Source organism: Aplidium turbinatum, chromosome 1 (genome assembly GCF_918807975.1).
Source record: "Aplidium turbinatum chromosome 1, kaAplTurb1.1, whole genome shotgun sequence".
Lineage (NCBI taxonomy): Eukaryota > Metazoa > Chordata > Ascidiacea > Aplousobranchia > Polyclinidae > Aplidium > Aplidium turbinatum.
Genome location: NC_137472.1, coordinates 35,699,713 through 35,771,801, shown reverse-complemented (window position 1 = coordinate 35,771,801; position 72,089 = coordinate 35,699,713). Strand labels below are relative to the sequence as shown.

The 72,089-nt window shown below is 38.5% G+C and overlaps 1 protein-coding gene across 1 annotated transcript; it reads left to right on the top strand.

The window, feature by feature from the left end:
• The first annotated feature begins 28,525 nt into the window (after positions 1-28,525).
• On the top strand, positions 28,526-68,967 carry LOC145778192 (4-galactosyl-N-acetylglucosaminide 3-alpha-L-fucosyltransferase FUT6-like). Its single transcript, XM_082589639.1, has 5 exons — positions 28,526-28,831; positions 29,372-29,488; positions 29,832-29,905; positions 65,132-65,245; positions 67,467-68,967. Exons 1-5 carry the CDS (start codon positions 28,700-28,702, stop codon positions 68,221-68,223), a joined length of 1,194 nt encoding a protein of 397 aa, XP_082445765.1. The 5' UTR covers positions 28,526-28,699; the 3' UTR covers positions 68,224-68,967.
• The last annotated feature ends 3,122 nt before the right edge of the window (positions 68,968-72,089 follow it).

Here is a 72,089-nt window from a genome sequence, read left to right as displayed (position 1 = left end):
GCCAGTAGACTTTTGACTGACCGACCCAGTCGTTGCGTCTACCTACATTTTGAGATGTGGCAGAGTCAAACATGTACAAGGGAGCTGGTAGATCACTGGTGTGAATCGGAGAAGAAAAAAAGTATATAATGCTTTGCCATTTATTGCGTTATATCTGCTACCACACAAATCACTCAAAAATCTATTACTTTTAAAAGGCCCACTATATATTTTTTTATTTAAAGCATGTCGGTTGATGGCCTGCAAGTGGACAAGATGTGCACAACTTCCTTGTAATTTAAAAACACGCTTCTTATTATGAACGAAAGAGCAGATGTTGCTATAGCCTACTTTCCTATTTATAGGCATTCCCTCCTACATTTCCCTCTTATAAAAACTCTATTTACTGCCCTCATTGCAAACAATGAATTTACCACAAGTGTTCAAGGATTAGTGGCTCACTCAAAGAAAGTTCTAACTTTAAATGCAAAAAGTGCCGTGGTAAAATAACAGTAATTTTGGAGCATACTCCTGATAAGGTTACAATTGGTGATGCAGAATTTGACGTCCTGATGTCTTTTGCTATCTTTGTGACATGATCTGGCAATCTGGAGGTTGTATGGATGCTACGGCAGTGAGGACACAATTGGCCTGGAAGAAAGTCCGTGAGCTCATCCCTACACTTAATGATAGGGATGCTTTCTTCAGAAGCCGTGGTCACGTGTATAATATGTGTGTGAAGACTGAGAAGTGTTCTATTGTATGCGAGTGAAACCTGGCCCATGACTGTCTAAGAATAACAATCCGCTATGTCCCAATGACAACGACATGGTACGACGGATCTGGTCCAAGGGCCTTTCTGACCGGGTGACGATGAAAGAGGTGAGATTCAGGCTTGGCATCCATCAGCTTGAAAATATCATGAGATGGAGAAGGCTGTGTTGGTACGGACAAGTGCAGCGCATGGAAGAAGTCACGTGGCCGAAGAAAACTCAGTCCTTTGACGTCCAAGGAAATAACCTTTGAACACGTGGTAAGAAACGTTGATTCGAAAATATCAAAGAAGATCTGCGACTGGAAGATTTTGCTTCGGTCGGCGCTCAGGACTGGGTGGCGGGGTGGCATGGAGAAATCTGAGAACAAGAAACGTTAAATCAAATAGATAGATAGTAGGGTGGCTCTTAAAATTGAGTTTTTGAATTTTGCTTGGGACACCCTTTCAAATGGTGAGGTTGTCAGAAAAAATAACTCTTGCAAATTTTTTTTTAATTTGAAGTTGATTTAGAGGTGGCCCTCCCCCCTAAAGTTCTGTGCCCTCCCTCGAAATACCAAATCTGCGTATCTCGAAAACCACTTGAGCTAGAGATACAGTTTTTGTGTTAAAAGATGCAGAAAACATGGTTTTCTATCTGCTTTCTGAACATTGAATGCATCTATCTTGAGTAGAAAAGCAGTTATTTAGAAAAAACGCATTTGACCAAATCTTGATTTTACAACCTTTTTTGTGACCACAAAACCGTCTACAAAATTTCGTTTTTTTGTCTTAATTTTTGCACCTTAGAGGAAACACTGGTAGCGATATTCATTTCAAAATGTAATTCTGGTCAGTACTGGAAGAAGCGATAATATCGACAATATTTTACATATTGTCTTGCATATCGTGACAGGATGTCTGCGACCTGCACCATCGGACAATTTCCCTGTCCTTGCAGGCAACCAACCACTGAGTTTCGTCGCGAAGAAGCCATCATGTCTCTTTCTCGCCGCACTACGAACCACAACCACTTGCTCCACTCAAGTCTCTACGAGTCTGTGAGCGAGCAATCGAGCATCCTCGGCAACTGAAATTGAGACATCCATTTGTATGTGACGCACAACTCCTGATGAAAACCGCTGAAGACCAATCCATCAGCGCGGCTACCTGGGAGGACAACAAATGGAGCTCAGAGTGGAAGAAGAACTCCTCAAGACTCTAAAGTTGTATCTCCGACACCAGCCCCCATCCAACCGGAATGCATAATTTGCCAAGGAAGGCCTGGGTGCGGCTCAACCGCCTGCGCACTGGGCTAGCCTACTAGAGTCAGACTATTCTGCTCTAACATGCACAAATGGAGGATGGCTCCATCCGCAATCTGTGAGTGTGGCAAAGAGGAACAAACCACAGACCCCACCATCTGTAACTGCGCCAAATGGTGTGCGTGGTCTGCTTGAACTGGATGATGAATCAATGGACGAATCAAAGGATTGCTGCTCGACACCTGCTCAAGCATCTAAACCGCATCGCCACTGCCCAAGAGTGGTAAAAGACAGAGCCCTTGACCCCTGGAGTAACAAAGAAGGTTTAAACGAAGAAGAATCGACAATATTGTTCTTGTTGGAATTTGGAAACAGTTTCCTGTGTTCAGTAACAACTTGCAAAAGAAACTGAAGTTGGTACTCATCTTCAGTTAAGATTTTGTTAAAATCCTGGATTAGACTTAGAGCAACTCCTCTCTCTGCTCTGTCATTCACTACTGAAAGTCCCTTCGCCATGTGTAAAGCTTGAATAAATGCACCATCTTGAATTCTTCAGTCCAATGAGCAGGATCCTTTGAAAGTATAATTATTGCTTCATCTTCACCCAACAGCTGAAGAAACCATTTTGAATCAGAGTGCAATACTGTTCTAGACCCTTATTGCTAAGAAACGCATCTACTTTGATGCTTGGTCTCCTTGGTGGACGTTCTCCTGTTTCATCTAACATGGTTGCCATCATTAGCTTTTTACTTTCCACAGACAAACGAGAGTCAAACAAGGCTAGTCCAACCATTTCTTCGGACAGATACCATAAATGCAGACCAAGCTTTTGCATAAATCGCCTTCGCCATCCAACAAGTGCGATGCATAGCACCTGAAGCTTGAAAGCGGATTCCACGCTCAGGAGTTTTTCCAAGGAATATGATAAAAAAACGGGCATTTTAGCTATGCATGAATGCATAACAGTTTAGGAATACTTATTTCGTTTATTGCTTTACCAGTTTTACAGGTTAGTTTATGAACTTTGTTTATTGAATAGTTTGGGCCACAATACTTGTTTAGCACTGTTTTGTGCTAGAATACCGAAAACAGGTTTTTTCTAAATAACTGCTTTTCTACTCAAGATAGACGCAATCACAGTTCAGAAAGCAGATAGGAAATCATGCTTTCTGCATCTTTTGACACAAAAACCGTATCTCTAGCTCAAGCAGTTTTTGAGATATGCAGGTTTGGTATTTTGGAGGAGGGCGCAAAACTTTAGGGGGGAGGGCCACCTCTAAATCAATTTGAAATTCACAAATTTTTTACAGGAGTTATTTTTTCCGACAACCTCACCTTTTAAAAGGGTGTCCCACACAAAATTCAAATTTTTTTCATTTTTTGCCAAATAAGAGCCACCCTAATAGATAGTCAAAGTAGGGCTTAATGTGAATTTCGCCAACTAAAAAAAGAACAGTCTTGCTATTCCGCGAAAGATCTTCACACCTTTGTTTTATGTATAATAAATAAGTGCTGTACTACAAACTCCAACCACACACTGGACAGATATCACTGCAAAAACAGAACACACAAACGCAGACGCTCCTTCGCTTCATTAACCCACAAAATTATCTCGACGATACACTTGAAGGCACCGAAAAAAAACAATAAAAACTGCCGATCTAGCGCATTTTGTCTCGCTGCCAGTATCTACACCAGTGATTCTCAAACTGTGTGCCTCGGCACACTAGTGTGCCGCGAATCTTTTTGAAATTTTGGAAAAGAACTGTATAAATATTTAAAATAAGCAATTCAGACAAGCATAATGCGACTTAAAAGCGCTTAACTCTTTCAATAGATGATGAATAAGCATATGCGACGATGAAACCAATTATGGCATTGCCGATACAGCAGGGTAATTGCCACTTCACTATTGGGCTGCTATGTTAGCTATTGCTATTGCTAACATTACTTCCCACCATTTGGAAGCAATGAATCAAGCAATCTTTCTGCAGAAGAAAAACAGCTCATTGATTTACGAAACGACTCATTTTTTCAAACGCTGTTGCCACAAAAACTTGGATGCGTTTTGGCTGTCTGCTTCCAAATTCTATTTCATGATCCGTGCAAAAGCAATCAAAATTATATTACCATTTGCATCTTCATGGCTATGTGAACATGGCTTTTCTGTTTTGACTGAAATTAAAAGCTGTAAACGAGAGAGACTGCTTGGAATTGACGATGAAATTCGGGTATATGTTTGTCAACCATGCAACCTCGTTTCAGTCGAAGCTTATATTGGTATAAACAAGCATTGACACGCATTGACATTGACACCCATCGCATTGACACGTGAAAATAATTTTTTTTAAAGCAACTTTGCTTCTTTTGTAAGTGTGCCGCGTGCGTTTTATCTTTTTTCTAATGTGCCACAAGCTGAAAAAGTTTGAGAACCACTGATCTACACTCTACAGCCAGTGTTGGTTGAAGTAGCACCAAAACAAAACCTCTTTCAAGACCACAGAAATAGGTCTTCTAGTTCTAGTTTCTAACACCAGACGATACATAACACTATGCAACACTATTTTTGTTTCTTTGTCCTTTTTAAGCCATTTTTTTTATGCCTCTTAATGTTTTTTGGGGCACTGAGTTCGAAAATCAAGTTGTTTTTTTCGAATCATCGACGCTATTTGATGTACAAATTACGTTTCTTGTTTATTCGGTAATCTGTATTGTTTGTTATGTGGTATGCACTCCGATGCTGCTCAGGTAATAGATTTTAACTCGTAGTGATTTCTGTTTGGTTCATTTAATTGAACACGAGAATCACAATTAAACAGCAATTTGTTAAACACAATTTTAAAAAATGAACAAACAAAATCATGTCAGAAGATTATTAACTTCAAAATTGCACGGTTGAGCGAGCTTTTCGTTTGTGACCAAAAGGTTTTTTTTTTTATCAAAAACCTCACGTAATCGCCCATGATTGCACTGCCCCAGTAGCCTTGATACCGTCTATGCTTTGGCTGAATATCGTGGTGAAATCTCTCATCATGTTGGGTTCCTCTCGTTTAATCTCGATATGTTTGTCGTATCCAGGCACCTGGTGGTGGTTGAAGATTTATATTAAGAGTACGGGAAGGCAAGGAAGCCGATCTTCATGACCACCTTCGGGCATGCCTTTAAGTGTCTTACCAAAGACACAGCCACATACTCTTGAGTGGTGTCGAACCGGCGCCCTTTCGAATGTCGTTCAAGGGCTCTCACCACTCGGCAACGCAGCCGACGCAAAACAAAAACAATCTCGATATAAATAACTGTACTGCAAATTTTGTTAACACGAGGTCGTGTATTAAATTCTTCGCTTCACTTTTACATGGAAAATGAGGCTCTGAACATGTCGCTTTTGTATATTCTACATAAATATTTGAAGTTTTGTTTGATTTCGTCTTAACATTTAGCATCAAGTTCCAACTAAAACGGCAAGAACAAAAACATAAGATGTAAAATATAAGGGTCTAAATCTTACAGCAATATAAGCTGCCGTTATTTTGTAAAAACAAAACTACTTGCGTTTGGAGGGGGTCTTGGAACTGGTAAAGTTACATTGCGAGAAACAGGTGCGATGGATGATGATAAGCCTATGCTTCGATAAGTCAGTGCTCTTTTATCCTTAACCTATGTGATTAATATTTATCATACAGAAGCAATAGTCAGCATGATCGTTTTGTTGCTTTCAAAACTCTTAGACTTGCAAATGACAAAGCTCTTTAAGAAACCCTTTACCAACCTTTAAGGCTAAATCTTCAGCTGCCACAAATGACAAAACTCTTTTAGAACCCTGCAGCCTACACTTTGTGTACAGGTGCCACAAAGTTCATGGGGAGCCCATGCCTTGTTTTGGTCCTCAATTGGCATTCCAAAATACAACTTATATGCTGTCCAATAGACCTACTTGATTCTGTTCAATTTTTTGTGTGAAATGTGCTTTCCACTAAATCATATTGACAAACATAACAAAAACAATAAAATGAATGTTTGCATTTCTACTAACCAGGGGCTCCGAGAGGGGGGGGGGAGTCCGACAACTTTCCCCCTAACATAACATTGTAAACAAAAAACGAGTTGTTTTTTGTGCTTTAACTCTTGAAGAGAGCTCATTTTTAATACTAAAATAAAAAAATGTACCAACTTTATAACAATATAAATAAATGAAACAAGTGCTCTTTCATTTTCTCCTAACTTAATATACAGTAGACTATACATAAATATAATATATTTTAAATTACCTTACTGTATGCTAAATAACCTAGTTTTTGCCAACAATTAGCGGAGGGCGTGGTTTCAGCACATTAAAACTCGTAAAAAAATTTTTGCGCTTCATCATGACTCAAAACCGATTGAACAGCATATGCATGTTGTGTGTCAACTCAGGCGTTGAAAATCCATATTATTTAATGCTATGATCCGGAACTTTACATTGCAAAAGTTTCGGAAAAGAATGAATTGCATGCATGCTTTGTGGAGTTAATTTCGTTGTTTGTAGCTTATAGGCCAGTGTTTCTCAACTACCGGTCCGCTTTTCGCTTCGTTGTTTTGCCATTTTCCTTAAATATGCATAATTTTATGCCATTTGTACAGTAATGTTTTTGTGTGAAGCTAGACTTATTTCTAGTAGTCATGTTGTTCAACTGATCGTATACAAACAGTAACCAATCTAGGGAGGGCCCTTGATCACGCGCTCCACCCAAAATCGAGACAATAAAACAATGTAATTTTTTCCTATTTAAAAAACTAAATTTCGCTTGCTTTGCTCACTCAATCATTTTATTGACCTAACCAGCGGCATAGGAATCGTCTGTCTTCAGCAGTACCTTAGATATAAGAGGTGTGAATTTTGTGTCTCTCCAAAACTGAAAAACGTAATACAAAATTCAAAGTAGAACACATTGCTCACCGAAGTGCAGTAGTCAACAATTGAATAAACCTATTCCAATGTTTATAGAAGTATGAAGTAAAATGCGTCAATGTGTAGGCCAACCTACTAGACCGATGAGGTAAGGTGGTGACACCGCAGAGAGATATACAAAACTTACCAGAATAATTATATAAGACTAGGCATAACTTTCGTCAATGGTGTACTGTTAAAATCATGTGCCATAAAAATTGATTTGAAATTTAATTTCAAGCGTAAACCAAACTTTGTGACATAGCTTTTAAAGAAATCTAGATTTTAATTGGATGCATTAAGTCAAATACGAACTGCGAATCTGGTGCGAAAAAACAGAATATTGGTGTACTTGCATAATTATAGCCTACACAAAAAGGAACCTAAACAATGCAAAATTTGGATTTCGAAAATTTACATTGTTTAGTTCGCTGAGAATTTTTGTTTCATTTAAATTGTGGTGCCCTTCTTTCTTTTTTCTTTTTTTCTGGACCCGCTATTGCGTACAATCCAGAACGTTTGTATCATTCATTTGAATCTTAAGAGTAGGCTGTTTTGTAGATATTTATACGACCTGGTTTAGTTGGTTTGGTTTTTGATTCTTCACCCTCGGACTGACAAAGCCTTGATAGGTCATTCCTGGTAGTTTCGCATACTTGTAGAAGCTCTTGACGCAGGACCGGTTACCGAGATTGGCAGAGTGAAGTTTTTCAATTGTTGAAGAGTTGTTGCCGGAGAAGTATTGCATTCACTAGGTGCCGCTGAATGAAGAGCAGTCCTGAAAAGCGTTGCTCAAGCGCGTACCCCGAGCGTCGAACCAGCGCCGCGTGATCTTGAGCTTGGCGCGTAACCACTGAGCTAACGGGTGCGGATAATATTTTATACAAGTAACTTTAAAATAAATTTTGTCCTAGCACACACTAAAATATTTGCCTAGGCCACACTGAATATTTGAGTACAGTTTTGCATAAGTTTTTTTTTTATTTCCTAGCGCTCCTCTTCTAAAATAAACGTGCCTTCGATCAGTGCCGGTCTTTAGGGTGTACAAACCGTGCGATCGCACAGGGCCCGCAAGTTAAGGGGCTCGCAATTTACTCAGAAAATGCAGTAATGTTTGTCATTTCTAATGCAAGAAATTCAATTCGATTCACAAGCAAGTACCGGTATCCTTGAAGTCAGTTGCTGCTTTAGGGTAAGGCAAGTGCTGAGATTGTCGCGTCGGGCCACTTTTACAAGCTTACATGCTTTTAGCCCACCCACGACATTTTGTTGAACATGCTCTCAGAATGCACCAAATTCAAAGCAATTTTTCAAATTTTTTTGGGGGAGGACCCCAGACTCCCCGCCGCTGGGTGTCGACCGCCAGCCGTCAAAACCTTCCCTCCCTTTTCAAAATACCTAGCTACGTTACTGAATTGGATTATTGTCATTGGGGCCCTCAAAGCATATTCCGCACAGGGCCCGAAATACTCTAAGACCGGCACTGCTTCGATACTGTGGTTATCGGTCGGCAAAAAGATTTTTAAATTTTAACTGTCCATCAGTGTCAAAGGTTAAGAACCACTGACCTAGGCTATTGTCATTTTTTTCTAGACAAAATAGTTAGCAACAATTGGTATTTCTGCTGCAAGTAGGCTAGGTCATATTCGAGAAAGGTTTTATTTCAATATGTAGCTTCACAAACCAATACGGGTACATTTGACAAAAGACCGGGACAAAAATAGTAGGCTAAATCAAACAAGTAACTTTTATCTATATCGAAGTTACACCTTGAAGGCACCGAAAAAAAAACGTTTATGTAAGTGCAGTATGACAAGGTGTCCCCACAGATCTAACTTTGATAGAAGAGAGAGAAAACTTGCCCGCTACAAACTCCAACCACACACTAGACCAGTGTTTATTAACCTTTTTTGGATCACGAACCCCTAAAAAATTCTTTGACCCCTTTGCAAGAAATACATTGCAAATGTCGAAATTAGGTTTTAATCAACATAGTGGTGGTCGAAACACTAGCACACACGTAGAAAAGTTTTTTTTTTATTTGTTAAACCCAAAGGGAAACTTTTTTCAATAATAATTTTAGTTTTTTTAGTCAAATTTGGAAACCCGGTTTCGCTGTCCGCTGGTCGGGCGGAGAACAACATAGTCTTCATTAGGCCTATACTTTCTCTTTTTCCACATTCCTTCTATGATCGGCTACATTTTTTAACTTACTAGCCTTGCCTGCTTAATGTAATCTTTCACAGCAGAAAGTACATATACTACAATGCAAGACTTGCAATAGTAGAGTAGCCATTATGTATCATTGCATCACAAAAGCGGTTTCGCAATTTCTCAAACTATTCAAGGTGCATGTTTGGCTGTCGCTGTGGCCTGATCAAGTGGAATCGTGAACAGAGGAAAATTCGTGGACAGCGAAACCTCATGAACAGAGGAAAGGGGGAGAGTGGGTATAATTGGGACGCGTTACAACTGGGACACTTGCAATATTTTCCGCGTTTTACACCCAGTCATGCTAACGATCATCTGTTCATGTAAACATCAGTTTCCTTTCACTTGTGTGGAGTTGAGACCATTGTTGTAGCAGTTATTCAACTTCAGTCGCTGTAAGTAGTTTAGAGTCGAAAAAGTTATTTTTTAAACTTGGCATTATTTTGTAATAGTGCTCGAATTAGAAAGGTATATTAGTTTTAGTGAATTGGCTGTGTTGCTTCAGGTATCAATTTGCATTGATGGTAGTAAAGAAGTCATCCTTTTGCAAGACAAATGTTAGAACTACAAAATGGTGCAAAAATATCTTGCGAGGAAAACTGGGACAGGCTGTCCCAGTTCTCCCAGATAATAGTGCTAGTTGTCATCGTAGGGTTAGATCTTGAGAAAAGACACGGGAAAAAGTCTAACTTTGCAGTGTCGCTTAGCCTAAACGTCTGAAAAAGAAGAAACACGTCGCTGGTGATGAAAGCTCAGATGATGACGACGTTGTGATGATCACGGCGGGTAGCGAAGATGACGAGCTTGAGAAATATGACAATGAATCTTTGGATCCAATTTATTTAGGAGGTGTGGATCCAAATGCCTTGCAAGTGAGGTCATATGTTCTTGCAGAATATAAAATTGAGAAGGCTCCCAATCCTGTATTCTATGTGGCTCAAGTTGAGGAAACATCTAGTGAAGATGAAAAGGTGATGGTTAACTTTTTAAGGAGAACTAGTAAATTCAACAACAAACTTTTTCATCCGCAAGTCCCTGACTCCCACCCTGTTTCTCCACTTGGTATTATTATATTTCTCCATTCTTCCAAAGTCATCTTCGAAAAGAACAACACTTCATACCAAGGACAGCATAATATTTGCAGTCAAGTTTGGAGATCTTGATATTCGCTAAAAGATCAAAGATATTTTTTCACAAACATGTTTGAAACATTGCATTTTTATAGTGTGCTGACTGTTAACATCATTTTCGTTGTTTGAGTTTGTTATTATTGTAATAAAACTAAAAGACAAGCTTCAAAGCAAAATTTGTGTGCATTTTTTGTACTGCCCATTTTACCCCAAGGTGTCCCACTTCTCCTAACACTGTTTCCCAGTTCTCTCGCACGTGTCACATATATACCCATTTGACTCACTGCTTTCAAATTCGAACCACTCATTTTTCTTTAAACCTATGATTTCATGCAATCCAAGATTGATGAAGGGCATGAAACTCCACAAAATACAAGCGCTAGTAATAAAATCTCAGGAAGCAAAAAATCGTAATTTGCGTTTTTCTGAATCCTTAAAATTTTGTCCCACTTATCCCAAGTCTCCCCTACCTAGATTTTTGGAATAGTTATATTTCGTTTCATGGACCCCTTATAATGCATCTTTTCGAACCCCTTGGGGGTTCATGGACCCCAGGTTAAGAACCTCTGCACTAGACAGATATCACTGCAAAAACAGAACACACAAACGCAGACGCTCCTTCGCTTCATTAACCCACAAAATTATCTTGACGATACACTTGAAGGCACCGAAAAAAAAAAAACAATTATTTAAGTGAGATACCCCTGATGTTTCACATGAATTGACAAAGCAAGAAAAACCGCCGATTCAACGCATTTCGTCTCGCTGCCAGTATCTACAGCCAGTGCCGGCCTTAGGGTATTTCGGGCTTTGTGCGGAATATGCTTTGCGGGCCCCAATGACAATGATCCAATTTAGTAGCGTAGCTAGGTATTTTGAAAGGGGAAGGGGATGGTTTGACGGTCGGCGGTCCGGGGAGCCTCCCCCAGAAAATTTTGAAAAATTGCTTTGAATTTGGGGCATTCTGAGAGCATGTTCAACAAAAATTTGGGTATGAATATTCCTGTAAAATGGTGCTGTCCGGTGGCATAGCAAAAGGATAAGATCATGCTTTCTTTGGCATTTTTCGGAAATAAAGCTATGTCTCTATGTTGAGTCTGGATGCAACCTATTTCGTCCCCTGAAAAATTCGTACCCCAATTTTGTACCCTGAAATCGTGTAACAAAATCAAATTTCGACCTATTTCGTCCCCTGAAAAGATCAAGAAAAATTTTGAAATGTTTGCGGCAACTCCGATCAGCGACTTCGGCTCTGTTGTTGTTTTTTTCTCGATCTTTTCAGTGTACGAAATGTTTAGGGGACGAAATAGGTTGCACTCGTTGAGTCTCTATGTTTTCTTGTTGCTAATTCATTTGTCGAATTCCCTTGTTGAATTTTTCCATTGGAAATGACAAAATTACTGCATTTTCTGAGTAAATTGTTGGCCCCCTAATTTGCGGGCCCTGTGCGATCGCACGTTTTGCACACCCCAAAGACCGGCACTGCTACAGCCAGTGTTGGTTGAAGTAGCACCAAAACAAAACCGCTTTCAAGACCACAGAGATTGGTCTTCTAGTTCAAGTTTCTATTTTCACCATTTTTGTTTCTTTGTCATTTTTTAAGTCATTTGAGTTCGAAAATCAAGTTAGTTTGTTCGTATCATCGACGCTTTTTGATGTACAAATTACGTTTCTTGTTTTTCAGGTAATCTGTATTGTTTGTTATGTGGTATGCACTCCGATGCTGCTCAGGTTATAGATTTTAACTCGTAGGGATTTCTGTTTGGTTCATTTAATTGAACAAGAGAATCACAATTAAACAGCAATTTGTTACTCACAAGTTTTAAAAATAAAAAAACAAAACCATTTCAAAAAATTATTAACTTCAAAATTGTACGGTTGAACCAGCTTTTCTTTTGTGACCAAAAGTATATTGTTTTATCGAAAACCACCGCGCCCATGATTCCACTGCCCCAGTAGCCCTGATGCCGTCTATGCTTTGGCTGAATATCGTGGTGAAATCAATCATCACGTTGGGTTCCACTGGTTTAATCTCGATATCAGTAACTATGCTGCAAATTTTGTTAACACGAGGTCGTGTATTAAATTCTTCGCTTCACTTTTACATGGAAAATGAGGCTCTGAACATGTCGCTTTTGTATATTCAGGGGCGCCGGAAGCGGGGGGGCAGGGGGGGCGGATGCCCCCCCTGCCCTCAATTTTTCTGCAGATGGAGGGGCAGGGGGGCAATGGTGCCCTTTTAAAGTAATGTAAGCTACTGCACATTTTGCAATATAACAATTTCTGCTATTATAATCTTTCACTTATTTTAGCCTAATTATAATCTTTCATTTTTGCCTCAAAATAATATTTACGTCACAAAATTTTGCAACACAGTAGGCTACAGGCCTTAAAACCCTTTTCTTTTTCGGCAGCCATCGTGCCCTACCGGAAGCTCCTTTTCGGCGGCCAAATCTGCATACTTGGAGGCCAAAATACAAAATAAAAATAACGATAGCACAAGTAAATAGAATTAAACTTGCAACAATGCTGAAATGATCACTTAGCGTTGTTGAAGTCTGGGCCTGGGCGACGTCCTGCAATAGAATCGTTGCACCACGCAATAACTGTTTTATCGGGATTGTAATCCAGTACTGCGGGACCATCTAACGACACTCGCACGAGTGTCTCCAATGTGGCTGATTTTAAAGAAGTTCGTCACTCCCCTAGAATTCTTTTTAGCAACGAAAAACAACGTTCGACAATCGACATGTGTTGACGATGACGGCAAGGTAATAAAATAAGTATTTCAATGATGTAAAGGACATTACTAACAACGATTCAATGTCCGACAACATCGAATCGACACAAAAACGACAATTATGACGCGCTGACCTAATTTTGCGTCATTCTTTGATACTACATATTTCGACAGTTAATCCACGATTATTCTATTGCGAAATTAAATAATTGGCTAGAAGAGACCGGCGGCCAAACTTGGCCGATTGAGGAGGTAGCACCGGCGGTCATTCAAGCACTACTTAGCGGCCATGGCCGCAGGCTGCTTTAAGGCTTGACAGTAGGTTACATCATTGTAACATAGCATGATGCCCTTCTTTGTATACCGGACTCTTGTAGGCTATCATTACTCAATACATAGTGAGCTGATAGATTAGCATTATCGCTATATTTTATCTTAAAACTTGAAAAAAATTGGCCTTTTAGTAAACAAAAGTGCCCTTTTTTCGCAATCTTGCCCCCCCAGTCAAAAATCGTTCCGGCGCCCCTGTGTATATTCTACATAAATATTTGAAGTTTTGTTTGATTTCGTCTTCACATTTAGCATCAAGTTCCAACTAAAACGGCAAGAACAAAAACATAAGATGTAAAATATAAGGGTCTAAATCTTACAGCAATCTAAGCTGCCGTTATTTTGTAAAAGCAAAACTACTTGCGTTTGGAGGGGGTCTTGAAACTGGTAAAGTTACATTGCGAGAAACAGGTGCAATGGATGATGATAGGCCTATGCTTCGATAAGTCAGTGCTCTTTTATCTTTAACCTATGTCTTATGTGATACATCGTGATATTTATCATACAGAAGCAATAGTCAGCATGATCGTTTTGTGGCTCTCTCAAACATTTTAGAATTGCAAGTACACAAGTAAAATGTCGCGGCAGGTATTTGATTGTTTAAACGAGCAATTACCTACGTCAGGGGTGTGCAACCTTTATTACAGGAGGGCCAGATATGAATAACTGGGTGAAACCGCGGGCCGCACGTTTATTTAACATATGATTTTTAGTAGTTGCAGGCACAAAAGAGTATTTTTTTTGTTATTCATATTATTCTTATATTAGAGGTTATCTCCTTCCAGAAATAATAAGTTAGGACGCATACATTTTTGAAGAAAACTGCTATTCAACTTTATTGTCACACCGTCTTTAAACGAGCTCAGTGAGAAGTTTGCAGCTGGCTTCTTTTCCCGACGGCTTTTTCCGAATTTACTTTAATGGATACTATACTTTACTTTAATGATCGCAATTCGAAGTCCATTTTCCAAGTGTTCGTCTGTCAGAACCGATCAATAGGGAAATTTCATGACGCCCGTTTTAGAAAAAAATGTTCGCACAAATACGTTGAGCCAAAAAGTGCCATTTTTGAAGCCATGGATTTTTCAAATGTGGAAAGTCATCTTAGTTGAGATGCTTTCGGTAAAAATCGCCAAGATTCATTTCTAAATACTTCGCTTTCAAATCCGTTTTCTCTTGAAGATCAATCAGTTCAAGTTATACCTTCTGGTGCTTTGTTAATGTTTGTGTTGAATGGCGAAGCGAATATACCAAACAAATATTCATGAGATTTGAAGTCCTTGAAACGAGCCAAAAATTCATAAAACAATTTTTCAAGTTGGTCAGCAAATTCAGTTTTCTTCTCAGGATGCATTCCATAGTCTCTTAAAGTTGGAAAGTGGAAAAGATTTCCTGTCTGTACGTGAGCTTTCCAAAGTCGTACTTTGTTCATATTGCCTTTTATGTGACCATACATTTTTACGTTCCAAATAATTAAATACAATGGATTAGCGGTGGCCGGTGGGAACTTCTAAAATGGTTAACAGAAGGTGCGAAATCTACAATAATCCACTCCACAATGAATTGTTCACACGTACCAGACTAAACTAAATTATAAACACGTTTCGCGGGCCGCACACAATTCAAAATTGGCACATCTTCGCGGGCCACATAATTTTCTTCGCGGGCCGCATTTGGCCCGCGGGCCGCACGTTGCACACCCCTGACCTACGTCATAGTACCGCAAGGAGAAGCAATAGAAATGATTAGGCACGAAGCAAAATACGAATGGTTAGTTGTAATCTACAACAGGCTGTTAGGGCGGAGTCTGGAGCCTCAAAAAGGAAATAGCCTGGAGCCTCTCTTTATCTAAATCCGGCCCTGTGTCTACTGCGTAATATTTTATTAGTCACCTACCTTGGTTTTTGAGGGGCTCTTAAAACTTCACCAGTTGGCTACTAGGCTGATTTCTTAAATCCACTGTTCAAACCATGCGTTTCAAAGGCCACCCGTTAGGTTGATAACATGGAATGGAGCGAGCTAGGCAAGTGTTAAAATTTATATAAATAATTGCAACTTTAGCTACGTGCTTTTTTCGATTTCATTTTTTTCGAGGGGCACGTGACCAAGTGCCCCTCTCTGAATCCACTACTGCTTTGATAGATATACAGCAGGCTACAGGTAAGATTCATAGCCTACATACAAGTGCATGGTTGCAATGCTTTCACCGTAATCAAATTATTCTATAGCTAATGACATAGCCTACAGTAGGCCTAGTTACTGTAACCTACTTTCAACTCGCATTTTTGATGACCATTTTAATCAGGTTTTCACGCAACCTGGTGGTAACCTTTTTGCGACCAGGTACTGGGTCGCGAGCCGGTGTTTGGGGACCCATGGCCTAAGGCATACTATAACAACTTTTTAGCAAAATCTGGAAAGTACCATAATGAGATATCTTTATGTTGACTTTTTTATATGCAATGACTCAATTTTTCGTTTTTTCAAGCTCGATGTAGACCCGGTAGATATCATTTTAAAATTATAAGAATTTAACAGAATTGTTTTTTAATGATATAGTACAGTTTTATTATATTGTCAGATGAAAATTGTTAAATTTAAAAATCATAAGAAATCTGATCAGATCTGATGCGCCCTAATGTTGGTGTTGAAACGTAGACGCAAGTATAAAAGAAGTTTGCTGAAAAAGATACCAAATATTAAAGTGGAATCGAAGTTGAAAATAAATTTTATGTCTTAGTTTTATAATTGCTTTGTTGCGGCATGTGAAACCGCCTTAAGCCAAATCACGTTCAATTTGGTTCCGTTTTTCACGTAAAATCCATATGAAGCTTTCTGAGGTCTTACAAAACCTTGCCTAAAAGTTAAACTTTTGCAAAGCTATCCAGACAATAAATCAGTCATTTTTTAATTTGATTCAACGTCTGGAGACGTGAAATCAATGCAAAAAGCACCGATTTGCAAGCTAAGCAAGAAAATCAACAATCAAAAATTTACAATAATTACACCCAATCAGCTTCGTTATAGGCAAAGTGATCGCAAACTCCTGCTTGAAGAAAAGCCGGTTTTTCCACATGTCGAATTAAGTCATTGGAAGAGAATACATCAAGCTATAAGTTCTGACCAGCTCATTGGCCAAGTAGTTTTGCCTTCGGCTCTAGTGCTGGTAGGGCTGGATTCAAGTAAAGAATGTTTTTTTACTTAAGTAACAAGTAAGATTAAAAAATTATTTAAGTTGCTTAAGTAATTCTAGTAACAAAAAATCTGCAATTTACCTGAGCAAAAAACAATATAACTGTGGAAGAGGTAGGCGTAACTTTATAACCTATGCATATTTGCAGTGTTCACATCATGATTCTTTTTGTCGATATTGTATCGGCAAGATAGGCAGTTGCAATATCACGTTCACTTGGTAATAATAAAGTTTTAACAAAAGCAATCAATCAAACAAGCCATAATAAATGAAAATATATGACTTGGACATTACAGTCACCCAGTTGTACCTATGTTACTGGCTCTGAAAGTGATTTCTCAGAAAGCACAAAGAATCAACCATACTGTCACTAAGAAAAGACTAAGTTTAGAGACAAATAGTCCAGCTACACTAAAGCATCCTTTAGTATCAACTGAAGACGGTGGGAGGAGGCAACGCAGAATTTTAGATTTTTAAGATCTTTGGGACACTCTTTGGGGGCTTCGTAAAAAGCGATCTTCTTTTTTATGTGACCCCAGGCATTTTCTTGGACTAGATGCAAAGGGAATTTGTAGCCTGCAAATAGAACTTCATTCAATATTTCTGCTTTGAATTTTTTCTCTGGCTGCTCCTCGTTGATATTATGGTCAGTTTTATCAATTCCAACGTCCCCCTTAAGAAAAAGTAGCCTATGATGAAATCTTGACCAGATCATTTTTCTAAAGATAAATCAAGAAAGAAGAATCCACCATCTAACCACAATGATCTCAAACCTCCAAGTAGCCTACACGGCAAGCTCAAATTTTTTTATTTTTGTTCTTGCTTTGTTGCTCTTTGTTACTTTTGCGAGCAATTCTATTGACACGGCCCCTTTCTTTTTCATAAATTTCTTGAAGATGTATTCAAACAATATTTCTTTTCAACATTGTAACATCTCTCTGGTAAATAGTTTGCTCTTACTTCAATTATATCAAGGCTCTCTGCCAAATCACAAGAAACTGACATTTTGTTCATTCAGATTCTTTACATCCGTGTCAAACAGTGCAAGGGGCAGCTTATAAACATTTGTTTTCATTTTTTAGCTTTTTTATATTACTCCAGGCCCACTTTAAAATTTAAAGTAATTGAGAATTACTTAAGCAAGTAACAAGTAAAGGTTTTCAAGTAAGTAATTACTTACTTAAATCCAGCCCTAAGTGCTGGTAGATCTGAAATTGGTTGGGTCAAACCGAAGAATTTAAAAATGAGCCGTGTAGCTAAAAGACGTTAGCTGTGGTAGAGCGACGATATAACTAAAGTACTAAACCATAACATTATTATTATTAAGCTAAGTTTTGTTTTTACAATTGCTTCTAATCAAATGATTTTGTAAGTTCGAGAAGAGGTAGGTTACATTTCTAGATAACTAAATAGTTTCAGACAGTTGAGCAGTTTTACATTTCATTACATTTCTTAATTTTCATATTTTCAAATAATTAAAATTACGAAAACTCGCTAGAATGATAATTTTAAAGCAATGAATGCAGTAGCAACAAAAGAGCTGGTCAAGAAATGCCAGCAAAAACGTAAGGTCGTCAGACCACTCCGCATGTGAAAACTGAGCATGTGCTTCAACTCAGCAAGTACATTTCAGCCCTACTTTAGATTTTCAGTTTTATTGCCGCAACTAAATGAGGAAAATGATAAAAATGTGCCAGTAGACTTTTGACTGACCGACCCAGTCGTTGCGTCTACATTTTAAGATATGGGCAGAGTCAAACATGTACAAGGGAGCTGATAGATCACTGGTGTGAATCGGAGAAGAAAAAAGTATTTATTGCTTTGCCATTTATTACGTTATTATCTGTTACCACACAAATCACTCAAAATTCTATTACTTTAAATAGGCCCCAGTCCTTTGACGTCCAAGAAAATCTTTTCGAACATGAAGTACTAATTCGAAAATATCAGAGAAAATCTGCGACTGGAAGATTTTGCTTCGGTCTGTGCTCAGGACTGGGTGGCGGGGTGACATGGAGAAATGCCATCAGACAAAGTAGACATTCGTTGGCGTCTAACTCTCGCAATAGGCTACGGGGAACAAGAGACGTTGAATCAAATGGATAGATAGTCAAAGTAGGGCTTAATGCGAATTCGCCAACAAACAAAAAAGATCTGTCTTGCTATTCCTCGAAAGATTTTCACACTTTTGTTTTTGAATAAGTGCTGTAGATACATTGTACAACTGTTCAGCATGCGGATTGCGGAATCATTGAGTTAATTAAGAAAATCAATTAAGTTTATTTCAATATGTAGCTTCACAAACCAATACGGGTACATTTGACAAAAGACCGGGACAAAAATAGTAGGCTAAATCAAACAAGTAACTTTTATCTATATCGAAGCTACACCTTGAAGGCACCGAAAAAAAAAAACGTTTATGTAAGTGCAGCATGACAAGGTGTCCCCACAGATCTAACTTTGATAGAAGAGAGAGAAAACTTGCCCGCTACAAACTCCAACCACACACTAGACCAATGTTTATTAACCTTTTTTGGATCACGAACCCCTAAAAAATTCTTTGACCCCTTTGCAAGAAATACATTGCAAATGTCGAAATTAGGTTTTAATCAACATAGTGATGGTCGAAACACTAGCACGCACGTAGAACAGTTTTTTTTTTATTTGTTAAACCCAGAGGGAAACTTTTTTCAATAATAATTTTAGTTTTTTTAGTCAAATTTGGAAACCCGGTTTCGCTGTCCGCTGGTCGGGCGGGGAACAACATAGTCTTCATTAGGCCTATACTTTCTCTTTTTCCACATTCCTTCTATGATCGGCTACATTTTTTAACTTACTAGCCTTGCCTGCTTAATGTAACCTTTCACAGCAGAAAGTACATATACTACAATGCAAGACTTGCAATAGTAGAGTAGCCATTATATATCATTGCATCACAAAAGCGGTTTCGCAATTTCTCAAACTATTCAAGGTGCATGTTTGGCTGTCGCTGTGGCCTGATCAAGTGGAATCGTGAACAGAGGAAAATTCGTGGACAGCGAAACCTCATGGACAGTAGAAAGGGGGAGAGTGGGTATAATTGGGACGCGTTACAACTGGGACACTTGCAATATTCTCCGCGTTTTACACCCAGTCATGCTAACGATCACCTGTTCATGTAAACATCAGTTTCCTTTCAATTGCGTGGAGTTGAGACCATTGTTGTAGCAGCTATTCAACTTCAGTCGCTGTAAGTAATTTTTGAGTGGAAAAAGTTATTTTTTAAACTTGGCATTATTTTGTAATAGTGCTCGAATTAGAAAGGCGGGTAGCAAAGATGGCGAGCTTGAGAAATATGACGATGAAACTTTGGATCCAATTTATTTAGGAGGTGTGGATCCAAATGCCTTGCAAGTGAGGTCATATGTTCTTGCAGAATGTAAAATTGAGAAGGCTCCCAATCCTGTATTCTATGTGGCTCAAGTTGAGGAAACATCTAGTGAAGATGAAAAGGTGATGGTTAACTTTTTAAGGAGAACTGGTAAATTCAACAACAAATTTTTTCATCCGCAAGTCCCTGACTCCCACCCTGTTTCTCCACTTGGTATTATTAGATTTCTCCATTCTTCCAAAGTCATCTTCGAAAAGAACAACACTTCATACCAAGGACAGCATAATATTTGCAGTCAAGTTTGGAGATCTTGATATTTGCTAAAAGATCAAAGATATTTTTTCACAAACATGTTTGAAACATTGCATTTTTATAGTGTGCTGACTGTTAACATCATTTTCGTTGTTTGAGTTTGTTATTATTGTAATAAAACTAAAAGACAAGCTTCAAAGCAAAATTTGTGTGCATTTTTTGTACTGCCCATTTTACCCCAAGGTGTCCCACTTCTCCTAACACTGTGTCCCAGTTCTCTCGCACGTGTCCCATATATACCCATTTGACTCACTGCTTTCAAATTCGAACCACTCATTTTTCTTTAAACCTATGATTTCATGCAATCCAAGATTGATGAAGGGCATGAAACTCCACAAAATACAAGCGCTAGTAATAAAATCTCAGGAAGCAAAAAATCGTAATTTGCGTTTTTCTGAATCCTTAAAATTTTGTCCCACTTATCCCAAGTCTCCCCTACCTAGATTTTTGGAATAGTTATATTTCGTTTCATGGACCCCTTATAATGCATCTTTTCGAACCCCTTGGGGGTTCATGGACCCCAGGTTAAGAACCTCTGCACTAGACAGATATCACTGCAAAAACAGAACACACAAACGCAGACGCTCCTTCGCTTCATTAACCCACAAAATTATCTTGACGATACACTTGAAGGCACCGAAAAAAAAAAAACAATTATTTAAGTGAGATACCCCTGATGTTTCACATGAATTGACAAAGCAAGAAAAACCGCCGATTCAACGCATTTCGTCTCGCTGCCAGTATCTACAGCCAGTGCCGGCCTTAGGGTATTTCGGGCTTTGTGCGGAATATGCTTTGCGGGCCCCAATGACAATGATCCAATTTAGTAGCGTAGCTAGGTATTTTGAAAGGGGAAGGGGATGGTTTGACGGTCGGCGGTCCGGGGAGCCTCTCCCAGAAAATTTTGAAAAATTGCTTTGAATTTGGGGCATTCTGAGAGCATGTTCAACAAAAATTTGGGTATGAATATTCCTGTAAAATGGTGCTGTCCGGTGGCATAGCAAAAGGATAAGATCATGCTTTCTTTGGCATTTTTCGGAAATAAAGCTATGTCTCTATGTTGAGTCTGGATGCAACCTATTTCGTCCCCTGAAAAATTCGTACCCCAATTTCGTACCCTGAAATCGTGTAACAAAATCAAATTTCGACCTATTTCGTCCCCTGAAAAGATCGAGAAAAATTTTGAAATGTTTGCGGCAACTCCGATCAGCGACTTCGGCTCTGTTGTTGTTTTTTTCTCGATCTTTTCAGTGTACGAAATGTTTAGGGGACGAAATAGGTTGCACTCGTTGAGTCTCTATGTTTTCTTGTTGCTAATACATTTGTCGAATTCCCTTGTTGAATTTTTCCATTGGAAATGACAAAATTACTGCATTTTCTGAGTAAATTGTTGGCCCCCTAATTTGCGGGCCCTGTGCGATCGCACGTTTTGCACACCCCAAAGACCGGCACTGCTACAGCCAGTGTTGGTTGAAGTAGCACCAAAATAAAACCACTTTCAAGACCACAGAGATTGGTCTTCTAGTTCAAGTTTCTAACACCAGATGATATATCACTATGTAACACTATTTTTGTTTCTTTGTCATTTTTTAAGTCATTTGAGTACGAAAATCAAGTTAGTTTGTTCGTATCATCGACGCTTTTTGATGTACAAATTACGTTTTTTGTTTTTCAGGTAATCTGTATTGTTTGTTATGTGGTATGCACTCCCATGCTGCTCAGGTAATAGATTTTAACTCGTAGGGATTTCTGTTTGGTTCATTTAATTGAACAAGAGAATCACAATTAAACAGCAATTTGTTACTCACAAGTTTTAAAAATAAAAAAACAAAACCATTTCAAAAAATTATTAACTTCAAAATTGTACGGTTGAACCAGCTTTTCTTTTGTGACCAAAAGTATATTTTTTATCGAAAACCACCGCGCCCATGATTCCACTGCCCCAGTAGCCCTGATGCCGTCTATGCTTTGGCTGAATATCGTGGTGAAATCTATCATCACGTTGGGTTCCACTGGTTTAATCTCGATATCAGTAACTATGCTGCAAATTTTGTTAACACGAGGTCGTGTATTAAATTCTTCGCTTCACTTTTACATGGAAAATGAGGTTCTGAACATGTCGCTTTTGTATATTCTACATAAATATTTGAAGTTTTGTTTGATTTCGTCTTCACATTTTGTAATGAAACTTTACTTTATTGAAAGCTTTAATCAACTTAGAAGTAGAGCATCTAAAAACACAAAGAGTTACTGAAAATAAAACACATAACTGAGAATAGAATTAGGCATCTGACTGGCAACTAACACTTGTACAACTGATCGGGTTTGTAACGAACTGATTAGTCAACGCACAAGCAACACAGGCACAATACAGAGTAAGTGAAATAAACGTGTCAATCAACGAATACAAAATTGAACTCAGGCAAGTTTTAAGGCAATTCACAACATTCACCCCCGCTCAATAGGAAACTGCGTCACCGTATCTGGCAGGAGGGACCCCACGAGTAGATCGAGTTGATCTGCGTAAGACAGGTACAATGTTGTCTTCGGATGAAGTACCGCGAGTAGGCTCACCGTCAGCAACTTCCTCATGATTTTGGGCGATTGGCTGGGTCTCTCCGTCGAGCGGTGGCATGGGACGTGGAACCGAATCCGTCCCGCTGAGTTGTTTTGCACAAGGAGCCAGATCGCTGATTGAGACGTGACTCTCTCTCCCATCAGGATAGCGGATATTTGCATAGTTAGGGTTGGCTTCTACCAAGTGAACTTCTTGGACAAGGTCATCGTTTTTGTGTGTTTTAACAAAGTTACGTAGCAATACTGGGCCGGAATGTGTAAGCCACGTTGGTATGGATTTTCCTGAGCAAGAGCGTCTGTTAAATTGAAAGAATAATTTGTGTGGAGTCGCGTTAGTCGAGGTATTTAAAAGAGAGCGGGTAGCGTGAAGCGCATCTGGGAGCATTGCTTCCCAACAAGAGATAGGAAGGTCGTTTGATTTCAGAGCCAGACGAATTGACTTCCATATAATGCCGATGTAGCGTTCGACTTGTGAATTTCCGGTCGGGTGATACGGCGATGATGTGCTAGAAGCAATTCCCCGCTTCAACAGATAGTCCTTAACGCTCCCAGATGTAAAACACTTAGCGTTGTCGGAATGAACATAGTTGGGTACCCCACAAAGCGTAAATAATTTATTTAAACAACTAATGACAGTGGAAGCATGCATATCGCGACATGGAAAGGCGAAGGGAAATCTGGAATATTCGTCAATTATAACAAGCAAGTATTTATTGTTCGACGTAGACGGTAAGGGGCCTTTGAAGTCAATACTGATCCTGTCTAGGGGACGGGTTGCTTTGATGAGTTGGCTCTCTTCCGGTTTGTAAAATGATGGTTTAAGCTCCGAGCATGTCCGACAAGCAGAACAAACTTTGCGAACATCTTCTGTAGAGTAGGGTAAGTTTTTAGAACGCACGAAGTGCAGCAATCGTGTCACTCCGGGATGGCAGAGAGCTGAGTGTATGCTCGCGAGGTCAAGCTCTGCCGATATCGAAGTACAGAAAGCCCGAGTCAATGAATCAGGGGCGACGTTATTTTTCCCCGGCCTGTATTTGATTGCGTAACTATACGACGATAATTCAAGCCGCCAGCACTGGATTTTATTGTTTTTAATCTTTGTTCGTTTACGGTTGTCTAGCATGAACGCTACGGACCTCTGATCAGTAACCAAAGTGAATTGTTGGCGGGAAAGTAAGTGACTCCATTTTCGCACCGCTTCCACAATGGCAGTAGCCTCCTTCTCCACAGCCGGATAATGTAATTCACCTCCTTGAAATGATCTAGACATAAACGCTACAGGTCGACCTGCCTGATTTAAGGTTGCTGAGACTGCGACCTCAGACGCATCGCATTCCACAACGAACGGTAGATTCTCATCTGTGGAACGCAAGGAAGCTCTTTCGATGCCTCTCTTCAAATCCTCGAAATCTTCTAAATCGATATCATTTAACGGGAACGACTTCACTTGTTTCAAACGGGAGATTTTATCAGAAAATCGGTATATCCATTTAGCATAGTAAGCAAATAACCCTAGGACCCTCTTTAACGACTTCGCATTTCCAGGGGGTGGAAGTTCTTTTAGGGGTCGCAATCGTTCTGGATCAGGTTTTATTATACCATTCCCTACTAAATAACCGAGAATATTAACTCTACGGACCGATGAAATAGTTTTCTTTTCGTTTAGAGTCCAATTCCGGAGTGTGAGTGCTTGGAGTAGACGCTTGACATTGTTGTCGTGCTCTATCTGATCACGACCAGCAACAGTGATATTGTCCAAGTATGGGAATGTATCGACCAGACCTTCTTCTTGGACCAGCTTATCCATTTCTCTCTGAAAGGCCGGTACCCCATTCGTTACTCCGAAGGGGATTCTGGTGAACTCCCACAATTTACCACATGCTTCAAATGCCGTAAAAATGTAATCTTTTGTAGCAATTGGGACTTGGTGGTAGGCGCTACGGAGATCAAATGTAGAAAATACGTGATAATTTGCCATTTCGTTAATTAAAGTATCGATTTTAGGTAAAGGGTAAGCATCGAGCTCCGTAAACAGGTTGATAGTTTGCGAATAGTCAACACATAGACGGCGTTTATCATTTTCCACATCTTTTACAACTACTATTTGTGCACGCCAGGGGGAAATGCTTGGTTGAATTATACCTTCAGTACAAAGACGAGTAATTTCTTTATTTATGAACTCTTGGTCTTGATTATTAAAACGTCTAGACTTCACGGCAATTGGTTTACAATTAGGCGATAGGTTGTGGAAAAGAGAGGGCTTGTTAGCAGAAGCTGAGGTCAGTGCACACGTACTTTGCGAAATAACAAAGTCATCTTTTTCACCGCCATATTGAAAAACTACTTGGTTATGTTGTGATTGAAAATCTTGCCCCAACAATATATCGCTACACAAATGGTTAAGTACTTTAAAACGCACGTCAAGATATATGCAGTCATTAATACTAAGATCGACAGTACAACTGCCGTGAACATTACTTTTCAGGTTTGATGAAGCCATTGATACACTGCTGCAGCAAGGAGTGACATGTAAGTTTAACCGCTTTGCGGTGTCTTTGTAGATAAAACTGCACGAGCTACCGGTATCAATCAATGCAGAAACTTTAGTACCACACACTACCGCGTTAGTACTGGCTTGCCTTAAGCACGTTGGCGCTTTATGGATTGCACACATCGTTACACCGGTTCTTGCTCTTTGCTTGACTTTCGATCGGCAAACATTAGCGAAATGTCCTTTTCTCGAGCACTTAAAACAAACAGAATTTCTAGCGGGACACACAGTTCTTTTGTGATACTGGCGCCCGCAAAAAAAGCACAGTTTACTCACACTTCCTGAAAAAGTCCCTTCACTTGCTTCTTCCTTAGTCACTTCTTCGGCCGCTGTTGCAGATAATCCAGTTGCAGATAATCCAAGACCTGTCGTGTGTGCTTGCGAATAGAGTTCGGAGTGCTTTCGAGCCTGTTCAAGCGCTCGTGCTTGTTGAACAGCCGTTTCGAGGCTTAATTCACGATTTTCTAGCAACCGTTGTCGAATAATAGGGGATAGGATCCCGTTGATAAAAGAGTCTCGAATCATTTCATTTCGGTACTCTTCGATCGACACTGCGCGGAAATTACAATGTCTTGAGAGCTTTTGAAGCGTCAGTAAGAATTCGTCCAGCGACTGTCCAGCTTCTTGCTTTGAAGTCGCGAGCAGGTGTCTGGCGAAGATCTCACTAGGAGTTTTGGAATATAGGTTCTTCAACGTAGTAACAGCCGCTTTGTAAGTTTCGCACTCTTCAATGTGCTCAAAAGTAACATGCGAGACACAGTTTGTGAGGATCTTAAGCTTCTCCACCCTCTGCCTCTGCTCTTCAGGGAGTGCTTGGGTTAGAGCTTCGATATAGTTGTCGAATGTTCTTGACCAGTGTCGCCATTGCTTTGAAGCCGCAGGTGAATTAACGTCGATGTCTAATCGTGACGGCTGCATCAACCACTCCATCGTACATGACAATTAAGTTGATTAAATTGTAATGAAACTTTACTTTATTGAAAGCTTTAATCAACTTAGTAGTAGAGCATCTAAAAACACAAAGAGTTACTGAAAATAAAACACATAACTGAGAATAGAATTAGGCATCTGACTGGCAACTAACACTTGTACAACTAATAATAATAATAATGTCATGGTTTTATTTATTGTCGCTCTACAACAGCTAAGGTCTTTTAGCGACAGGGCTCATATTTAATTTTATATCTGGTTTTACGATGTTATCACATTATTACCCGATTTATTCTCACTGCGTTACACAAGAAAGAACACAATCGGTACCGTTTTTAAAGTCTTCGGTTTGACCCGACCTGGAATCGATCTCAGATCTACCAGCACCAGAGCCGAAGGCGAAACCACTCGACCACTGAGCTGGTGACTTGTACAACTGATCGGGTTTGTAACGAACTGATTAGTCAACGCACAAGCAACACAAGCACAATACAGAGTAAGTGAAATAAACGTGTCAATCAACGAATACAAAATTGAACTCAGGCAAGTTTTAAGGCAATTCACAACACATTTAGCATCAAGTTCCAACTAAAACGGCAAGAACAAAAACATAAGATGTAAAATATAAGGGTCTAAATCTTACAGCAATATAAGCTGCCGTTATTTTGTAAAAACAAAACTACTTGCGTTTGGAGGGGGTCTTGGAACTGGTAAAGTTACATTGCGAGAAACAGGTGCAATGGATGATGATAAGCCTATGCTTCGATAAGTCAGTGCTCTTTTATCTTTAACCTATGTGATACATCGTGATATTTAGGCTATCATACAGAAGCAATAGTCAGCATGATCGGTTTGTGGCTCTCTCAAACATTTTAGAATTGCAAGTGACAAAGCTCTTTAAAAAACCCTTTACCAACCTTTAAAGCTAAATCTTCAGCTGCCACAAATGACAAAACTCTTTTAGAACCCCATACCAACCTTTAAGATTAGATGTACAGGTGCCACAAAGTAGGCTACATGGGGAGCCCACGCCTCGTTTTGGTCCCCAATTGGCATTCCAAAATACAATTTATATGCTGTCCAGTAGACCTAGGCCTACTTGATTCCTTTCAATCTTTCGTTTGAAATATGCTTTCCACTAATATCATATTCACAAACATAACAAAACCAATCAAGTGAATGTTTGCATTGTCTACTAACCATTGCGACTTCTACATTCGGAAAAAATACATTAACAAGTTATCAAAAAGACAATAGCGCTGTTGTGGTATCCTGGGTTTCTAAAAATTTTGTTTCTGACTCCTTTCAATTTATCAAATTTGTTTGAGAGTTTTACTTCGAACTATGTTAAATAAGCTTGTATTGTTAAGAAAGTGTTCAATGTCATTTTGCTTTTATCGTGAAGTAGATTTTTAACAGGTGGCTAAGCGCATAACTGATTTATGCAAATTGGCCTACTGATAGTGATAGTTAGCAATCAATGATAGAAAAAACTAAATGCACTTTTTAGAATCAGCTCCTTAAAATTATCCAGAAACAATAAAAATATAAAGATAAACAAACATTTTGTGAAATTTTGTTACATAGTGTAATGCTTATAAAAATATTACTGTAAAATTTTTAGCTTAAATTAGCTTTCAGTCGTAGGGCTTAGCCTGCTTGTTGCATACACAATGCAGAAATGACAAAATTTACAGATGAAAGATAAAATTGAAGATTTCTATAATGGAATGAAAATAGGGTAAAAAAAACAACTCACAATGGAAGATGAAAAAAACGTTTTCCATTTCATCCCATACTCTGGCAGCAGGAGCGAATTATCACATCTAGAGTTCGACAACCTTCACGTTGGGCAGCATAGCTGTGGAAAAGTCAGAAGATCACGCTTCTGTGCAAAAAAGAATTTTTTTTTAGAGATTTAGTTTGGTAACATTGGTACCCTTTGTAGTTCTTGATTCCGATTTCATTTGCTAATTCCCCCCTAGGTCTGACAATGCACTGGCATACTTGAATGTGGATAGAGAGATGGGCTCCATCCCTCACCTTCTTAATCCTAATTCTAGCTTTTTCTACATCTTCGGCATGCATACATTGCTTTTATTGTAATTGTCAAAAATAAAAATAAATTGATATTTTACGTCCATGCGTTAATCTGAATTCAGTTCAAAAATTTAATGGGCTACACAACCGTTTATATACTCAAAATATTCTAACTTATTTTTAAAACAACATTTCTTCTATTTAAAGATGTTTCTGCTTTTAAAATTAAAACTCACGTTGTTAGCTGTTCTGTGCGCTAGTTTTTTTGTATTTTTCTTGTATTCAAATTCAAATGGAATACAGGATGTTTGGAAAACAAAATATTTTTCATTGAAAGAGTCCGGTTTGAGAAGAATACAGGCTCAGATAAATGAAACGTTTCAAAGGAGTTCAATGAAACTAGAGAATGTTTCAATAACTGGGAACGAACAAAATGCAGAAGAGGTTCTGGTAAACAAAAAACATCAAAAAAAGGAGACAATCAAAGTGCAGTTACAAGAAGCATTGGAAAGAGCGCAAAAGAAGGTAGATAAGTTTCTTCACAGTAGCCTATCAGTAGGCTTTATACTGTATGTGTTTTACTATATGTCTTCAGATTTTATTGGCTACTGACAACAAACTGATGTATATCAACTCTGAGGCTACCACTCTCTCGTCTCTCCACTCCGTATCCGAGCCGATACACATTCTATGAAATGCATAGCACTACTTCAGTGGTTCCCAAGCTGAGGGCCGTCAATCATTTTTATGAGAGGCGCAAACTCTACAAAAATATTTTATATTTTTGCAATGTTTTTAATAATCTGTACTGCATGCAGGCTACTGTCCTGTAGTTAATGTTACGTCAAAACTTTTTTGATGAAAACTGACTTGTATTGGTGGAAACTGGGGATTACTAACGATGATATTTACAAATGGAACTTTTGTTGGGCTTAAGCTACAATCTGGCTTTGTTATATGTAAAATAAATTGAATTACTTAGATACGGTATAACAAAATGTCTCTAATGCAAACCTTGAATTGACACTTGTTGATGGCATCATAACTTGAATTGTTTGCTTTTAGGAATACAGCATCGTAATATGGAATCCCATGGAAACAAATAGCAATTACTCTCAAGGTCCCTTCAAAGTCAATGCCAAAATTTGTGGAAATTGTTCTGTTAGCTATGACAAATCGAAGGTAATATACAAAAGTAAAAGTACCTTTTCAGACAATCTGTCGTTTGCATCTGCAAACGTTGAACCAATGTAAAGAGAAACTGATTTGATACGAGATGAGATGCAGGATAGGCTAACACGGTATTTTTGTTTGAATGCTTCTTTGTATTGAATTCCTTTTCACTGTGCCTTTATAAACAGGGTTCATGAACGTTAGATTGTATGAGTTGCATGAAGCTATAAATAAGTGAAGTAGTTTAAATAATTTTGATGATCACAATGACAATGATCTTGATGATAATAACAACAGTAACAAGGCCCTAGTTTAAGCGTTTTTATCTCATAGTTTTTTGTTTTTTTTTCAGTTAAATGACACGGCAACAAAGGCTGTGGTGTTCCACTATCTTGGCCTGAACGCTTCATCATTACCAGCGCATAGGTTTGTGTGTTCGAACTTATTATGGTCTAAGCTGTGCAAAAGTAGTGGCTAATTAATGATAACAAAAGATATATCATCCATAATTCCACAAGTTCCGCTTATCCACGCTACCGTACAAATAAGCATAACACGAATCCAGTAGGCTACAATGATCAACGCAATTTCGGTTGAATTGAATTTAGCAATTGATTTTGAAGGCACTGATTTAGAATCTAGCACTAGTTTTTGTTTATCACATCAAGTTTTTAAGCTACAACTTTTTTTCTAAACAAATGTAAATGTTTGTTTTTTTGTATCACATCCTTAGAGTCTGTTTCAAAAAGTTGTGTTAAAAAAACAGCTTTTCTATGTTTCCTGTGTCCTAATGCTGCCGTTTTTGCCAATAACAAAACAAAAACCAGACGAATGTTCCGAGATGCACAAGTGTAAAAAGAAACAAAATGAACTAAACATTTGAGTTTTAGACAGAAAAACGAACCTATCAAATTTCTCAGATAGGGCATATTGAAACACAGCTATAGTTCCACACAACTGCCAAAGTAACAAACGTTTGCAATCAGATAGGGTAGTTAACTTGACCTAAGTAGGGTAGACAATAGTGGATCTAGGAGAAGAAGACACTTGGTCAAGTGCCCCTAAAAAAAAACGAGAGAAAACATGTAATTTTGTAAAATTTTCTCGCTTGCTCATTAACGGGTTAAAGTTGGCGGCATTGAACGCGCAAAGTTTCAAACATTTATTTAAGGACAAGAAACTTTTTATCTGCCCCCTAAAAGACTAAGAAAATGATGCAATACCGAAGGTACCGAAGTACCAATACCGAAGTAAATACATTGCTGCCTGAACTAGTTAACAATTAAATGACCTATTTTAGTGTATGAGATAAAATGAAAAAATATTTAAAACCAAACTAAATAATAAATGTTATTAATACTACAAAAAGTGTTCAATGCCAAGAAAAAAGCCAAGCGGAGCGAGTCACATCAAAATTGGTTACTAGTTTACTAAAAACCTTAACAGCCTGTTTTACCTTAATAGGATTATCAGAAATTCAGAAGGAACTGATAAACATGCAAAAATAATAAATCGATAATACTTGAATAGGCCTACTCAAAACGTCATCTAGGGCAAGTTTTTGTTGCACTAAAAAAATGAGAAAGTTGCATTTATTTTTAACGAAAGTTGCAGTAAAAAGTTGCATTTATACACAAGCATTTCAAACATCAGTGGTTTACTCAAGCGATCTATTCACATATAGGCTAACGCTAAATATTTCCAAACATTTTCTGGGGAGAAATGGCGATCTTTTGCCAACAGTTTGTGCAGCATGCTAAAACTTCGTTCCACAGTGCATGAAGTTGCTTGGCAATTTAACAATTTGGCATACAATTCTGGACTGATGTTTGGCCGGGTCATTTCTACAATTGCTTTTAGATCAGAATTCAGTTCGAATCTGTGAGCTAAATACAATTTTATTCCAGCTGGATCGCTGCCAAAATCAAATGTGTATCCTCTTTCATACGCTTAAGCGACGGTATATTTTGGGCTCTCTGCTCTTTGTATTTCATCAATGAGTTTAATATAACATTGATAAATTTCTCTTAGGCTTCTAGGAAGGCTTTCAGCTGCAACTGCTTTCTTTGCTTTCACCACTAACTGCCCTGTACCTTCGAAAGCATTAACTATCTCAAGAACTTGCGGAAAGTTTTTGGCATAGTATTCTGCTGCCTTCAGCCAACTTCCCCATCTGGTGACTACAGGTTGCGGGGACTGTTGATTGCTGAAAACTTTCCTCTTCGATCTTTATTTTTCACCACTGAAGCTTTTACTGCGGCAATTAGCTTGTCAACATCCTCGTAGATAGCACGGATTCGTTCAGCTGCGTTATGCAAAGCATGAGCCACGCAGGTTATGTGAAAGAGCCTGGAATACATTTGTTTAAGAACACGACCTGCTGCTGTCATGTACCTTGCGGCATCTGTGAGCAATAAAACAAAATTGTTTCTGTCTGTTTGGAGGGTGCGAATTGCATCATCTACGGCATGAATAACAGTTTGCTGATTTGGTGAAGCATCAATAATTTTACAATGCAACAGATAAGTTGTTTCTGACTCTTCTATATCTCCCACTAGGGTGTTTACATATTTGCATCCTGAAAAATCGGCTTCATCCACGACTATGAAGATGACCTTATCTGAGAGAATTTTGCAAATTCGATCAACTTCCCATTTCCCCATATCATCGATTCGCTTTCGGCATGCTGACTCGGATGGAGCTTTTTGAACAAGATATTTGAACAGGGCCTGCAGATCAGGATTGTTAAGTTTGTAGAGGGGAATATCTGCTGAAAGGAAAGCACCTGTCACTTTGCCAACATAATCATTCCAGTCAAAACTAGTTGTTGGTATGTTTAGTGGCTGCTGTCGTTGCTGCGATGTTGATGACAGATTTTTGTGGTGCTTTGTACTCTGACGATGTTTGTCTACCGAAGATTTCCTGTCATGCGACACAGTTGTAGAGCATAGTGTACAGAATAGTTCTCCACGAGCAGTAACCATGAATTCCGCAGGGTAGCGTGCTACATAGGCTCGCACTTTGGAAAGTGACGATTGTGCTTCTTTTGGCATTCTTGTATAAATTTTACCAATTCTATTATCCACGAATTCTTTTAAACAATGTATCTAAAGATCAAAAGTTATTCTTTGTCAATTACTAACAGCTCGCAGAGCAACTTAAGGTAGCGGTAATCTAAAGTCGATTTTACTGACTGCTCTATTCCAAACACTGTCATCTTAATAGATATTATGGTTATTGTTTCTTACTTGCAAGATAACTAATGCTCTTTCATAAGCACACAGTTTAACTAACTAAGCTATACAACAACACTTGACCTGGAAAGACTAGACATGATCTATTTACTTTTGTGTGGGCTTGGCCAAAAGCCAAGTCATACTTTCACTTCTAATCGAGATTGGCACTGTTCTTGGCTAAGGTTGTGCAACTTCTGCATTGCAAGCCACCTGTTGCGTCATAGATAACATTGAGACGCAGTTAATCCGTCACATAGCTCTTTGTTATACAAATAAAGAAATTAGAACTATGCTTGAAATAGTTTTGTAGCATGTTTTTAAAGTCACACTTTACATGTTGCAAAATATTCATAAAAGTTGCAGTAAAAAGTTGCATGTAAAAAACAAAAAAGTTGCAAAAAGTTGCAATATAAAATTCCTGAAAACAGCTTAAAACATCGTATTATAAAAATTCTGAGTATTTCGGAAGCTGTTGGAAGCTGTAAAAAAAAGTTGCAAAAGTTGCAAAAACTTGCCTTAGACTCATAAGTAATCTCTGGTTCCATTTCCCCAAAAGGTTGACAAGAATAGAAAAACAGTGCTTTAGCATTAATAAGTCTTTAAACCTAGCTTGAAAATCATCAAACAGTTCTTGAAGTTTGTCTTGTCGTTAGGTATATTTTCCAGATTTACATTCTCAATGAAGGTTATGAATTGTCAAGTAAGTGGGTTGATAGCCTACCTTGCGTATGAAATTTGCAATATTAAAAACAGTTTTTATAACGTCTTCATATTTGAAATATAATTCATTAATTATAAAGGTTTGGTAGAGAGTTTGGTTTGTTGTACCACAGATTTACAAAACAAAGTGACTTCAAAGGGCTTAACATGTTTTGTTACCCGAAAAAATACAACATAATTAAACTAAACTTAAACGTTTTAGGCACGTATAGCCAACTTGAGTCCTTATCAGGAATTACTTTGTAACTCCGTTAGCTCAGTGGTTACGCGCCCTGCTCAAGACCACGCGTCGCTGGTTCGACTCTCGGGGTGTGTGCTTGAGCAACACATTTCAGGACTGCTCTCTATTCAGCGGCACCTAGTGAATGAACTCAGCAGCAGTCGGCAGCAGTGGCCGAGTGGTTAGTGCGTTGGGCTCGCAGTCGAGAGCCTGCATGTTCGACTCCAGCCACCCGCACTTGCTGTTATTTCTCTGGGCAAGAAACTTTACGATAATTGCCTCTACCCAGTGATCGATTTCGAGTAATGGGTAGTACCAAATTTAAGTCATAAGTATAGTAGACAACCGGAAACAGACATTGCCGTCGGCTGCAGCGTGGGTCAGGTGTACGTCGGAAGGCGTACACCGATGCATAGCGCTCAAGTCCGCTTTCCCGCAATGCAGGATAAAGATAATAAAACAAAACAAACTCATTCCCCGACAAGAACACTTCAACAATCAGAAATTTCACTCTGTCAATCTCGGTAACCGGCCCTGCGTCAAGAGCCTCTACAGGTAAAGCTTATGAAAAACTACCAGAAGTAACCAATCAAGGCTTTGTCAGTCCGAGGATAAAGATTCAAAACCAACCAACCATAAATAACCAACTGCAATGTACAAAAAATGAGAATTAGAAAATAAATCTGACTATGCACTATAACTGCAAGCTAAGTTTTAATTTCCTCTTTGTAAAAGTTAGGGCAGATATAGCAGAAACTGTAGGCTACTAACAACACAATTGCACAACTGTCTTTCTAACGCTACGATACCCCGTTGCACTAAGGCTACGACTGAAGCGATTGTGCAGTTGGAGTAAAGAGTGGGGTTGATTGGCTCTTTTTTGAAAATCAATTTAGCCATGATTTTATGATACAACAGTATATTTTAAGAACTCTGGTAAAGATATTTGAATTTGTTGTTGTTATATTGTATTCATATTGTATTAATGTCACTTTTTAATTATGAAATTTAAAGTTCATAGATTGTTTGTTACTGTAGCCTACTAAAACACGTTATTGCGAATGATGGGCGCGACCACACGTAACAGGAACTAGATTCATCGAAGCAATTATTGTTCGAATAATTTTCTGAAAATGTGTTATGTAGGCTACCTTAAATTGTCAGAATTTTCTAGGGGGAGCTCAAGCAATTATTAAAAATTCCAGGAGAGACTGAATTAGCTCTAGAGGGGGCTGCAACCCCTTGAGCCAGGCCCGTAACTAGCTTGGAGCACCAGGGGGGCACTAAGTATCATAGAGGGGGCCCAACTTTTACCTTCTGTATCATGTACAAAAACGACGTTTGTACACAATGTGGGTATATTTACGCAAAAACATTAATCGTATTACAGTGTTTATATTAGCATGAATTATCGTAGAAACAGCAGCGTGAACTGGCATTATAGAGTCAAGTACATGAAGTAGCTTAAACAGTTATAATGACGACAGCATAGAAATTGAGAAGTAAAGTCATTTTTAAAACATCCGACCACCGACTAGTGATAAAATGGTTATTAATTGGCATAGAAACCGCAGTGAAATTCATGATTTTGGAGTTGATTCTTTTGTTAGTTAATCCATTGCCTTTCACTTTCATGGACTTCGAGTTTGTTTTAGTTTATTAACATTTTCTTCTAATGCGCTGCATAAATCACAGAAAATATACTATAGCCTACATAGAAAATAGGCGTTTAACTATGATCAAATATGGCTGCAGCCGCTGCACCTGTCACTCATCGTTTTGTAAATACTAATTGTGGCCTATGTTGCACCTCATATTAACTAGTGCAGAATCAACAATCATTTCTTCCAGATCAATCCTTTAATGATAATAGTCAGAATATATTTCACACCATCAGTGAAATGTATCCTCGCCATAGGTAAGTTAGGTCCAGATAGGATGGATGGGTTAACAAAAGGCGAGGATGGACTTCACTGAATCTATTAACAAAAACGTCCAGGTCTATTTTCTGGGTCATTTCCTTTTTAAAATCCCACAGAACCAAGTTTGCCTGTCTCGTCTGAAACATATAGACTGCGTGTGGCCTGTGGATTTGTCTCCGGGACTTAGTAAAGTCCCGAGTTTGTCTATCCGAGATAAGACCGGGAAGCCACTCTCACAAACCGCACTGCTGGACCCGAATGATGCCACAGTAGCGGCAAGTTTATATACATTTGGGAATGCCAGTCGTTGATTGTACAGCTCTTTCAGTAGGCCTACTACAGTAGAACTCGGTTAATCCGGATTCGGTTAATCCGGATCTTTGCCTAATCCGGATAAAACTGGAAGTACAAATGAACAAGTCTTGATAGAACCGTCATCTGTTAATCCGGATCTTCGCCTAATCCGGATGGAATCGCCGGTCAAATCGAATCCGGATTAACCGAGTTCTACTTATATCGGAATTCTGGTATTGTGCAAATTGCACATGGTCATGTAGAAACTGTTTTGCGACTTGTAATTCCGCCTCTGGTGGAATATCTTCAGTTGCGTAGGCTATTACCTATAGTGACATGAGCGATTCACGGTCCAAACGTTATCTTTTTTTCTTGAATGGTCACGAACATATGTGTAAAACCATGAATTGACTGCAAATCTAAGTTTCATGTCCAAAACTATTTTGTCTATCACAGCATACATCAGTAACTTTCTCAGATCCCTTTCCTCCTCCATTCCTCCAGCAACTGGTAACTCTTCCATCACTTGGAAATCAGTGAGGCTTGTATTTAATCATCACTACGTAGTAACTGAATCACGCTTCATAAGGAAGCGTAAAGGCAGAATACGCAAGTATTCCATGGCGAAAACAGCAGTTATAAACTGCAAGTATAGAAGCATAGCCAACCTAGAACGCAAATGCCAAGGTGGTTGTCCGGTAGCCTACTTTAATAACGCTTAGTGGCATTCAACTGCACAGTAGCCTACTCTGGAGACTGATCGGCTATCACACTGCATAGCTCAGTTGGAAACTGGTGTACCTACTCTGGATCTAACCAGCAATAAATCTCGAGTCTGTCTGTTTAACACAACATTCGACCACACCATTCAGCACACACTGTTTACAATTAAACAACACAAGAAAATCGGGTATAAAACTAAAAAGTCAGCAAACAGAACTAATTAACATCATTTTTCCCAAGGGAGGCCAACATTTTTGCAGGGGGGGGCTTCGCTCCCCCTGCGCCCCTCCTAGTTACGGGCTTGCCTTGAGCACCCCTACTTTCCGCGCCCCTGAGAGTATGCCTTCTGCAAGGTAACGCACTAAATTGATAAATTCAAGTTTATTAAAAAGCTTTCGCCACACAAGTGTGGCTTCGTCAGTAATTACATAGGCCTATCTAATCAAAGAAGAAGGTTTAGTTCTACATTTGTAAAAATTATATGTAGCTTACTAACGAAACCATGCTTGTTTGGCAAAAGCTGTGCAGTGCCCTTGGATCAATTAATGTGGTACTGTGGTGGCCTACTCTCTATGTCTTCAATACAAAAGATATGTATTTTCGATACGCTTTTGCACATGCGCGTAATTATGCGCACAAATTGAAAGGACCACTTTACCATGTTTTACGATCCAACCAAGGGCAGAAAAGCTGTTTGCGGCTGTCTTGCAATGTTTTTAACATGTTTTAGCACAGTAGCAAATGATATTTGAACTTTAAATGCCATCAACAAAAATCTAAAAGCAAATTTCCGGGTAAGGGAGGGGTTAATGGAAATTTCAAAAAAATGTTACCAAAGTCTTAGAATATACTGTTGTATCTGAAATAAGTTTGAAAATGAAATTACTCCCCCCACCCTTACTTAGAGCATGACTTATCTTCAAACATTTTTCTAAGTCCCTCTTACTAATATACAGTAGTCTTTATTTCAAAATGCGAACCGCAGCATACTGGTGTTCTGCAAGAGGGTCGCAAGTGCGCCATGATAGCCTGCTTATATCCAGTGTTCAGTGACGATCGGTGAGGGAAAGCAAGGAAAGCAGTGCTTACCTTAACAAAAACTATGCAAAATATAATGACTGAATTCTAGGTTTAACTTCTTATTACTTTTATCACGTCTATTTTAACTTGAAAATTACTGTATTCGTGACTATAGAATTATTCGTAACGCTTGTGAGTAGTCTAAGTCCTCACCAAAACGCATGTCTTGCCTATAAATGCCAATTGACGCAAACGCTTCTGTCAGAAACAATCACTGAGGCTCCAGGTAAGCAACTATCAAACTTGCTTTCCCAGATTCAAAAATGTCAAAAAACACCTTTGTTTCATCCAATCCTCACTCGTTTTGCAAAACGTCACCAGCTGCTTAGCCAATCAGATGTGTTATGGTTATGGTAGGTTAGTTGTGCTTTCCCAGTGACGTCAATGCGTACATTCGCTAGAGCGACTAGACTAACTCTTCAGAATGGTCTCTCGTCACGGTACACGCACAGCATCATAATGCCGAAATAATTGTTGCTGTTTTTTAATGTCTCCTTAATGTACTTTAGCCTGCTGTACTAGCTTTCATAGCCATGCCTTTGCCCTTTTTACAGCGTTGATATAACGTTACTTCGCCAATGAACGTTCAGGTGCGGATGCAATATTTAGTTTGTTAAGCTTCTATACGCAGGAGGCAAACTTATCCAGCTTTTTGTACAAATTGCTTGCGGTTGTAATCTTTAGGCCTAAGTGTTAGTTTTTGTAGTGTAGGCTTAACTGAATATCTGAAAATGAACATTCATGACGAATTAAACATTTAGACAACTATTATTCTATGTCTAACACAGGATTTTGGTCCTGCAACGTTAAAATTAAGATTGTTCATGACTTCTAAACATTAAATGGATGTATGATCACGACATAGGCGAAGCACAATTTGACAGATTTTTATTTTTGATTTGTTTTGGAAATGCTCTCAGAGCGCACCAAATTGGAAGTGTTTTTCAAAAATTTCTGGGGGAGGCCCCCCAGACCCCCCGCTGGAAGTGTTGCCTTCGGCAACACGCCTTCGGGCTTCGCCCGACGGTTACGCCCTTCGTGCCTACTACCTTGCTGCAGCATATTTCCAAGTTGCTTTCCCAACGGTTTAAGCCACCGAACGTCACTGGCAGTGTTGTACGTTGACGCTGAGGCTAGCGCCGTCATTTTTTTTTTTTAATTGACGGAAGTGATAGCGCCGTCAATTATTTTGCCAATTTTAAGCGCCAAGCGCTATGCGTCATTTTTTGTTATCTCGTTTCACAATGAGAGCTTCACAATGTATTTTGGCCAGCGCGACTCAACCGAATTACCGGCTTTCGCGTTGGTGGAATGGCTTCCTGGAATAGGCCTACAAGCGAAAGAAGTTCGCCAAATGGTGATCACTCATATCGTGAGCAGTAGCCTATCGGGAACGAGGGATCAGACAGAGAAAGCGAAAATCAATGAATGTCATCGCGGAGGTTGAAGATGCTTTATTTCAAGAGCTCTATGCCCCAGAAAAGAGCGATGTTGGTGCAGTGGACCTCGTTAAAAGATTTATATAAGTTATGCTGAACCATCACAGCACGCTTGGAACAGTGATACCTTTCCGAGTGAACGTTTTCAAGGCTTTTTTTAAATACAACACACCAATACCATCCAGCGCTGTTGTGGAACACATGTTTTCACATGGAAAGGACATTAGCCTATGCGTCCCAAACGCAGCAGATTGTCAAATAAACGTTTTGAAATGCTTGTGTTTCTACAAGAAAACTAGCCTACTAATAGGCTAAGCAGCTATTGGCAATGCAGTCTCAAAACATAAAACTTGCTCTTTATTCATAGCTAATGTTAGCCTAAACTCGGTTGAAAAACTTCCGTTTTGTGAGACCCTGGCTAAAATAGCGCTAGAAATTAGCTCTGACGCTTACGCCGTCAATTTCTTTAAGAGCTGACGCAGTACTTTACGCCGTAAATTTTTTAGGCAATTCGCGCTGACGCCGTCAATTTATTTCGTTGACGCGTACAACACTGCTTATATCTTGCAACCGTAGCGCAAAGCTGCAAAGTGTCAAATCAGTTTAGAAGGAAGCATATGCTGTAGGATTAAAATAATTAAAATAAAGCTACCTTTTGGCAACTTCTATCATGTACAGTAGCGTAACATCTAAGGGGCACGTGCCCCCCAATCAGTTTGAAGTTACAGAATTTTTTTAATTTTTTGAAAACAATTTTTTTTTTGAAAGTCGGTTTCAAATTTTTTCTAGATTATGAACTATCAAGGGTGTAGGACAGGCTGTGCCAAAAAATGGCGAGGTTCATAGATTTTTCCTTAACTTTCTGAAAATTTGTAGTGGACTTTTACAAACACAAATGTGAAAAAAAATGAAAATAATGACGTCACACGGTCGCGCTGGGCGTTTCTATAGTTACCAGTACCCATTTTCATAAAAACTGTAATATTTCGAAAACCACTGGAGATAAAAAAATGAACGTTAGATTAAAAGCTGCAGAAGTGGCATGTTTATATCTGCTCTAAGAACACTTTATTCTAGGACTACTTAAAAAATATTTATAAGCAAAAAACTCAATTTTACTATTTTTTTGTACCGGGTAGTAAGAGAGATGCAGGACCAATTAGACATTTTGTTCTTTTTTGCTCTCATTTCTTCAGCTTATATCAAAATAAAACAAAATTTTTAGACAATACGGCCAGGGTCAATGTTTATTGACTGTGTAAATATAATGACAATCGAATTTATTTTTGTGACATTAAAGCTTATACAAACTTTTTTGAAGAGTGTACAATCGGTCCTGCCCCTGAAGAACCTAATATACACAAGCAAACATTGAAAAACTAAACATGTTTTTTCACTTTCATTGCAAAAACAAGCACATAAAAATGTGAAATAATAATACTTAGTGTCTATAAACATTTTAATTGCCAAAGTAAGATTAATTAGCGTTACATCAATAGCTCTTAACTATGTAAGAGGCGTCTTCCTAAGGGGGTGTTAAACTCTTTTCCGCCACGGCCAAAATTCACTATTTTTGTTGAAATGACTTCTGCAGCGCAGCCTGCATGTAATATAATGTTGCTAGAACAATAAGCGTTATTTTTAAAACGTGCAAAAGTTAATTCTTCAAGTGCCTTAACTCATTGTATAATAGTGTTGGACGTTAGCCTTGTTTGTTTGTTTATCTTTATCCTGCATTGCGGGAAAGCGGACTTGAGCGCTATGCATCGGTGTACGCCTTCCGACATACACCTGACCCACGCTGCAGCCGACGGCAATGTCTGTTTCCGGTTGTCTACTTTACTTATGACTTAAATTTGGTACTACCCATTACTCGAAATCGATCACTGGGTAGAGGCAATTATCGTAAAGTTTCTTGCCCAGAGAAACAACAGCAAGTGCGGGTGGCTGGAGTCGAACATGCAGGCTCTCGACTGCGAGCCCAACGCGCTAACCACTCGGCCACGGCTGCCGTTTAGTACTGTTTAGCCTACTGTTTAGCCAGCCTACTGTTTAGTAGGTCCTTCAAGGATTCATTTCAAAGGTGTGAAAAAAAATCTTAGAAGTTTGGCGACATTATCAGAGCAGGTTACTAAAAAGCCATTGCCGTTGTTGATTATAAGTGGAGTTGAAGTGACAAATACCAAAGACACATTTTCGAAGTATTGCTTCATGTAGAATGTAGCCTAGATTGTAGACTCTTTATGGACAGACTTAAAACGAAAAACATTGTTGTCAGTGCTAAAATCTTGCAATTTCATGCAATTGCAATATGTCTGTCAATAAAGAGTCTACATGAAGCAATACTACGAAAATGTGTCTTTGGTATTTGTCACCTCGACTCCAGTTATAATCAACAACAGCAATGGCTTTTTTAGTAACCTGCTCTGATAAAGTCGCCAAACTTCCAAGCTTTTCTTTCACACATTCACACCTTTGAAATGAATCCTTGAAGGACCTATTAAACAGTACCATGTGTTCCAGACAACTGTTCACCAAATCAAACGTCATGTAAAACCGTTCTGGTCTACTGAATCATAGCGTATTACGTAATGGAATATTTCTAAAAAAATGAGCAAATTGCACTATCGCTTGCTTGACCTGTAAAACATTGCAGCTGCAGCATAACATTACATCATCGTTAAATCTTTAATTACTTGAACAGGTGTGGGCCAAGCTTGAACAGGTGTAAGCTAAACTTGAACAGCTGCTTGAATACCTTATCATTGCTTATCAATATTACGTCACAGTAACTGCCTACGTGCGTTTGAAATATTGCAATCTATTCTCGTCATTTTTAAAATTGTTGCTTGAAGAGTGGTCGAATATTTAACTGTTTGCTTAGTGCTTGCCAGCTGGACGAATTTCCGTCTTTATCCAAGTAATTTGTTTTGTAGTGACAAGTTTAGTGGTGTTGGTCACAGCGGTAAACCATAATTTCTTCGTGGGAAAATTGTATCATAAGATTCCCAAATCCGTTCGTCTGTATGTAATGATCGAAAAGAAACACTCTTCAGGAAACGTCTATTCGAGAATTGTATTTCTGTAAAAATAGCCACCTGGCTGTCGAAAATGGGGTGCAACGCCGTACACCACTAAAACTTGTCACTACAGAACAGATTACTTGGATAAAAGACGGAAATTTTCGTCCAGCTGACAAGCACTAAGCAAACCAGTTAAACATGCGACCAACCTCTTCAAGCAACAATTTTAAAATGAATGACCAGAATAGATATCAATATCTCAAACTCACGTACGCAGTACTGTGACGTAATAGTGAAAGACATTGTCACGCAATTCAAACAGGTTTTCAAAGGTGATGATGCAATATTTCATGTTTAAACAGGTTTGACACAAGTCTTACGAACGATGGTGCAATTTTGGCTCATTTTTAGGAAAAATTCCATGACGTAATACGCTAAGATTCAGTAGACCTGAACGGTTTTTATATGACGTTTGATTAGGTGAACAGTTGTCTGGAACAGGTGTATCGCGTTGCACCTCAGTTTCGACGGCCAGTGGGCTATTTTTTACAGAAATACAATTCTTGAATAGACGTTTCAGAAGAGTGTTTCTTTTCGGTCATTGCATACAGACGAACGGATCCAGGAATCTTATGTTACAATTTTCCCACGAAGAGATTATGGTTTACCGCTGTGACCACCGTGCAAGACCAATTATACAATGAGTTAAGGCACTTGAAGAATTAACTTTTGTACGTTTTAAAAATAAAGCTTACTTTTCTAGCAACATGGTTTACCGTTGTGACCACCGTGCCAGACCAATTATACAATGAGTCAAGGCACTTGAAGAATTAACTTTTGTACGTTTTAAAAATAAAGCTTACTTTTCTAGCAACATCATATTACATGTACCGTACGCTGCAAAAGTCATTTCAACAAAAATAGTGAATTTTGGCCGTGGCGGAAAAGAGTTTAACACCCCTTTAGGAAGACGCCTCTTAAACAGTTAAGAGCTATTGATGTAACGCTAATTAATCTTACTTTGGCAATGACACTAGGTATTATTATTTCACATTTTTATGTGCTTTGTTTTTGCAATGAAAGTGAAAAAACATGTTTAGTTTTTCAATGTTTGTTTGTGTATATTAGGTTCTTCAGGGGCAGGACCGATACACTCTTCAAAAAAGTTTGTATACTTAGCTTTTAAGTGCAACTGCACGATAACTTTGACCGCACTTTATCTGAAAGAGCATGTTTCTATCTATAAATACCAACTTTGCCCTTACATTTTAAGGCTATATTTATCTCAATAAAAATTATCAAAACTATGATTTTCCACGCGCTTGTATTTTGGCCACGTTTCTGCCATGGCGGATTGCATTGCGCAACACGCGGATTATGACGTCACTTGTAGTCAGACCTCGCAGCGACTATCGGTTTTGCAAGTTCTTTCGTTGTATTCGCCCTGTAGACCAGGAGCCAGGTCGATTTATTTGACTGTCTGAGTTAGTAAGGTTTGACAAGTGTTTCTAGACTGAAGTTTTACGTAGATTTCAATAATAAACTTCTTACTTGCACTGGCCTGACCGTTTTTGTTATATTAACCATTTTCTGAGATGATACCTGGCAATATCGCTATATCCGTCTGTTATGTGTCTGAATGCTTTTCAAGATGGTATAGGCCTACATCAGGGGTGTGCGGCCCGCAAGGATGTGCCAATTTTAAATTGTGTGCTGCCCGCAAAACGTGTTTATAATTTAGTTTAGTCTGGTACGTGTGAACAATTCATTGTGGAGTGGATTATTATAGATTTCGCACCTTCTCTTAACCATTTTAGAAATCTCCCACCGGCCACCGCTAATCCATTGTGTTTAATTATTTGGAACGTAAAATTGTATAGTCACATAAAAGGCTTTATGAACAAATTACGACTTTGGAAAGCTCACATACAGATAGGAAATCTTTTTCATTTTCCAACTTTGAGAGACTATGGAATGCATCTTGAGAAGGAAGCTAAATTTGAAAAATTGTTGTATGAATTTTTGGCTCGTTTCAAGGACTTCAAATCTCATGAATATTTGTTTGGTATATTCTCTTCGCCATTCGACACAGACATTGACAAAGCACCAGTTGATATCCAACTTGAACTGATTGATCTTCAAGAGAAAACGGATTTGAAAGCAAAGTATTTAGAAATGAATCTTGGCGATTTTTACCGAAAACATCTCAACCAAGATGACTTTCCACATTTGAAAAAATCCATTGCTTCAAAAATGGCTCTTTTTGGCTCAACGTATTTGTGCGAACAATTTTTTTTTTCTAAAATGGGCGTCATGAAATTTCCCTATCGATCGGTTCTGACAGACAAATAGCCTACCTGGAAAATAGACTTCGAATTGCGAGCACTTCCATTAAAGTAAATTTGGAAAAGGACGTCGGAAAAAGAAGCCAGCTGCAAACTTCGCACTGAACTCGTTTAAAAACGGTGTGACAATAAATTTGAATAGCAGTTTTCTTCAGAAATTTATGCGTCTTAACTTATTATTTCTGCATAGAGATAAGGTCCCCTAATAATGCCATAAGAATAAAATGAATAACAAAAAAACTACTTTTTTGTGCCTGCAACTACTAGAAATTATATGTTAAATAAACGTGCTGCCGCGGTTTCACCCAGTTATTTATATCTGGTCCTCCTGTAATAAAGGTTGCATACCCCTGGCCTACCTCACAGGAAACAGTAAGAGGCAATAAAAGGTGATTTTAATGAAAGGTAAATTATAAACTAAAGATATAGGAACAACATGACTTGATATTATGATCAATATGAACGCTTTTTGTTTGATTATACGGAACATGGTAACATGCAAAAAGTTTCAATCACCAGACAAAATCATTTTTACATAGGCTACCGGATAACCTATCTAGTACATTCAGTAACTACGAAAGGTAAATATAAAGTTTATATTGTATATATATCTTAGATAGAACATACGAACATGTTAATGTTAGCAAAGTTCCAAGAGCTGAAGCAAAACAACCCCATCTGCCTCAATGAATGTTGAAGCGTTATCAGCTCATTATTGTACAATACAAAATCTTTTCGATGTAACCAAGTTTGCCTGTTCCAATTTAAAAAACTAGCCCTCGGCGATGGGTATCGTAGACCACCCCTGGCACACAGGCATCAACAACTAAATTTGTATAATATGCTGGCTGAAAGATGCGTTTTCATCTACGTGCCTTATACATTTGCGCATTCACTAGCAACCAAGCCTATCTCGTCTAGTTTAGTCTCCACTAAGTTCGACTACAAGTGACGTCATATCACTAGTTGGCGTAGACGAGTTTGCCACTTCCAGGTAGCGTGAGAGAGAAGCGCTAGAGAGCGTGGGAAAAAGGTCGGTTTCTTGGCTGTGGGCCTCAATTGTGAGGAAGTGAGTTTTTCAACCCGCATCGGATGTCTTGGCAATGGATTCTCGCCAATGTTAATTCAATCGTGCAGTTGCACTTTAATGTCATAAAAATAAATTCGATTGTCATTATATTTACACAGTCAATAAACATTGACCTTGGCCGTAGTGTCTAAAAATTTTGTTTTATTTTGATATAAGCTGAAGAAATTAGAGCAAAAAAGAAAAAAAATGTCTAATAGGTCCTGCATCTCTCCTACTACAAAAAAAATAGTAAAATTGAGTTTTTTGCTTATAAATATTTTTCAAGTGGATCTACAGTAGATTAAAAAGTGTTCTTAACGCTGGTGACAGTGGTAAACCATAATATTTTGGTGGGAAAGTTGTAACATAAAATTCCCGGATCCTTCTGTCTGTATGCAATGACACGGAAAAAATACTCTTCTGAAAATGTCTTTCAAAAATTGTATTTCAGCAGAAATAGCCACTGGCTGCGGAAAGGGGAGCGCAACGCGATACGCCACTAAACCTTGTCACCACAATACAAATTACTTGGATAAAAGACGGAAATGTCGTCTAGTTGGTAAGCACAAGCAAACAAACCAACCTTTCCAACAACGATTCTAAAATGACAAAACTGACTTGAGATATTTCAAATGCACGTACCAGCTTCTGTGACGCAACAGTGATAAATATTGTTATGCAATTCCCAACAGGTGTTGAAACGGTTTGTGCAATGTTTTACTGGTATTACGAAGTATGTTGCAATCTCTGCTCAGTGACGTTTCATTTGAAGAACGATTGTTCGTAACATCGTGATCCCTAGTTATGACAGTCTGACATGGCATAACTAAAAAAGAATTGACGACAATCGCCAATAAATGAAAACACACGATACACAAATTGTTTGAATCACTCACGGTTAGGTTAATATGCAAATATACAGGGCATGCAAAGAATGAACAATAAGAATAATACACGACGATACATGAAATTGGTACCATAGGTACACGCTATATACAATGGTTGCGATAATAACCGACTGTTCTGGGCTCAGACAAGTATCGGCCACCGCAGACAGAACTAGGCTCAAACCGTAACTCTTAAGTGTTCTTTACCGGGCGAGGCACGAAATATCCCTCAACACATAGTCTACTTTCACTTTCTCCGTACTCTCATCATAGTTGCAAACGGCAACTTTAGCTCTCCGAAACCACAGGCTTCTCTTTCCTAATTTTTGGGACCACCTCATGCACCCTCCCAAGTTGATACTTCCCACGTTTACCAATGTCTTGGAGAAAACCCTCCACTACAAGTTGACCAGGCTCCAAATTCTCGGCCATTTTTAACCATTTTTTCCGGCCTTGAAGCCCTGGCAAGTAAAAATCGATCCATTTACTCCAAAACTGCTGAGAAAGTGACCAATTGAACCGATAATCCCTTCTTAGTTGGTCACGATCATGTGGTTGCCCAACAGCACAGTATGGGTCTAAATATGGGGTCAACAGTGAGGCAGGGGTGATGACAGTAAAATCTCTAGGGTCGTCACTCAAAGGTACCAAAGGGCGTTCGTTCACGATCCGAACGGCACTGGTCGTGTACGTAAGCAGTTCAATAAAATTGGGCTTACGTATTGAAGCTTCCAAAATGTGAAAAAAGTAGGGGAGAGTGGGGTTAGTTGGAAGGCGGGGTTAGTTGAAAAATTATCATGTTTTTAAATCTCGAAGACTTTTTTAAATATTTACTGCCACCATGTGATGTAGTTTATAAAAACACATAATCCATGTTAGTTTCGATTTGTTGAGTCAAGTTATGCCTGTTTGGCAGACAATTTTGTATTTTCTTTCTTTCGAAGTAAAATTTTTGGCGTTTTCAGAAACATCTTTTGCGTCGATGTCGTTAAAGATAGGCAGTAGTATTTTGGTTTGTGTCAGCTGTAGGTGTTCTACAACACCAAGAAATAAACAAATTTTAGTCAAATGCACCATGCTTGAATATTTTAGGAAAATAGTTTGTCATATGCTAATGGGGCTAGTTGGAAAATATTGGGTGGGGTTAGTTGGAAAAGGTTTTGATAACAGTATGACGATGTAATATGATGCGAGTATATCGTCGTGATATGATAGTACGTAGTATAAGCTCCAATGTATTTGTTTTAAGCAGATATACCGGTAAAATTTTAATTTGAATAGCCTGGAAAGTGCAATATAGCCTATACGGTATCACAAGTTTTAAGAATGAGTTTATTAAGAAACGTTTTTACGGTGATTAGGTGTAGAATGTATTGCATTTTGATTTCAAAGCAAGTAAACATATTTGCTTACGAATCTATGTAAATGTTTGTTGGTTGAAAAAAAAGTATCCAGTTAATTAGTGTGCAGAAAACTGACGTTTTTCAACTAACCCCAGGCATGGGGTTAGTTGAAAAACGTCATTTTAAATTTGCATTAAAAGTTAAATTTACTGAATACTTATTTTTAGTTGTATGATAAGGGACAACATAGGTGATAATTTAAGCCGCTTCAAGCTGTTAAGTTATGCACCAATTGCTTTAAATTCTACTTTAAAAAAAATATCTTTCCAACTAACCCCAGTCTCTACTTAGTCATATCGGCCACGAAACCAAATCTACCAAGCCGAAATCTAGCCAAGACATCTGCCAGAGGGTTTAACAAATCAAGACCCGAAAACATTACATCATTAACACAAGTTCCTCGGAATTCAGACTTGCCATCGTAAACAATGCGCTTTTTTTAATTGTGACGTCACAAAGTATGGTAAATACCACTCAAATTCCTTTACATTTCCTGCTTCACCAGCACGCTCAATATAACCATTAGATTTAAGATCTTTCATGGTGTCAGTAAAGAAATCACGAAGTTCAGGTTGTTTTAAAGCCTTCTTTTTTAAAGCAGTAGCTCTATCTGACGCCAACAAAAAATTGTTAGGTAGATCAATATCTTCCTTCAACGGTACAGGTATCTCAAATCGACCATCTTTCAACTCAATCTTCAGTTCTCTAGCCAAAATGTCATTGCAAGATAATTCACAGGTTTCATTTTGCAATGTCAATTCCTGAATGACTTTGTTCAGGTCTGCTATTTCCATATCACGAAACTCAATTTTACGCTGAAAGCTAAAGATGACATCCGACTCTGAAGACATTTGCACTCTGCACACGTTAGCAACGCTTTCATCTAAGGGTGACTTACCACCACAAGCCAACCAACCGAGAGGATTAAGTAAAACATGTGGTTCACTACGATTTTCACCAAGACGCTCTTCTTTAGCCCACATCAAATAAGCGTTGTCGTTACCAATCAGTACATCTACAGTACTACATTCACTCAAATGAAACATATTCACGTCATGAAAATGATGGAAACCACTTAAATCCTGCTTTTGCGGTAAAGTTTTAACATCGTCAGCCCAAGCTGGGTTAACCACCGAGGTTATGTCACAAAACAGTTCATCCGTCTCTAACGACTTGATGTTGAGTTTAACAAGGTCAGCACAAGTAGCTTTCTGACCAGCCAGAGTATCCATTTTAAACGACGCTTTATCATACGGTTTAAGGCCAAGTTCGCACACCAAATTACTCGAAACAAACGTCCACTGCGAACCAGGATCATGCTGACAATACACCAACTTCGATTTACCTGTCATTGGATTCAAAACACGAGCAGCAGTAATGCGGTTAAAGGCTGCTTTAACATTTCTAATCTTAACATTACGCACAGGAACTCTGGCACAAGCATCATCTTTGCCGACCGAATCCAGAGAATCACGTGACGTCACATAAAAATCATGCAAGAGAAAAAAGTGTTTCCTATCGTTGTTAGGCCCACACTTATGACAGTTGTTGGCATGAACACTGTCCCTAACCATATGCTGGCGCAAACAATTCAAACATTTGCCAGCTTTCACAATAACATCTCTCCGATCTTTAGGTGTCAAGCGCAAAATTTCCTTACAATTAGACAAAAAATTATGTTTAACTTGACCAAGTGACGAACAACAAATGCATGCCGGCATGTCACTACGTCTGGCCACACCACCGCGCTGTGCGCCAACAGCAGTCGAGTACTGCGAACTCCCTGACATCACATCATCGTGGGGTTTTACCGACGTCTGCCTAACCGGACATGAAGGCAATTTTCCTTTGCCAAACTTTTTAAAATGCTGCGACTCACCAGAATCGCCCATTAGCATAATGCTAAAATCAGTCGACTTACGCGTTTCCTCCCGCACTACAAAATCGAATAAACTCTGAAAAGTAGGCTCATTAGTGCTACCATACTGATCACCTAAAAAGTCAAGATAGCGTTGTTTAGCTATGGGAGTCGCTTAGCTAAATCCAAAACAAAACGTCCTTCCAATTTATCGCGCTGACCATAAGCTTGCGCGTAAAGCAGACACTGCGACAATTCATCTTTAAACTCTTTCAAATCACTAGAAGAGATCGAAGTCAATTTGCTACCATAGCGGTACTTCCTAATTTCTGGTTCGGCAAAAAGACCTTCACGAACTCCAAAACGTTGGGACAAGCGATCTAACGACATTTCTATCTTGTCTTCCTCTTACAAGCCAGGAGTGTCGGAAACCAAATTAGCAATCGTTTGAGCAGCTGTTCTAACACAAGCTGCTTGTAACAAAGTCAAACGAGTCCCTTTAAAAGGAAAAGCTGCCATCAAAGCCGTAATACGATTTTTAACCGTATCTGTTACTGCTTCTTTTTGGCGGCAAGAGTTACTGGCCTTGACCATCAGGTCTACGTCTTTCTTATTGCTAATTACTCCGTCGGCTTATATCAAATAACAACGGGAAAAAGTATGCCGTTGGTCAAAAGCCTTATTTATCACTTCAATCAATTTATTTCGCAAAATATATTCGTGATTGTGTATTCTAGGTAGACAAGGTGATAAAGTCTCGGTTTTTGATCTATTTTCGCCATTTCTTGGTCAAATTTCTCAGTTCACATTTTATTTTGAAAGTCATCTTGCATTGAACACAGAATTTCATCAATTTTTTCCGTTTTTGCGCAAACAGTATTTCATGCACTTTTTGCACTACAAAGCAATTTGCGCAAATAACAAATTACCTTCCTGATTATTGCCTGCCAGCAAAGAATGACTCATATCGCGTCACAGAGCGCCTCCCTACCCAAACAGCAAAATCGACGTTGAATCAATGTAAACATGACGGATTTTGCTGCCTGGGTAAGGAATGAAATTTTAGTGCCGTCGCATTATGAGTGACAAACACAAAATGAAACCGCACACTAATAGTCAGTGTTGTACGCGTCATTGAAATATATTGACGGCGTCAGCGTCAGCGCGAATTGCCTAAAAACTTGACGGCGTAAAGTACTGCGCAAGCTCTTAAAGAAATTGACGGCGTCAGCGTCAGCGCTAATTTCTAGCGCTATTTTTTGCCAGCGTCTTATAAAACGGATATAGCTCAACCAAGTTTAGGCTAACAATAGCTATAAATAAAGAGCAGGTAGGCCTATTATGTTTTGAGACTGTATTGTAATTAGCTGCTTAGCTTATTAGTAGGGCCATTTTAATTTGACTTAGCCTAAAAAAAAATTGTTGACTTTATCTTTATCAAATTTTGACTTTATTTTGACCTAACGAAATTGCTTATTTATAGAGGGTAAAGTTCTTTCTTGAATTGATACCACTTACCAAAACATAATATTTTGTCGATTTCAGACCCAAACGTAATACTTTGTCGAAAAGTCAAGGTGTTTTATGGATTATAAAAAGTTCGTTGTGTTTTATAGCGATAGGAAAATCTCCACTAATCTAACTTTTGCTGAAGACAGAAGACGATTTAGCTTGTTTAGGCATTTTTGTATTACAGAATGTCAGAGGCTATTCCTAAAATCAAAACTGTTGACCTTCGAAAAGACCATGTTTGTGAAGAGGGAGTGTTTTATAAAAATTATATAACGACGTAACAATGAATAAACAAAGGACAATTTGCGATAAAAGTTACTGCTGATCCGTGGTCATTGTGACATATTTCCTGCTTTTATGGGTTAATATGGTTTAATTGTGCCGCAGTTCCTGATTTGCAATGCTTCCACGAGGATTTTGACAAAAATTCCTCTCTAGAAACACAGAATTAAGTTTGTTGAAAGCCATAATTTGACAAATTTTGACTTTATTATCAATTTTGACTTTATTTTGACCTATAAACTTCTTAGAAACAGTCCCTTAGGTGCTGAAAACAACTTTATTCTTTAATTTGTGGATAAACGAGGTCATTAAAAAAATTTGACTTTATTGACTTTTGCGGGCCCTGCTTATTAGTTATTTCCTTGCAGAAAAACAAGCATTTCAAAACGTTTGTCTGACAATCTGCTGTGTTTGGGACGCATGTTGTCCTTTCCAAGTGAAAACATGCGTTCCATAGCAGCGCTGGTTGGTATTGGTGTGTTGTATTTCAAAAACAAGTTGAAAACGTTTAGGCTACTCGGAAAGGTATCACTGTTCCAAGCGTGCTGTGATAGTTTAGCATGTATAAATATTTTAACGAGGTCCACTGCACCAATATCGCTCTTTTCAGGGGCATAGAGCTCTTGAAATAAAGTATCTTCAACGTCCGCGATGCCATTCATGGATTTTTCGCTTTCTGTCTCTGATCCCTCGTTCTCAATACATGGATGATCACCATTTGGCGAACTTCTTCCGCGTGTATTCCAGGGAGCCATTCCAACCAACGCAAAAGCCGATAATTCAGATGAGTCGCGTTGGCCAGAATACATTGTGAAACTCTTATTGTGTAACGAGATTTTCCATGAAAAAAAATGACGCATAGCGCTTGACGCTTAACTGTTTGAAGGTTGGGGGGAGCTGTCAATTCAACTTTTTTGCATCAACAGTTGTATCTCTAAAACCACTGAGGCTGCGACTACGAGATTTCTTGACTTTTCCTAACTTTCATTCACCTCTATTGAGCTGAAATTTTGAGGGAATAAAGTTTATAAATTGAGAGATATAAGGCATTTCTCAGCACATCCTCTGAAATATTTCATATTCTATTGTTCAAAATTTTCCCACCAGCTGGATGAAAGTAATTAATTTGGCCCATGTCTCGTTAATCCTAACTGCTTCACAGCGTGAAGGAAATTGGCAGTATGCGTGGACCTTTTGTTCTCACCACGGCTTATAAGCGACGTCGATACAAGAAAAGCTTCAATTTTGATACGATGAGTTACCGTCGCTTGCGGTAGAAATTGCGTAAAATTAAACATAAGACTTGATGCCAATGCATCTAAAGCGAGAATTGTTTTTCGCAGACAATGATGTCCTTTCAATCCAACAAAGCATAGGCTACAACGTTATTGCAATGACTCAGCGTCATTTGGAGTAGATTTGATGTAAAATGTGAGATAAGTATTGAAAGTGATCGACTTGTTTTGTTTCATTCTCATTTCTCGTGACATATTCAATGTTGTGGACTGCTTTTAGATTGTTCTGTTTGGGCCACAACACTTTTTTGAATAATTTGAAATTTACCTACTGTAGAAGCTGCGCTGTAACATATTATTTGGTTTCAAATCTTTCCTTTTGTCCGACTCACTATCAAAAGCAGAAAAGGCGTCGATGTTCCCAAAGCTTCTCACATATACTTGTAAACATTTATTTCCAAGTCGACATGTAAAGATTTGAAATGCAATACGCTTCTCATTTGTGTAGGATAAACCAGAACATCACGCTTTTGTGAAAAGGACGATCGTTCTACCACGTTTATACGTCATGCGGCTTAGTTGAATCAATATATTCGAGGCTTCTTGTACCAGGTTCACTGTCACTGATAAACTAATCCGCAATGCAGTACCTCGCAAAGCAATTGTATCGTAACATTTCCATGTGCTATAACTCGTCATAAATTGTGAAAACTTGTGTATTTACTTGTCAAGTTGTCTCATGTGAAATATAAGTTTACATAGCAATGTCACAATAAAATCTTATCTTCGTTTACCAAACTAAAGATATGAACTTATGCGACGTCTTGCAACGTTGAATCGACGGAAAGGCGGGTAACTGCCAACCTAAACTGAGAATGCATGAAAGAAATCGTTTATTGTCGAATGGACGTGACGTCAGAAAACGATGAATCGACATAGGCTAGCGGCGAGAGATATTTTAGTTAGATAATGACACGCGGCAGCGCGTTTACATTGAATAAAAATACCTTTATTTTATCCATTTCTATTTCCATTCTTCCTAGTTTTGTCTCACAATAACAAACAGATGAAGTTACGCATATTTACTAAATTATTCAATAAACAATAATGCATCCAGCATTATGTCAGCGCTGATTGACTAGACATATTCACGATTTGGCTGAGTTGTGTGAGAATTGTACTCAATTAATCACATCATTTATTGTAGGTAACACCTGCAAAAATTCAAGTAATTGCAGACTCTGCCTTCATAAGTGTAGTTTAGAAGTAGCCATCTCATATTGAGCCAATGGAATCAATGTAAAATAGAACGCTTTTACTTGATAGCGCGTGTGATATATAGGTTTTATGTAACAACTACTTTCAGTTACATTGAAAGTGAATGGGTAAGAATTATGCAGTCTGTGACAAGGACTGGAAATGTATAATCAGAAAATATAACATCATAAAGTATATTGCGTTATGTACATCCAGTAATTTTTATGAACATGGTATCATTTTGCAGGCAGGCGTTTTTATAGGGAAACAAACTTATTCCATAGTTTGATTTATAGCACTTATCCAACTGTTTCATAATGCGAATAGCTGTTTTAGTTGAATTTAGAAAAAAATATAACTTATAACCGCAAACAGATGCAACTTTTTTCATGGTTTAGAGGCAATCGGCAGTACAGTGAACTATAGTGGTACATAACATAACCCGTATGCGGAGTAATCGCAAGGGTCAACCCAAGTAATGGAAAGGTTGTTTTTGAATTATGGTGATGGAATTCTTGTAATGCTATTGAACTTCATCTTGTCATGAAAAACTTATATTGTTTGCATTTGCAAGAAATATCAAACTTTTGGATTTTTTTTTATCACTGAACTGTCCGTTAGTAGAATGTTTCTTTATTACCTTAGTTAGGCCTATTGGTAAGTCAGGAAAGTATTTGTTGATGTGACATATGAGGATATTCTAAGAGACCGAGTTATTTTGTAAATAATATTTGATTTTTGGACACCATCAAAATTTTCACACAATACACAAATGCGCATCGAGATATAGTGCTCATAGTTGGGAAAAGTTAGATTGTGATAATTACAACTTGCCTAAGTAGGCCTACAGCAAGGGACAATCAAAATAGATGAAACCGCATACATGGTAATATAGACGTTTTGCAAACTGCTCTTTTCATTTTCAATATAATAACAAGAATGACAGCTTATTTTCACTAAACATATAAACAAATATCAAAAATTATGGATGAACATCGCATCTATATTTTTCGGTTTAGGTTCAAAAATGCATTTTAGCCGTCAACATGATGGAATATTTGGTAATTTTGTTGAGACATACCATTGCCCAATCGTTGAATTTACATCAGAGATAATTTTATTAGATGATTATCAATTTCATGCACATGGTTTTATTCAGCGTTACAATGTTGTTTTTCAAGCCACGTGGCGTTCATGGTCATAACGCAACATTGCAGAAACAGCCAATATTGATACCAGGTAGGCCTACTAATTATTATGCCGCTTTCGTCGAATCTACGTCGCTAAACGACGAAATTATGCAAATGCCTGTTGGATTTCCCTTCTACGTGTAGTTTATCATAAACGTGAAAGCATTGCTCAAGAAGCTAATCTGAATCACCGTAGATAACCATAATATTCATATAGTTTCATCATCAGTAAATATGTAAAGTGCACTTCACAATTTTTGACAACGGTCTGACAATTTATTATATTGCAAAGTTTTGGTTTATTCTTGACTTCTATAATTCTGTATAACAGCTTTTTTCTAAGTAGTTTCTTTGTGACTAACAATTTGTTTCATTATACATTTTCTTTAGTATTTCAACGCCATTATTAAAAAAATTACTTCCTTTTCACTTTTAAATAAAACATGGCAAGGCAAGGATTCAGTGCTGAAGAAATACTGCAACATGTTTTACTGGATTCTGACGACGAAAGCCAGGCGGATGATTTGGAGATTCATGGCACTCCGATGCAGATGAAGAAGCGGATTCTTCTCCGTCAACTTCCGCAACAGCAATTCCGATCGAGATTGACGATCAGTTACCTTCCATGGGCGATGTTCAACCGGAGTTTGCGCCACCACGACGGATTATAACATCGAAAAGACTGGTGAACAGCATAGATTCCTCTCTCGACATGAACAACTACGATGATGCCCGAGTTTCCCGACACACTGAAGTCTTATACAACTTTTGTAGAAAAGCCAAAGAACAGACAAGAGAGCGGCGTCAGCATTACTTGGTCTAATGCGAGACCGGTGCACAATGGGAGAAGGGGCCGGGCTAACATTATATCTGGCCCGACTGGTGTTAGAGAAAAAGCCAAAGAAGCCAAGACTCCTCGGCAAGCATGGGAACTATTTTTTTTTTTAAACATTTTGAACATTAGCCTATTGTTCAAGAAACAAATAGAAAAACTGCCACACTCATTTCTCAATTGCCAGAGAGAATTTTAGATGACAGCAGGTACTGCTATTTTGGCCCAACCAACAACGAGGAGATGCTGGCCTTTGTTGGATAAGGGTATTTTCGGGGGCTTTTAGGACAGTCTGGTCATTCCACGGATGTATTGTTCAATCAAATGCAAGGGCATCTCATGCTTAGAGCAACAATGAGCAAGAACCGCTTTAAATTTTAATTTCGAACATTTCGTTCGACGACCAAAATACTAGGCCGCAACGTTGGAAGAATGACCGGTTTGCCGCATTTCGAGTCGTTTTCGAAATGTTTAACGAAAACTGCGGCAAACATGTCATTCCAGGTGACTACTTGTCGTTGGACGAAACGCTATACCCCATGAGGACACAAGTTGCCTTCAAGCAATATAATCCAAACAAGCCTGCGAAATATGGCCTTCTGTTCAAGTCGGTAAACACCAGCAGATTCCCATACACATTTGCGCCATCGGTCTATTCAGGTAAACCGAAGGAAGAGCCATTTCATTTTTACGTTCGTGGAACAGAAGAAGTGGTAAAAGGAATGGTGATGAGCCTGGAACAACACGGTGACCTTCAAGGTCGGAATATTTCGTATGACCGCTTGCACACCTCCATACCACTCGCGCAGTGGTTGCTTGACAGGGGTATAACGTCAGTGGGAACCCTCAACGCTATACGTAGAGGAATACCCCTGGAAGTGAGTGGTAGGGAGGAATTTTCGTACGAAATTTATTGGCAGACAAGTGAGGCTGATCTCAGCCTACATTCTTATGTAGTAAAAACGAAGAGTTCTGGCATGCGGAATATGTTGATGTTGACGACCATGCAACCTTTATTGGGGATTACCAAGGATGACGGCAAAAAGAAGCCAGGCTTGTATAAGCTTTACGACTTCACAAAGGGTGGCACCGATATCATCGACCAAAGGATGGGTTGGTTCATTTACGTGCAAAGCGAAGTCCCCAAGGTGGACAACTACTGCGTTTGCTTATTTTTTGGATACTTGCCGCGTCAACGCATCTACAGTTTTAGCACTAAATGAAGGGACTGATCCACGCAAGCGAAAATCCTACGACTTCGATTGGTAACTTGCCATGGAACTCGTGAAGCCATTCATAAAGTCGCGATCTTTCCAGGGCCTGAACTATCACACCATAGATAAGATTGAAGCAGTAATAGGGAAACAACCTTCAACAACAACTCCAAGCGGCAGAAGGGCCACTCTGCCCCAACTATCGTCGACACGACGTAGATGCGACGTATGCAAACACGCTATTATGGGAGAAGGTGCCAAAGCCAGAAAAAATAAACTACCAAAAAACCGTGGCCAATGTCAGTGCTGTGAAAAGCCTTTATGTCCTGCACATTCCATACGAGTATGTCAAGCTTGCTTTTGCGCAAAATAAACTATTTGAATGATTGCGGTTCTATAAACATTGGCTTCAACCACAGCCTAAATAAAACGCGGAGCTCAATAAAAGATTTTCCTTTTTTCCTTTCATTAGACAGATAGCTATTTTTACGTTGATTCAACATATCAAGACCTTGAATACTTGTAAACATGCGCGGTTTTGCAATTAGATTGCTTATCAAAATCATCTATCCTTTTTTGTATAAAAAGTGGGTCATAAAACTAATCGTAATACTCGATGTAAAATTCAGCATTTTTATATGCTGAAACAGTATTGTATTCATATTTTATAAATCCATTTTCTATTTAGAAAATATCAATATAATGCGGTTTGAGCATAGCTGAATTTTAGCACGGATACAACGACTGATTTTATGACTTTTATACAAACAAGGACAGAAGAGAAGTAATCTAATTGCAAACCCGCGCATGTTTACATCGTCTTGCAATGTTGAATCCACGTCGAAATGATTGTATTAGCGTTGTATTCAATTTCTCGTATTATCGAACTGTAAATGTGCAGCCACTTGTAATTTCAATGTGCCTCATTGCATATTCTTAAATATTTCTGAACTTGTGTGTACATAACCTGACAGAACACAGGTTGGTTTACCATTGAATCAAGTTGAAAAACGTTGCTGCAAGAGCCTTGTGCCAATTGCTGCAGTCCGGTATTGCTGTAACCAAATCAAAATACTTATCAATATTTTGCTGCCAAACTGGCATTTTTATCGCATAAACGCCCATTAGGCAGCTAATTCTTTGTAAGGTATTTCTCCAGGTTCACAATGATTTGACGCATAATAAATATTACTTTGAATAAATCTAAATATTGTTTGGATTTTAGTGTGTGGCATATGAATCTTAGAGAGCTTATTGAATTCACAAGAAACTGACCCGAGGCATTACAGATTTTCCTTTTGATGAAAAGCGTTGTGACGTTCTGTTAATTAATGAACCGTAACTGTTTTATTTTGAATTTCTTTCTGACTTCTGTTTACGTAGACTGTAGAGCATCATCGACTTTATCGGGTAATCTTACTCCTAGTACTAGCCTTGTGTGTAGCCGAGTTCACATTGAACTTACATTGAGAGACGCTGTTGCAAATACAATACATTGCATTTATACCGCGTTTCTTGTCGCATGATCTTCCATTCGTTTCGTGGATTACATAATAGTATTTGATAAACGCCACCCTGCTTCTTCAGCTGGTCTACATTTGTTAATAAAGCGTAGGAGTTGCTGTTCTTGGAACCGAGGTCACAAGATCATAATCCAAATTGGTGTGACACGCGTTCAGAAATCTCATTACTGCATGTAATTGATGAAGCATTGTTCTTTTAGTCAAGCAGCGAGCTTTATTTTGAGCGTGGGAAAAGTTATTATTTTGCATGAAAAATATAGATTCAAATTGAGATTATGTAAAATAATTTTAATCACAACATTGCAATGCATGTTCTTCATTACTCTACCAAAAAATAATGTGTAAACTCACGCTACAATTGCTTTAATCGCAAAATGATCCAAAAGTCATAAGTCACCTCAACATTTCAACGTCTATGAGCAGTTCTAAAATTCACATAGGTTTAATTTTCGGATATGCTCAGCGTAAATAATTTTACAAAGTGAATCCTAAAGTTTGAAACCGTACCTTAAAAAATAACAGAGATATCACTCCTAAAGCATAAGAAGAATCGACAGCCCCCCCCCAAACTGAGTAGGACTCCAAGGAGCCCAACCTCGTAAGGGTTAAAATCGGCAAAATAGTTGACGGCGCTATCACTTCCGTCAACTGAAAAATAAATTGACGGCGCTAGCCTCAGCGTCAACAAAAGGTTGACGCCGTCAAATGACGCCGTCAAATTGACGGCGTCAACGTACAACACTGCTAATAGTAAACTGTCAATCAAGCTATTGAATATCAGCAAATTTCTTGCATTTCATAACTGGCTGTGACAAAAGGTTTATTGTAAACTTCACCATTATCCGATACCAACATAATCGGGATTAAAAGTTGGGGCAAGAAAAAAAAGTAAAAGTCAAGAAATCTCAGGTTTCTAGCGTCACTGCTTCTATGTGAAATTGCTGAATTAGCAGAGGGCGAGACCATAGGGTCTACGCCAGTAACAGGTACGGCTAAAAAAGACAAATGGCATATTATTACCATCGTAACCAATCAAGGCCGCCTTATCGAAAAACGTCCTACTATTTTGGTATTCAAAAAAGCAATCCTGTTGTTGAGAACTCGATTTAGCTGAAGAAGACAAGCTATATTTCTTAAGGGGCTGAGGGGGATCAGTCACATGCACAGCCCGATCACGATCCTCACACACGTTAAAATCAGTAGACGCGACACGCCTCTCACAACCACCCAAATTACGTGTAGCTGGGCGATCAAAAACTAACGGCACAGAAAACTGTGAAGGGGGAAAAACATTACTTCTGATAGCGGTCCCGTGACCTGTACTCTCTGGGGGGGGATTTCGGCTATAATTCCTAGCCCTTAGCTTTAGATCCTTCGGAAGATCCCTTAGCCGCGGCCCCGAGACTTCCTGAAACAGCTTGAAAACATGTGGATCGTACTGGTCCACTTACGGATTGAACAGGCGTCTGGAAAAGGTTATGTAAATTTAATTGCGATTGATGTTCACTTCTGGAATGCCTAGAAGAGCCCTTCTTAGAGCTACGCCGGGAGCCCACCTCTGATCGATATTCAGGTAAAGCTACCTCCTTACGTTGTTCAGTCCTCAACTGGGCGTCTTTGAGTGCGAACTCAGCAGCTCTCGCGGCGGCCTCAGCAGCTCTCACTTCGGCCTCAGCTTTCGCGGCGGCCTCAGCAGATTTTGCTTTGGCCTCAGCTTGTATGGCCTCAGCTCTCGCGGCGGCCTCAGCTCAAACGGCCTCAGCAGCTCTCGCTTCGGCCTCAGCTCTCGCGGCAGCCTCAGCTCGTATGGACTCAGCTCTCGCGGCGGTCTCAGCAGCTCTTGCTTCGGCCTTGGCTTGTATCTGGAGCTCCTCTCGTCTTAGCTGCAGGTTAATTTGTGCAACTATCCGTGACGAGCTCCTAGACATCCTAGTGCTTAGGTACATTCGAGGCAATATCCTCAGGACGTATGTCAGCATCCAACGTATCTGAGTACTCACTTTCTTTTTGTTCAAAGTTATTTTTTAACAAGTTAAGCATGTATTCGGAATCTATTCGGAATTCGGAATCTACCCTATCACAAGCTCTGCCAAATTTTCAGAGTTAAAAATTTTACTCAAAAGTGCATGGAAATGCCGTAAATCCTCTTCCAAAGTAGATAACTTAGATCTAAAACTACCAATTCCCGCTTATCACCCAAAGAACCTAGGGCTACAGAAAGTTCTCCAATTTGAGTCGAAATATCCCTTCTAAGATACCGGCCTTCCTAACTAACTTAGCCTCATCGTTACTGGGTCCCTCTCCAGAATGGCCTGTCCGACCGCAAAGAACATCATCAGGTTTAACCCTATCTGGTATTCGTCTCAAAGACGCGCGAAAAGCACGAGACGTGACCATTTGGCCACGCCCTGATTATTGGTTTATAACTCAGCCGCTAAATATCGCACATTTGAGAAAATCGGCATGCACATAGTCAAATGCTTTTATTTTATATTTTAATTATTTGTTTTCAAAACAAATGTTTAGTTTGTGCATTCTGAAAACATATGTTGCAAAAAAGCTCTAAAAACGCAAATTTTGCTGGCATTTAGGCATTTTGTATCCGATTTTGTTCGTTCGAATTTTAATTTTAATGATTTGTGAACTTTCAACAGCAATATTTTGAAACAAATTATTTTTTCCTACACTAAATACAGTATTTTTCATATTCATACTACATCAAGCGGTTTTGAGGTTATTGTGATGAATTGCTTCACCACATGTGGTCATGGCTGCTTAGCATCGCAGTATCTCTCATGACAAATCAAGATGAATGAAAGCATAAATTAGTTGTAACGATCCCAGCCAGCAAATCATTTTTTTACATTGATTCAACGTTGGCAGATTGATTTTCTGGTTGAAATAACTCTAGTTTATCACATTCTTTCCCAGCCAGAAAAATTGATCCTTTTCACATTTATTTAACGTCTGCAGACGTCGAATCATTGTTGAAAGTGGTTGATTTACTGGCTGGGTTAGAAATGTAGGTAACACGATTTCCAATCAGCTGTTTTGTCAGGCGTTTCATTTCATGGAGTGTAGCTTTCATTTCAACCTGCCAAATGTTTTAGAATCAAAGGAAAAAAAACTTCTTTTTGATACTTTTCAATGTAGCTAAACGTTGAAACGATATAAAAGCCAACTTTTCTGCCTGGGCTGCCTGCTTTTTGCTAAATTTCCCAGATAGCAAAACTCGTCATTTTTCAGACGTTGAATCAATCTAAAAATGACGGGTTTTTCTCCCGAGTTTTTCTGTCTGGGTTGTTTAACTTGAGTCTGACAATGTAAGAAAAGTTAATTTTACTTTTCAAGATTCAAAGTGAAACGTAGGCTACCACAATTCTGTATCAACACACATCGAATGATCGTTGAGTTATGAAAAATTCAGTTTAGCGAAACACAATGCTCGCTGTTCTGTCGTGAGCAGTCAGGTAGTGCTGACGCCAGGAATATCGCTCCTTCTCAACTGTACATGTCATGAATGGCAATATAGCCTACATAGTTTCAACTAGTGCTTTGTGCAAAAAGGCATGTTGCATTTGAAGCTACGATGAGGAATTTTGCCGAGATCATTTCTTTTTTTGGAATAATCTGTTCCTCTGATGTCGTCTACACATATGGTACAAAACGCTTTGTGGATGGCTGTGGTTGATGATTCGGTTGTGATTAGCTCTAATTTTTTTTCAAAAGTAGCAAAGTGTAAATACTAAACTAAAGTAACGGATCATTACTAGTTGCTAAAGTTTGCTTTTCATGTTGTGAACACGTTTTATCTTCGTAAAAACTGGTCAACTTCACTTGCCTTGCAATGACGCAACAAAAACTGCCTGAATTGAGGTAAAACGATAAATTGTACTATGAGTCCCATTGCGTTTCGTTCTTAGTTTTAATGTGTGATTGATGACTTGACTCGCGGTTGACTGCGGCCACTGTGTATACAATAGCAGAAGCGATGAGTCATTTCGGTGCCGATTGCCAAAATCTAGGAATTTAGACAAGTTTTCTGAACAACCTGTGACAAAATGCTTATTGTGAACCACATAGTGTTCCAAAAATAACCAAATTAGGTTTAAACGATGCTCAAATGATAAAAAGTAAGAGTCAAGAAATATCAGCGTTTTAGGAAAATTCCTTCCATATAAAATTTCAAAACTAGTGAAGGGCGTGGCCATTTGAACACGTCTGATAACAGGTCGAGTTAAACCCAATCGAGTCGACGGCGGTCGAGTCCTTGTCGACACCGAATGTAGACATATTAAATACTGGGCTTAACAGTTAAAATTAGATTACACACACACAAACAATTACAGTAGTTATAAAAACTTAACTGCAAAGACCGTAAAAAAATAGAAAAAAGAATTTAAATGCACCGTAGCCTACCGTAGTTGTAGGGGTATATGAGTCTAACCCCTTCTAGAGTCTTCCAATCTAGGCTATTGAAAGTTCCACACAACTTGCTTGGATTCGTCCAATTGAATCTTCAAGCACAGATCGATAGTCTTTAATTTTCTTTCTTGCCACAAACCAACAAAGAAACGTCTTTAATTTTTAGCTTGAAGTTCTTCGGTCCCAACTGACAAGAACACGTCTTTTATTTTTCTTTCTTGTGCTTCCGTACGAACACTAGCTAGAGGACCATCTTTTGTGTTTGTGCTTTAAGTTCTTCTGTACCAAATAACAAGACGTCTTTTATTTTTTATGGTTACAGCGGTAAACCATAATATCTTTGTGGGAAAGTTGTAACATAAAATTCCCGAATTCTTTTGTCTGTATGCAATGACACGGAAAAAATACTCTTCTGAAAACGTCTTTCAAGAATTGTATTTCAGCAAAAATAGCCATTGGTTGTCGAAAGGGGGGCGCAACGCGATACGCCACTAAACCTTGTCACCACAATACAAATTACTTGGATAAAAGACGGAAATGTCGTCTAGTTGGTAAGCACAAGCAAACAGACCAACCTTTCCAACGACGATTCTAAAATGACAAAACTGACTTGAAATACTGTATTTCAAATGCACGTACCAGCTTCTGTGACGCAACAGTGATAAATATTGTTATGCAATTCCCAACAGGTGTTGAAACGGTTTGTGCAATGTTTTACTGGTATTACGATGTATGTTGCAATCTCTGCTCAGTTTTTTTTAAATATTCCATGACGTAAGTTATGTGACGTTTCATTTGAAGAACGATTGTTCGTAACAAGAGCAGATATAAATAACATGCCACTTCTGCAGCTTTTGATGTAACGTTCATCTTTTTATCTCCAGTGGTTTTCGAAATATTACAATTTTTATGAAAATGGGTACTGGTAACTATAGAAACGCCCAGAGCGACCGTGTGACCTCATTATTTTTATTTTTTTTTTACATTTGTGTTTGTAAAAGTCCACTACAAATTTTCAGAAAGTTAAGGAAAAATCTATAAACCTCGCAATTTTTTGGCACAGCCTAGTATAGGAGTGTACGGGAGTCACCGGTCACTAAAAGTGTGCAACTCAAGCACTTTAAACTTTGTGGTTTTGAAAACTGGAATATAAGACCAGAAGTAGTAATGGCATGCCAAGAAAACGTCACTACTGAAGTTTGTGTTTTTCAAAATATTGTGACCAATAAAAGGCCAGGTCTTTTTTCTCGGCGCCTTTCCTTCATCAACTACGTCCACCCAATTTATTACACCCTGGGTAGAGGTAAGCAGTGTTTTTCAACAACCAGCTGAAGCCGGGAGTCGAACCAAGATTGCATGGTTGGAAAGTAAGCGCGTTATCCGCTGCGCCATCCCACCGCTGTGTAATATGGCCAAGACTAAAATTTGCCTAAATTCTCATGTAAAGTTAAATATTTTTGCTTCTCGGGTGCCTCCCTCCCTTGCCAATCAAACGAGTCACGCTACGCCACTGATCCTGTAGTGTAGATTGTACAATTACACTTTCATTACTTTGCTCACAGGTCACAGCTTCGATCAAAAAGTCAATGGAAAGCAATGTTTCAAAAAAAAAAAAAAACATTTACGTATAGTAGCCTAAGTCAATATGACACAGTAGCAGCTTCCATAATTCTTCGTGTGCCGCAGTTCAAAAAAGTGACAATCACAGCCACAGTGGCATTACAGTAGTTATATATCGGTTACTCACATAGAAGTGCTAACGTAGTCTATATTTTTATGGACACAGCAGACATTTATAACTGCTGACCGGAAACCTCGTGAATAGAATCAACACACAATGCCAAAAAAAAGTAATACAAAGCATCAACTACAAAACACAAGCATTCTTATTATCCCAAAAGTGATTGCGGATTTAGTCTCCAAACTGCTTCAGGATTTAGCCTAAACAATTTTCTATTTGCAGAAATGATCAGTTCTTTGTTTGGTGGACAATGGAATCGCCATTTTCTTTGTTGAATTTACGAAAAATGCCTTTGACACAATTTGACGGCGTCTTCAATCTAACCATGACCCATAGGTTCGTTTACTTTAGAATATTCGATCAGCTGACTCATACGGTAAAAGCAGGGGTAAAAGCGACACGTAGCCTACTTGGTTGCACCATGGCTTTCATATGCAACATTTACTTCCTATGATAAATAGAAATTCATTCCATTTATTATATAAAATCGATAAAAATTTTCAATATTTGTGGTTATTATTGTCCATCAAGAATCAAATTCATCAGTCATCACTACAAGTTCTTGTCACAAAATTATAAATTCCGGATTGATGTTCAGTTAGCGTTGTTAAAATTAAGTTTCACTTTGAAGTTCTGATTTCATTTGGCTGAAATTATGATGAAGCAACCAAATCAAAATTTAAATCAGTGTCCATCTTGTTTTTGCTTTGTTGTTAACATTAGTAGCACTAAAATGTCCAATCGAAGTCTTCGCAGACAGCCACTTTATCTAGTCCAGATCATTACCAGATCGGGTACGGATCTGATCAGATCTTTACCAGATCTGAACCAGATAAACTGGCTGTCTGGGTTGCTTCTAACACCACTTACTAACACCGCTGGTTAGCAACCCTAACTGTAGTGAAGGCTAGCAACTTCTTACCACTAGCAATCAGAGATGTACGTATGCGCCGCAAATTCTACGCCGCATACTTGCGACGTAGACTTTTTGTTTGCGCTAACGCTTGCGGCCACATTTTTTTGGATAGTTTGCGCTTGAGGCTACGCCGTAAAGTTTTCGCGGTTTTTTAGCGCATAGCGTCAACGCATACTTTTTAATGTATTTTTTTCGCTACAACACGCCAATACCTTCCAGCGCTGCAGTTGAAAGAATGTTTTCAATGGGCAAAGACATATTGGAACCAAAACACAGCAAAATGTCAGATGAACACTTTCAGATGCTTGTGTTTCTTCGTGGAAATTCAAAATAAAACTTTTTTGTTTCGAGTGGTTTATACCGTGTGAATGTTTGGCACCTAGCAAACAAAATTAGTTTACGCCAGTGTATGCGCTGACGTTAACGCCGCCAACATTTTTTACAAGTTGCGTTGACGCATACGGCGTATGTTTTTTCGAACGTTTGCGTTTACGCTGACGGCGTCAATATTTTTTATATGCGCGTACATCACTGCTAGCAATAGCAACGGCTAGCAAACCTCCTACTTCTGGTGATGGCTAGCTACCGAATTGTGAGCACATATTTTTGCATACTGCATTTGACCAGAGGTGGGCAGTAGAGCACTACTTTTTTGGTAGCAGTAGTAGCCTACGGTAACATTTTTGTTGGAGTAGCGGCTGCAGTAGCAGCGCTAATTTTTTTCAAGATAGCGGTAGTGAAGAGGCACTACATTTTTTCAGTCGCACTACCGCTAGCCGCTACTTTCTAATTTAAAGTGAAAAAAATGACTGGTTTCACTGCATCAGCATGCACATATCTTTCACATAAAATGCAAAAAAACACGGAAGTTAAAGCGGTTTGTTAACTGCGCAGAGCCGTCTAAAATATGTGAAAATTAATAAAACCACGCAATTTCAGTACCCCCAAACTTCAAATTTCTGAACTTTAGGCCGTGAAACTTTGCCAGTCAGTCTCAATTCACCATAGCAGCAATCCGAGCTTCCACTTTTGTTTAAAAAAACTTGTAACAATGGAGATCCCAGGGGTGGGCCTTATTACTGGCCGGGTCTTATTAGCTGCAGGTACCTTACAATCAATAAAAACAAACTGTTTAGGCTACAATTTGTGTGGTATTTCGAATTTCGATAATGTTGAAAACAACAACACAATTAAGAATACTGCTGTTAAATCAACTTTCTGCGGTTACACCACAAACAATAAAAGACCGTTGAAGATGCAAGACATAGAAATCATCGAGACCATACAAAACATTTTGAAACTCCCTGATTCTAGTAAAAAGTCAAGCAAAAGTAAAATCAACATCAAACGAACATTAAACCCAATCTTCAAATATGCAGAGAGTGAGGGCTCAAAGATACCGAAATAATGTGCTCACAATTCGGTAGCTAGCCGGTGCTAGAAGTAAGAGGCTGCTAGCCTTCACTCCTATTGCGATTGCTAATTAGCGGTTCTAGCTAGTGGTGCTAAAAGCAAGGCTTCGATTGGACATTTTAATACTACCAACATTCTTTTAGCGTTTGTTTAAGACGAAAGCAAATAAATGTTTTTGTTTAGTGTCTTATACTCTAGAAATTTCATCATGTTACCTTATTTGGTTAGGAGAGATTCTGACGTTTATCATGGATACGATACAACAGAAAATTTGTGGCGAAACCTTCGAAAGTTGTCATCCGGTGACGTAGAGAAAGATATCAATGATACAGTTTCAAATAAAAGCAAATTAGCTCTTTGGGTTGTTTCAAATTGTGACGGATCCGTTGGGGCCAAAAAGCGAATGGCGTACACCAATCGACTTTTGGAAGCTGGCCTCTCATTGGATCGGTTCGGAAAATGTTTCCCAAAGCATGGCAGGATTCCAACTTTGGAAATAGCTAAAGTGTACATGTTTTACTTTGCTTTTGAAAACAGTTTCAACTGCAAAGATTACGTAACTGAAAAGGTTTTCAGAAATGCTTTGGAAATGGGAACGGTCCCTGTCGTGATGGGAGCCCCCAAGTCCGATTACCAAGCTATTGTTCCACCAGGGTCTTGTATATACGTCGAAGATTTTAAAACCCCTGCAGATTTAGTAAAATATTTGAACTACCTTCATGAAAATATTACTGCATATAAAGACTATTTTAAATGGAGAACTATGCCAATTGAGTATATGCCTCAGTATAACAGAACTAATAGTTATTGCAATCTTTGTCGCATTGTCCATGGTATCAACGTAGATGACGTACACAAACCCCAACATATTACTACTCAAGAAAACATTCCTTTATTTGGATATCCCAGTCAACCAAGAATTGTATCGTCATTGTCAAAATGGTTTTACACCACTGAGAACGAAAAATGCTTGGCTAAAGTATAGCCTAATTGGCCCTAATAATAACAGATTGGGAGAGATCAGAGATCAATGAGATATAAATAACTTTTTTTGATAGACTAGACCCATAGCCGTACGAGACCAAACCATTTTGGGGGGGCAGAACGTAAATTTGCCAAATGTGCACGCTTTTATAGAAATTGCCCAAATATAATGTACGCGGTGCGTGATAACAGTGAAAAACTAACATAACAAGATCACCAGCAGTGGCGTAGCCAGTAATTTTGAAAGGGAGGGGTTTGACGGTGTGTTTCGCTTATGGCGACACCCAGCAGTGGGGGTCTGGGGGGCCTCCCCCAGAAAATTTTGAAAAATTACTTTGAATTTGGTGCATTCTGAGAGTATTTTCAACAAAAATGTGGTTATGAATATTCCTGTAAAAGGGTGCTGTCCGGTGGCATAGCAAAAAAATAAGATCATGTTTTCTTCGGCATGTTTCGGAAATAAAGCTACAAGTCTCTATGTTTTCTTGTTGCTAATTCCTGGCTGAGATATTTGAATGTTTGGTAATGGCAAAACTCGCTCTTTGCAATAGCCCCCCCCCCCTGGCTACGCAACTGATCACCACCTAGCTAGAATTTCTTACCAAAGTAGGCTAATCAAGATAGAACAACTGAATTCATCTTTGAAGATACCTTGCTTGTGCATTGCTCGATGCTTCTGCACTTTGGCATAGTAAGTAAGAGTAACAAATATTGTTTTACACACCACAAATAATAAACAATGCCACTTAAATATTCAGTTGTGATGTCGTAAAAGACTCAGAAAAATAAACATTGCAGGAAACCGGCTCAGGGTGACCATGCGGATTCAGAAAAAACTACATAACAATAGATAAGTTATAATTAAATGTAATAAAACACAGACATACTACTTCTGTTCAAATAAACTTTGTTCAATCAATTAAAGTAGTTTTGATGATACGAATTTTAGTACAAAAATAAAAAGGTCTGGCAGCACTACTTCTAAAAATATAGTTAGGCTAGGTAATTTGATGACAAAAATAACTAATATACAGTATTCTAAGTTTGCATACGGACGATGACGTAGGATTCAAAGAACCCAATTAGCCTAACAGTACGTATTTACATTGATTCAATGTCTGAATATTGAATAATATTCAATCATCGGATTTGCAGAAGGCGTCGTTGGATTTTCAAAAAATCGCCGAATAGGCAACTCGCCGAAAAAGGCTCTTGCCGAATAGGGAACTCGCCGAATAGTAGCAGAACCTTTCATAAAAGTAAATAAAAAAAGCTAAGCAACACCTTAACATTACTTTTAACAGGTATAACATGTTTTTGTTAAATGTTGTGGTGTTGCTTACCTATGTCTGTTTATGGTTGAAAAAGTACTGTGACCTCCCAACCCGAATTGTTTTATAAAAGTAGGCTATTCACCAGATTTATATAAATTCATATTTTGTAGTTGCCCAAATCAAGATGATGCATTTATTGATATTATGAAAAAAATTAAAGACTTAGTAAATTTTGATGCCGAGGCAACTGCATCATGCCAATTTGGGCAGTTTTATAAATAGACTATGATCAGATAATTTCATATTTTTGTTGTTGCCCAAATCTAAACGATACAGTTATGTAAATGGGAAAAATTAATGAATTTGTTCATTTTGTAGAAACTGCCTCACGCTAATTTGGGCAGTTGCATAAACAGACTAATCAGTTTCATCAAATAGCCTAAATTCATGTTTTCAGCTGCCCAAATCAGCACGATGCATTTGTGAAAATTAATAAAATTAGCTATATGGCAAATTTTGCCATTTGATTTGGGCAGTTTCACAAAAGTATTAGAGACATATTTTGGTGGCTGCCCAAATTGGCATGATGCAGTTGGTTAAATGCATTTCGTACTACAATTTGATCACCATGGAATACAATACATCAATACGGGTGTGTCAAATGACAATTTTGCGGCACATTTCTTGTGCAAATAAGAGGCTGTACTTAGTTTGATAGGTAAAAGTTACTAATTTATAGTTTTTCTTAACTCATGCAATTTTGTAGATTTTTATATAGCAATTTTTGCCCTAATAATTTCAAGATTTTGCCCAAATTCGCGACGTTTTGAAACAACAGGGGGGGCGGCTGCCCCCCCTGGCTCGTACGGCTATGACTAGACCTATTGAGAACTTTCAGAGATGTGGATAGGTTGCCGGAAATAAGCATTAAGCATAATGCATTTTCATCACTAGTGGCGATAAGTGCTGCTCTTTAATTCCTTCCAGACTTCCCACAATCATGTTAAACATCCAGAAATCGATTTTGCACTAGTGAGCTATAGCAGAAGGGCATTATATAAAAGTGTTTTCTGTTGAAGTATTGAGTTCCACCGCCAGGATCAAGGTTTAACAACATAAAAATGGGTGATTTTGGCAAAAAGTAGACAAACATGTTTAGGGCTCTTCAGGCAGGGTACGCTATCCTATCATCTGAGAGCAAAATGGTTGTCATTTTCGGATTTCTCAGAACTTAGTCAAAAGGATAGGAATCAAAAAATGTAAAAATATTTAATTTTTAACAGTTCTAATTTGTGGTAGTCTACAAATTTTTGTGCCACTGGTCTTCAAAGAGTTAACGTGTGATTGGTGCAATAACAAAAAAAACAAAACAGATTCAACAAACATAATTTTCAAAATCAACGACCCAAATTTACCCTAAAAACATTTTTTGTTCAGGTACCAGAAAGATGGTTTCAAATTGTTGACCTGTGTAGTCGATTAACAAATGTATCAACAAACTTAAACATACCATCGATAAATTTGAAAATCTATGAAAATTTCATCGCATGTCTTATGTGCAGCTGCCGGCATGTTGAACAAATTAAACAAATTGTTGGCTTGGCAATAGCCTAATGACATTTTGGATGAGTTGGTACTCTTGAAAGAAAGCTTCACAGCAAACTTAAGCTACAAACCGGAACACTATGATCTCCACTCAACTTTCCCAAATATTTTTGTTGCTTTGAAGTTTGTTTACGTAAACTGGGATCTCTAACGGTGAGGCTACCAGTTGAAAACTTAGTTTTAGGGCACAGAATTTGTAAGCTAAAGAGTTGTTTACGATTTACCACGACTAAAAACCGACTGAACAGCCCATGCATGTTGTGCATCAAATCAGACGTAACTTGACATTGCAAAAGGTCCGGAATGGATTGAATGCTTTGTTGAGCTATTTTCATTGCCTGTATTGTGAATTCATTAGGGTGGGTCGAAGTTTGGATTTTTTCTCCGATTTCATTGCTGCAAACTTTCTTTTTTGCGAATAGTCATAAAAAGACATTCCTGAAAGTATGAGATTGATCAGACACAACTTAGAGATGAAGCATGTACTTGTATTGTAGGATTATCAGTTTTATCGCTAGGCCTATTTGCAAATTACTGTTTTAATGAAGTTATTGCGGACGTCATCATTTTTCAGAGTTAGTAGCCTACACAATGAATTGGATTCGCCTGTTTATATTGAATCTATTGACGCAAAAATCATCTTTTTACAATAAGAATTAAGTAAGTTATAACGTTTTCAAATTTCGTGAAAACAACTCCCTATTAAAAACAAGGTACCGGTATTTTCAAGCCTCGAAAAAATCGCTTTAGGTACCTTTATAAATCGCGATTTTTGGAAATGTCCGACCAAGCTCAAACTTTCAGGAATGTCGTTTTATGATCATTCGCAAGAAAGAAAGTTTGCAGCAATGAAGTCGGAGAAAAAGTCCAAATTTCGACCCACTCTAGTAGGCTACTTATCCATGCTTGTTGTGCATCAAATCAGACGTTACAAAATCTTTATTACTTGATACTGTGATCTTGGCATTGCAAAAGGTCCGGAATGGAT

What these genes read in the sequence shown, in the direction of transcription:
- LOC145778192 (XM_082589639.1), top strand. Translation starts at nt 28,700, where the DNA reads ATGAAACTAGAGAATGTTTCAATAACTGGGAACGAACAAAATGCAGAA. An exon ending in TCATCATTACCAGCGCATAG is followed by an intron (nt 29,906 to 65,131) that starts GTTTGTGTGTTC and finishes TTCTATTTGCAG; the next exon opens with AAATGATCAGTTCTTTGTTT. An exon ending in AATCTAACCATGACCCATAG is followed by an intron (nt 65,246 to 67,466) that starts GTTCGTTTACTT and finishes TTATTTGGTTAG; the next exon opens with GAGAGATTCTGACGTTTATC.